Raw genomic sequence first — 72,089 nt, forward strand, 5'->3', positions numbered from 1 at the left:
CAAAGCACTTTCCCAAGGGCCTTGTGCCCACGCGTCATGAGCGGGGTCACGTGACAAAAGGAACGCGGTTGATTGGTCCGGCGAGCGAGTCTAGGTTACGCCGTACTGTCAGCTCAGGGATGAACGGAGCACAGACTAAAACAGACCCCGCTTTCCTACAGGGCACGATCCGACCGACGTTCTGGACGGGCACGGCGCCAACGGAGCACTCTCTAACTTGCCGAAACGAACGGCAGACAAACATTACGACGTCGCACGAGTTTCTTGCTTGATTTCGGACGCTCCCAAAAAAACCTCTCCCTTTTTTTTTTTTCTCTTTTTAAAGTAGCTACAGTTTTTGTTTTGTTGTTTTTTTATTTGGACGTTCGTGCAAGCCTGCACGGACGACGGACATCTCTGAGACCTCTCCGATCGCTGGAGAAGCTCCCGGTGACGACGGCTTCAATGACGCCAACGGGTTTTCGGGACAGCGCTGATATGCGGTGAGGTCGACGCATTGTCGGGTGTCAATCACGCACTATTTTATTCCGCTCTTTGAACCGCTGACCCGCTAATTCGGTAACGGCTGATGTTTTTGCGTGGAGACTGAGTGCCATTGCGCGGGTGATCGGTGAATGACACTAATTTGATTGGGTGCTTGGTTGTTTTTTTCTTTTTTTTTTTTTTGTCGTTAGTGCAATTTCGTTTTTATGCCAGCTCTTTCTCTTTTTTTCTGGTTTAGCGTTTAAAGGGCTCGCTAACCACGTCAGATGCCGCGCTATTACTGAAGAAATTAAATGCGCGGCCCTGTGGACTCGAACAGTGTGCTAGCTACCGCTATGGTCACATGCAGTTCAAGGAACACAGGGCATGGCTAATTATGTTCACGTTTCCTGATTGGCTAATCGGCGCCCTCATTGGCGAGTGCTCTGACCTCATTATTTGCAGAGCGATAATGATATGCTCTGGGCTCGTCTTTTGTGTCTTAAGTCGTCGATGACTACGATGACGAGTAGTCATTGAACCCTTTAAAAGAGTTCGTTCTAAAGGGCTTTGACGTGCCCCTCCGTATGACAGGAGTTTAGTTCGTTACGTGCCCGTCCGACAGAAGCATAGGGTAGCTATGTCCATTGGTGCTTGTGCGAATCTCGACGAATATAAATCTTAATACCTTATTTTTATATAAAAAAAAAAAAAATGGTGGCTTTGGTGTGTTTGTTATTGTCTGAAGGCTTTTCTTGCTTGTTTTATGTGTGCGATGCGTGCCCGTGCAGAATACAAACCACTCGTAGAAAAGACTCAATGTTCGCGACTTAAAATATATAACGAAATACAATGCCACACGAATACATCGGCCCGTGCAAAAGAACGAAAAGTACGACTCTCGCCAAAAATGAAATCGCCTATAGTGTTTTTGTTTTCGGATAAAAAGGAACGCCTGTTTCGCGTGTCGAATCTCTTAGAAACAAACAATCTGGTGGCCTACACAACACTACATAGCGTGCCACCGAGGCATTCAGAGAGTCGAGTTTCGCTACCCTTAATGTGGAAACTACAGACCTCGTAAACTGATAGGCACGCGGGAATGCTTCCGAGTCCTGTAATATAGAAGCCAAACTGTTCTTTCTTTATTTCTTGTTGTGATTTCCACGCTCTGGTTAGAAGAAATTCGGGTCTAGCCCAATGACCATCTGGCAGAGCACTCCGACAAACGGCACTTAGATGCCATGGAATTTGCAATAAATACTCGAGCAAAGGGTTCAAGGAGAGCGCCCTGGGAAACGGTGTCCTTGGCTAAACAACTGTTCGTCCTTCAGACTACTTCGGTCGAGTAACCCACCACATTCGCTCGACCTCAATGTAATGGACAAAAGAAGCAAACGGCTTTCATCGCTCTTCTTCCCAGTTCGTTTTCGGAAATATAGCTAATACTTCACAGCGCTGCGGAAATAAAGGTTCGTTTGATCTATAGTCAATAGTAAATACCTCCTGCCTAAGTATAAGGATGATGTTGACTCGGATGAAATTATTTTTTTACCTCTTATGTGGTCATTACTCGGTTAATAATCGCAACTATGTTCCGTATTTAAGCAAGCTCTGGTAATGCAACTGAAAGCAAACAACTAATCCACTACGCCTTATCACTTCAGCACGAATCATTGTAGGACTAGGAAGTCTTCCTTTGCTAAATGCAACGACAAATGGGGCTATTGACGAATGCCGTAGATGGTGCAAATATTGTCTGCTTTTCTCCCCAACAGTTTTAGTACTTTCGTTTTTTTTTTTTTTACTTTTAACATGCCCACTGTTTTGGACCCGCCACTGCCAGTATGATCAAATAATAATAATAATAATAATAATAATCATCATGAGCCATTCCACTCTGTGGAGGTGGATGACTAGAGGAGCGGTTTAATTAGCACACGACAAAGAATTTTGAAGAGAGCTACGAACTATATCGCCGCCCCCAGAAGCCGGAGGAAGCTAGACACGCGCAACAAGAACGCCACCTGGCGGAAAGTAGACACGCGCGCGAAGGGACCGCCACCCCGGAAGAACGGAAGGAAACTAGACACGCAAGCGCTTGGAACGAGAGGGGGTGCGCGAGTTCTTGTTGACGCACATGAAAAATCCACGGAACCCTAGCCGTAAACAGCTTCGCTGTAATAATAATAATAATACTACTAAAGAAACATGTCTCCCTGTGGCTATGTGCTGCATTGGCAGTGCTTTAATTACTGCAACTGTCCCGTCCCGCGTCACATATTTCTTTAACAAAAGAAGGATAATTTTACTTACGTTAACCTGATCACCTAAGCCTAAGGCATTCAGTACTAAAAGTCCAATGGGGATAACAGTAGCGCGAACATTTGCACTCCAAGGTAAATAAATACATTGCAATGGTGAAGCTGGAAGCCTTGAACGTCAACTGCAATCAACACTGTCTTGACATAACGGGTCCTGCTAAAAAAATAAAAAAAAGAATTAAAAAAAAAGAAAAAAAGAACGCCCTTGCTTTTTATGGCCGAGCCATTACCACAACTCCCGCACACAACTATTCTGGAACTGGCGAGGGATCGATCACAAGGTGCAAACGTACCTGACCCTCAAAGGATTAGTTATCGGGACGTGCGAGCAAACCAGGGGGGAAGTAACGATACGCCGTCCTTCCTGGCATTGCTTATATGACACCAACGGCGCCCTCAGGACAGAAACGCGCCACAAATGCCCGCAATTATAGTGGGCAATTATCGGTCGAGCTGACAACGTGACCCTGATTCCTAACGCCTCTGAACGAGCAGCCCCTTTTTATGCGGCGGTGCGTGTTAGTCAGAAAAATAATCCAAAAAATAAAAACAGGTTGCGTTCCCTTAAACAAAGTCGGTGCGCGGGTGAGCGTGCAATATATGCAACAAAAATTTACTAAAAAAATATCGCTATAGCGAATGCGTTGTGGAACGTACAGTTAGTGTGCATGCGTGTGTCGTGTGCAACCAATGCGGCAAAATTCGTCGTAGAAACTTCGTCATGAAAACTTCGCCGTAGAAAGTATAGTTAGTGTGCAGGCGGTGTGCATTCAATGTGGCAAACTTTGGTGCACAAAAATGTGTTATAGAAAAACTCGTCGTAGATAATACAACTAGTGTGGTGGCGAGTTCGATCGTGCACATTCGGCGTAGCAAAATACGTTTGTTGATAATTTGTTAGACATATTCCTTGTAGAAAACACAGGTAATGTGCAGGCGAGTGGTTATTTGATGTAGCAAAATTCGTAGTAGAAAGCACATTTAGTTGTCAGAAGCAAAAAAAAAAAAAAATCGAGGCGAGCTGGTTATAAAAAAGATCACTCCGTACACCACGAGACAAGGAGGAATATCAGTTATTTTATTACTTCTTCTCTCGGGGTTTAAACTACGACCATGTAGCGTGCATTGGATGTATCAAAATTCGATGCCAACAATTCGCCGTAGAAAATTCGTTATCACAATTTCGTCGTAACAAACTGCGCAGGTTAGCATTTGCATTCGACGTATCGGCGGGCAAGTCGAACGCAGCCCCACCAACGAAGGAAGCCACTTTCCGTTTCGTGACTCGAGGAACGTCCCGAACATATATCGAGCTGACGGGTGACGCTTTTAGAACCAAGTTCAAGGGTAGATCGGGGAGAACCCCCTCCGTTCGCGGCGGTCATGCCAAACTTCCTCGTGTCCGTTCCCCCCGGAGGGCAGCAATCGCGTCTCGGCGTTCCCCAGGGAATCTCCCAAATCTCGGCAGAGGGAAATTTTCCTCGCGAGCCTTCGCCACGCGCAGACTTCCTCCAACGCCTAACGACAAACAAGGGCACACCTGTTCTTGGACCAGGAAAGAAAAAGAAGTGGAGAGGCGACAGGGCGTTGCGCCCCTCGTTGTGAACTTTCGGGTGTCGTGCGACGATCTCCGCCGTAAGCCGGCAGAGCGGCTTTGCCTGTGGGCCACCTTTCGATTCGTGGTCGACCTGAAACTGTCGTGGCGGCCGCCGCCGTGGCGAGAGATGCAAGGAAAGCGTCCCACGATAGACCAGTTTGCCGAGGAAACATCTGCTAAGCGTTTCGCTTAAAGTATACGAGCCGTACGGTTGTTTGATGGGCCCCCCAATGGACTCCAATTTTGTTAATGAGAACAAAAATAGGTATCGGAGAAAGCTATAGAATAACTAATCCTTGAGTTTATAGTTTTGAGCAAACATCCAACCCTGAGAAAAACCAAAACAGTGAAAAAATGTGGGAGTTTTTCCTCAATAAAAGTTTATTACAACCTTACGGAATGTCGGAAATAGTCGCATCGTTTATTTCGAAGCGACGTGACTTGAAACTGTTCCACGAAGAACGCACTGGAAGCAGGCAATAATGAGCGGTCACACGCGAATAACCACACTTAAATCTGGTCGTTCCTGCTATGCGATTCGCTATACCTGTCCCGTTGCACTATTTGAGTTATTTCTCAAGCATTAATCTTAGCTAAACAACATCGCGTTCCTAAAATTTGTCTCTTCGATAAGCATGCTCTACAATGAAAAGCAAGTTACCTTTGAGGATGGACTTGGCAATCAAAGCCACCTGGTCGCGCACTTGGGCTCCCCTTTTTTTTTTTGTACGCCACGACTGTCTAACAACAATGAGGCGCTTAGGGGTGGTCGCAAAATACCGAAGGAGTGAAGTGCTATGCCTAAAAAAAAAAAAAAAAAGACGCTAGTGAATTCTAGTTGTTATCTGTACAAGCTATATTTGATGCAACGTAGATATTCGAACGCAGCTGCAGGGTCCCACAATTTGAATGTACTCTTGAAATCTCACAACCTGCGCAGGATACCTTAACGCAGTTAATTACGCCTGGTGAGTTGGACTAATACACCCCTACGGCGAGTGCAGTGGAGACAAAGGCTGCTAGCTTTAGGTCTACCCACTATTCGTTCCAATCAGAAATCGGCGTTGTGACGTCCTCTCTCGTCTCCTCCTCTCCTTCAGTTTCACGGCGCATACGCAACCACCTCCTCACTCGCCCCGGCAGTCGTGAATGAATCTGCAGTCTGGACGCAGCAATCTCTCCCTGGGATCCATTAGTGTACGAAACTACGGGGTGGGGCATAAACCTACCAGCCTCGGGAATTTTCTAATTTAGCTTCCGGTTGTAGTCCAGAGCTCGGGCTGCTGCAGGTGTCACATGACAGCAGCTTCGACGGGAAGCGAACCACTCCTTCCGAGAATCATGCGGCATCACGGAAGCTCGCCGAAAACAATCGATACAGCGAAGCTTAGGAGCGACGCACTCGGACAAAAAAGCGGTATGGTAATTAGGTACGAGAATGGGAATGGATCGCATCGAATCGTGTAGGAGACGAAGAAAAAAAACTAAAGTGTACTGGGGATTGCGTGCTCCATGAAGATTGCGTCTTATGGTTTCAAAGAGCAGAACACACATTGCCGTGGTTTCATTTAAAGCCTTCAAAGAATAACGCCTTAAGCGGCAGCGAAGACAGTTTTGGTAATACTTTTATCTGAAAAAAAGAAAAGTGAAACGAGAGCGACGCGGTAATTACGTACGATACATTGCAACGAATGAAAGAAATCAAGCGTCGTCATAATTCACAACAGCATTTTGCTAAAGCCACCGGACACTTAGGCAGGTAACAGCGTTGAGATTACCTACATGCGCGTTTGTTTTCAAGTCAGCTATTCAGTGGCGGAATGCAGTTCAGCTGTGTAACCTCCAAATTCAAAAACAAGCAAAAAAAAAAAAAAATGTCACGCGACAGTTGTGCTAATTGTGGATGTATCGTGCGCCACAAAGGGGGCCGTTCCCTCGGAGGAGAGGATGGCACAGGGAACAGCTCGGGCGACGAGCGTGAAGACGAACGGCTACGGAACTGTGAAGGGTCAAGGCGCTGGCCTCCACGATCGCGCAACTGTGAGACGCAAGCTACCTTTGTACCTTGCCTACGTGTGATCTCCTTCGGGGCGGGAATGTGAACGGGCAAAAGATGCCATGAAGCGAATAGACCGATCTCACCAGCCAGTTTGGCTACGCCACCGCTGCCGCGATGCATCCAGGGAACTTTACACGTTTTGCCCGTGCGATGAGCACGCTAGAGCTCTGCGCATGCGGAGCATCAGACAGAACGAGCTGTCTCGTGCTCTGCCACCTGCGAACTAAAGTTATGGCGGCGTCACGCATGCGCCGAACGCTTAGTGAGATCGGTCTATAGCGCTTTTGTTAAATTACCCAAGCACAAAGGTGCATGCTGCGAATGTCGTTACACGTGCTGGCTTTTGCAGCAGTAACTTTTTTAAAGCAAATGCCTAAAACAAATGGTATCTTGCACGCGCGTTCGTCAAGGCTTTATTCTGGTTATTTACTTCTAATCTATTACACAGAGAAGGCGAGCGCGTGTACATACATTCCCAGCATTCTCCTTGACGCTCGGGTAATTGAGCAATAGGTGTATTGGACGCACATCGCCAAGGGGCATCGGTGGCTGAGTGGGCCAGAGCACACGGGCTCGGAGCACGTGGAGCGAAAGCTCGTGCGGCAGAACCCAGGAATCCTGGGTTCAATCCCCACTCCAGGCTGTTTAGATCTGGATAAGCATCGGTACCGGCGTGCGGTCGTGTATCACTAATGCATAGTGCACATTAAAAACCCGAGGCTAGCGGTTGTCCCGCACTGGCTAAATTGCTCATCTACACAGCTGAGAGACAAGTTGCCCGCGTGAGACAGACTAAGTTCAGTTCGTACAAAACAAGGTAATTTCCGTTGTTCTCTTATTTCTATAGGAACAACGTTTTGAGAGTTTGTATCCTATAATGCCAGTACCCTTTTCCTACGGTAGATGTTTCCAAACCATATGCCGTCGGGCCCAAGGCGTTGCTACTAATACTTTCGGCCGGTCAATTTTACAAATGCGGCTAAGCGCAACTAACTGTCGAATAAGCTTAACGAGGCGGAAATGGGGGAATTTAAGTGGGGCGGTACAAAAATAGAAACGAGGCAAATGGCGATCATCAGCGTTAACCTCGCCCTTCATGTGGGCCCTAACCGAGAAACCGCCGCCGGTGGGAAAGAGGTGCTTAGCTGAGAACGTTAACTTTAAACTGCAGCAGCGCGCGCACGCGCCCGTTTTACCCGACGACTAGAACGACGAGCCGTTCAGCAAGCTCCTAAGCTAAGTTTGATCGACAGGCAGGTGCCACGATTCGGGATGTAGAACAGTTATAAAATTAGAAAGTCACCTGTCAAACAATGGTGCCATTCAAGTTCTGGATACAAACGTATTTGCACGCTGGGAATCTCCAGGCGTCAACAACGGAAACGTAGATTCACTCGTTTCGCAAGGTCAGCCGACATGGAGATCCTGCAGTTGACAAACTCGGATAGTCAGGAGAGGGAAGTTATTGATTTGCAAAGGGTTTTGGTTGACAGTCCTGGCGACTGGTGGAACGAGTCAGGCCGGCTTCCAGCCCACACTGGAGGAAGCCATGCTAAGTCTACACAGCCGTCAAGCCCGTTTTGTGTGCACTCTCCATTTCATATTTAAAGTGTATAACGCCGTCAAATCTGCTTGCGTGAGCCTCGTCGCTCGTTTACGCATGCTCTCGGGTAAATAAGACGCAAGATGAATCCGCACGACCGTGCCAGTAACTTTGACAGCGATGTACGCACACTAAGCGGATTCAAAGCATGATCAATGGACAAAACCTATGAGCACGATCGCGTATGTACACGCAAAGCGTGCTTTACCAAAATCACTTTCCAAAGCAATGTGTTTCTTCTGTCGTCTGCATGAACGGTGTTGGTGAACCGAGTTGCAGACAAAACTTGGCGGACGCCTCATTTTTGTCACCCGAGGAACGATGCGTGTTGAAGAGCAGCATCTTTAACACCCATCCCTGTTCCTCTTGTTCGGCTTATGCGAGGCGATGAAGCGCTGTTCGTACGGGGAAAACTGATCGGCGTGTTTCGGCGCGCATCTCTCATTGAGGAGCAGGAGGCCGTTTTCAACGAAGCATCACTCACCCGCGATCCCGGCTCCGCAGCGTCCGTCCGTCCGTCCGTCCTCCGGACGCCGGGAGTCCGATCACCCAAGGTCAGAACCCCACGCCGCGGCGCAGACGTCAAATCCCGAGTCACTCTCGTCGAAGTCGAAGGTCGACGACCACCCGCGCACAGAGCTAGCGCGGACGTCACCACCAAAACCACTCACTCGACGGCGCGGTTCTTCGGGTCGAAAAAAAAAAAAAAAAATCACGCAAAGCAGACGGGATGTTTCACTGCACAGACGTCTCGCTGCGACGCGAAGATTTCCGAGAGCCAATGCACCGGACCCCGATGACAAAAGAATCCGCGAGGCAGCACACCACAGCGAAAATCTCCAGATGCGTTGTCGGACTCCGCGCAGAGAGAGATCCCGGCGAACTACCGCGAACGCCGGCCTCAGCTTCGTAAATGGAGGCGATCGGTCGACTCGCTCGGGAAGGCGGCTCGCCTCCTCTCCTGCCCCGGTCTCGCTGGAGGGAGAGGGGGAAGGAGGGATCACGTGACGCGCGGTCGATTCAGTGTTGCGCGGAGAATGCGTTTCACCGCTGAATTTGGCTCGTAGCGTTGTTGGGGCGACAACGCTGGCGCTGGGAATGTGGGGTGTTCGCGTCTGGTAACCCGAAGTCGTCCGTTGGACTGGTACGCGTTTCTTTACCAATTTTGTGGTCGTTTTTAGGCGAACTATGTTGCCGTATCATAGGTCTTTGCCATGTGACGTGTTCACTGATACGAGGGACAGTTAGCGCGAACACAACTACCATAATTTCCATATGAACGAATATCAATATTCCTTGTCAATGTGAAATAACGTTGTTTTGGGCAATTTAATATGTTGTTATTTAGCGAGAAAAAAAAGGTGTGAAGAGAAACCTTGTGAATTTTCTCTCGTTCTCTGTTTTCACCAATAAAATTATCCAATAACCCACTAGACCGGAGCGATTTTTCATATTTATTTGAAAGGAGTTTAGCGCCGTGCTGAGCCATACGATACTTTTCTTTTTAATTCGTAACTTTTGAGTGACGAGTTTCTACTTCAATATTTTCAAAAACAAATTATGCATTATCTGGACATACAGTAGGCTCGCGATGATTAAAACTCGGATATTCCGTACTTTCGGTTAATTCAAACAGATCTGAAAATTTTGATTGTCCCACTATGTTTTTAATGTATTTATAAGCCGCTTAATTCGAACGGCGTTTTCGCTTAATTCATACTTTTTTGTTCCCGCGGCCCCATTAGTGCGCTTCTTTCCGAGCACCAGTGCACCGCAGAGAAGCAATACCCGCGAAGCTTGTTTTCGCGAGTGTTGCTTCCCCGCAGTGCACCGGTGCTCGGAAAGAAGCGCACTCAACGGGGCTCAAGCAGGCACACATTAGCAGAAAACGGCATTCACATTATGTGCTTCAAGACTAGTAATGATGACCAAGACGACATCGAGGATGAGGACCAGCTCAATGGCATCATGCTTTCTAGCCTTGATGCATATAATGTGAACTCCGAGCTGGCGGAATATGCTAGTCTTGACGACGATGTGTGTGTGACTGTGTTTGTCGTGATGACTCATTAGAGGACATAAGGAAGTAATGCCAGCACAGTGCAGCAGTAAGAGTGAAGATGATGATGAAGAAAGGGATGACCCAGTACTACCTGTCACAGCCGCAGAGGCCTTTGAGCACATCGTTCAGCTCCGGAAGTTTCTGTCTGCAAAGGAAGTGTCCCGTAAAGAGCTACTTGCGTTGGCTGGTATTGAAAATTTTGTTTTGAGATCTCATGTACTGACTAAACAGTCCACAATCGACAACTTTTTTGCCGGGTGAATAAACTTAACGTCACTGTTCTTTCTCCAATGTGTTATGTTTGTACGTGCTTATAATTAGGCCTATGTAGAGGAAACTGGCAAAAATCTGCTTTGTATGTGTAGCTATCCATGTAACAAATCATAATGTTGTCTAGTATCATATTTAGATGAATTTCTGATAATTCAAACTTCTGGTAATTCAAATTAAAATCTGTGACTTCCTGGAGTTTGAATTAATGAGAGTCTACTTATCTTCGAGTGGTGGAGCAGGTGAAACGGATTTTAAAGATAATGGACCCTAATCCGAAATTCAGTCTGGCCACTTCGATAACTATCATCATCTAAGGTATGTTATCTGTACTTGTTAATGGCGGCCTTTCGATGGCTGGTGAGGTAAGATTTTGTAGACAAGCAGTATGGGCTGCGCATATGAGGTTGTCGTGTAAATCCTTGGAAATCTTGGAAATCGGCTTTGGAACGCCCCATACAGCTAGTGACAATATAATGTGGTGAATTTTGTCAGGAGCGTTACTGAACTAAGCTCTCCGTACATAGTGGTAGTTTCTTCACACCATCAAAACTGAAACAATTGAGAAAAAAAGAACTGTACAGCGGAGAAACACGCACGTAACTTTTGTGCGTTTGCCGTTGACGAATAGGTACTAGATTTTAACGACCATTAGCATACAAAGCTTTGCGTCGATATTTCAGCCACTAGATGGCACTGAATTTGTGAAAGAGTCTATAGCATTTTATGCATTGACCCTTGAAGAACTTCTCTCAATGAAATGCATCAGCATATCCTCCAGAAAAGCAAATGCTAACTTCATTCTTCCCTTGAACATTTTTTGTTTACATTGCACATTGTACATATCCCTTTCCTTCTGGATGCTTTCGCGCTAGTGTTAGGTTATTTGGCTTACTCATGAATCATTACATCTTCAATCCACATAGGCGTGTCCAAGTACTATTATTAGGGTGACGCCCTGTGGCGTGACCATAGTCCTCAGAGTTGAAAACGGCACATCAAGGGAAAGGGGAGGGGGGGAAAGGGGGAAGAGAGGGGGGGGGGGGCAAATTAACACAGAAAGAAAAAAGCTCTTCAGTTCTCCGTAAAAATGCTCACTTTTCTGGGGCTTTTCGTTGAGTAGTTGAGTACACAAGCACCTTTCTTAGCCCTTCTGCAAAACCTAAGCATGCCAAATATAGTAATGCCCGTACACTCGTCTGCGCGAACCAAACTTGCTGTCAAGAGGAGTCACAGAAAAAGTTAATAATTATATACTCCACTGGAGATTACATTTTTATACTATTTATTTGAAATCACTGTTACGAATAATATATATATATATATATATATATATATATATTTTTGCTTTCTTCCACTTGCCTGGTACCGATTTCGCAAGCAGGCTTCACGAAAACGGGACATTTGGCTATATTCAGACAAAATAACGTGACGGTAGAAATGAACCTCTAAAGCGGGACTGCCCTGGACACAACGAACGCCTGGTCAGCCTCACTATTATACTTTATTTCTTTTTCTCCACTGAAATTATCTCCCGTGCTCCAGTTAAGTATACACGAACTCGATTCTCCTACGTCACGCCGCGGTGGTGGCGCGTCGGGCGCACTTCCGTTCTGGGGTGGTGGGCAGAAGTCGCGGTGCGAGACATGCATTCCTGCGTTCTTTGGGAGAAACCAGACAGAAAACCTGCCTTCTCGTCGAAATGCTGCGATGGGGGCTGTACCAGGGTTGGGCAGAAATATTCAAAAATGTATTTGAAAATACAAGTACTGGGATACATTAAAATAGTAGCTAAAATACTGATAGTAAAAGATATCTGCAAAAATGTATCGCGATACGTATCGGAAATACATCTTAAATAGAGGCAAAAAGTAGTTGGAAATAAAAATACAGGAATACATTTTAGCGAGGGCAGAAATACAAATACAGAAGTACTAATACTGCATCAACCTACAATAACCCAGGCCCGTGAAACGTGCCCACCATGAGTGAGGCAAATGTCACGTCTGGCAAACAATACAACCAACCAACCAACCAACCATTACATTCTTCACAATTGTTCAAGACGCCAACTGAGATAAAGCTTGAAGTTTGAAGTGAAAGTTTTTGATCTCGAAATTACTTCCCCGTAGGCTTGGCACTTTGCCTTGAAGGTAGTGGTTTCGGACGACGAGGAGTCCTCAATGGGCTCAAAAAAACGTTCCATCAAGGACTGACCGCGGTCCCTTCCCTGACATCCAGTCTGTCTGACGAGGGATGCGAAAAGGCTTCGACCTCTAAATAAAATCTGCCACCCTAAATCCCATCAAAACGTCACCACGCCCCTGTCCAATAAGGACGCCCCTGCCAACATTGATCACATGACGTCACGGTGGAATGAACTGGTATCCGTTATCTGAAGGTGTGGCCTTGAACATGAAATTTTACCAAGCTGCTGTATGAAAGGACAGTACGTACGTTCGTTGTACGTTACCTCGTTGAAGATCGTACAGGCCGTGGCATTCGGAATTTTCGAGAATAGTGGACCTCCTAAAGCATCCTGGGAACACACGTCATATCTTCGGTTACGATTTAAAAAACGATATGGTGGCATCCCTGTTGTGGAGGTCCTTCCTGCCGACCCTCCACCACCGACGCATGGATTGCAGTCTTCAAGTTTCGCCTAGCATCATCCAAACAGAGACCTCGTGGATTGCGACCTGATATTGCCGATACAGGTGCGAGCTCTCCGAGAAACAGCGCGCTTGAGACGAGTCGCAGGAGTATAAGTCTGGGTCGGCACAGCGAGTCCACGTATGGCCTCCTTCCTGGGTTTCGGATCACGAAAGCAGCGGGTCACGTTCACGTCGACTGATGACGTGCCCTTGAGCCGTGCAATATTGCGGGCGCAGCCGCAGACGCATTCGTGTAAGTGTGGAACTTCATTGCGTGAGTCATCCTACTATTTCAAGTCAACCACCGCCAGGCTCGTGCTGCAACAGACTGAGACACAGCTTTGCCGGCTGGGTGTACTGTGTACGCTAAGGCAAGAAAGACGGTTATCAGCGGGCATTGGATGCTAACAAACAATGACTCAAGAAATCCCTACCTAAGGACCTGCGGCAGAAAATGCTCTGACTCCACTCCTGGCACGCCACCTGGTTCGCGTTCCCGACTACGCAACACTTCTCAGAAGAGCGAAGAGGACACATAGAAAAATAGTTTGGAGAATCGGAAGGAACCTTGGTCAGCATAGTAACAATGCCCCAGCAACTCCCTGACCGTCGTGCCCTCAAAAGCAAAAAAAAAAAAAAAAAAAACAGAAAACGATTGGTTTTTTTTTTTTTTTTTGAGGGGGGGGGGGGGGGGAGTATTTCTCAAGAAATGTAACGAAATACATTTCGTCTTGAAGAAACATTCCAAATGTATTTCCTTACGGGAACACAGATACTGGTGAAAAAAATGTATCGCGATACAGAAATACAGATACGAAATGTATTTCTGAAATACTATCGCGATACATTTGTATCGCGATACTGTTCAACCTTGGGCTGTACCAAGAGAGTCTGGAAACGTTTGAAGATCAGTTTTCATGTGTTCCTGTTCCCTCGGTTCGTCCGAGAACGTGGATAGTAGCCAACAAGGACAAACCAGGCGCTGTCAAACTACGATTGCTTGTGCGGGCAATTAACACTTTGTGCTCGCCAGACGTAGTTGTTGTGTTCCATCATAAACGAGAGAAAACCGCCAAGTTTTCCCGACCACCCGCGGGTTCAGTGCGTCTTCAAATTCACACGGCCGCCTGATTGTTCAAACTTTCGTCTGCTCTTTCGAACTTGTCTACTTTGTGTCGTCTGCTCGTTCAAACAAAAGCGGCCCGTAGACTAAACTTTGACCCGGTGATAGCAATAAGAAGTAATTGCAGGCCTCAAAAGACTTAAGTTGGCTTGGTGTAAACAGTAGATACCAGATGTTGATCACTGGTACCAGTGGCCATCACCTACTTGTTACGCTTGGTGTGTTCCCGTTTCCAATTTGCAGTATCGACGTCGATAATCGCCGCTACCTTCTACACTTTTGCAGCACAAGCGACGTTGCGGCCGAAAATAGCTAGAAGAATCTCATCATGGTTTTGGCGTCCATTCTGCGGCGTTCATGCAAATGAATCGCCGCACGTCAAACTATTTACGCAACGTTTAGCGGAGTAACGAACCGTGATAATTTCGCTCAGGCGATTAAAGTGGTAAGACATTGCTATGAGGACGTAGAATCGACAATTTCAACGCGAAAAATAGTATGCAGACTCACACAGACACCGACAACGTGACATTCCAATGGTTTGTTGACGCGGGACGCGGTGCTTCTTGCCCGCACTCCATTGTGCATCCGTTCGAACTGTCATCTGCTCTTTCAAACTTGTCTGCTTTCAAACGACAGTGGACCGTAAACCAAACGTTGACCCGGTAATTGCGATAAGAAGTAAGTGCAGGCCTCAAAACACTTTTGAAGGTCGGTTGGGGTAAGTAGGCGAAGTGTAAACAGTAGATAGAAGAAGATGTTGATCATTGTTACCAGTGGCCGTCACCGACTTGTAATGCCCGATTCTACTTGCATTTTTCAGCATCGACGTCCACCATCTCAGCTACGGTCCACGCTTTTCCAGCCCGAGCGACGTCGCGACTGAAAATAGCGAGATGAATCTCATCGTGGGAGTCAGGCTTTAGCGCCCATTCTGCGGCGTCCACGTGAAATGAATCGCCGCACGTCACATTATTCACGCGAAGTTTTGCGGTTTAACGAGCCTCGTTAATTTTGCTGAAGCCTCTCAAGTAGTCAGACATTGTTAGGAGGACGTAGAATCAACAATTCCAACGCGAAAAACAGCACGGGGACTCACCCCGACGTCGACAACAACGCAATTCAATGGTTTCTTTATGGGCGACGGCGAGCTTCTTGCCCACCGCGCATGCGCGGCGCCGGTGGCGTCCGCTAGGGGCGCTCCGGTTTGTTTGTAAACATGAGTTGGTGTATAACTGGGACTGTACGTACGGCTGATGTCGCTGACCTCGTTGATTCACGATTTCGTTTTCTGAGCCCCGAGAATCGTTGCATTCAAATTAAAACAACAACAACATTCTTTTGCAACAGCTTGATTATTTGGAAAGGCTTTGAACTTTTTTCTCAGAGGTAATGCAGATTCTGTTACAGAATATTCAAGACCTCGTGCAACTACCGATAGATGGCGTTATGGTGCGATGCTGTAATGGTTCCTGGAGTTGGGTAAATCTATAAAGTGCGTAGAGAGGCTGTAATTTATCACCTACACCATTAAACGGCCTTGCAAAGGCACGTCGAGAGGCAGAAAGCACAACGCTCGACGAAGCAGCCCCTTCTTACTAAAAAGGGCTTGCGCAGTCACAAGCAAAAAACTAAATAAATAAATACATAAACATGCAATCATTGTTGGTTGCCTTTTATTTATTTTCTTACTTTGTGAATGTTTGTTTATAATAGGTTGGTGCTGCTTTGTGCGTTCTTTAGTCTATAAGAAAACAAAACAAAAAAAAAAAGTCAGAGCTTGCTTTTTCAGCGATTGACAAATTGCCTCATATGTTTTCCGGAAAACTTTAACTTCTCGTTGCTTTATATTGAGGATAGAGTGAGCACGAAAATTGGAACGTGAAGAGGGACACGAACAAATATTAAGGCGTGTATTGTTCTTTCATCAGTTTGTTTGTTCTTTATTTGGACACAACCTCTACGGAGAACGAGGCAGGAGGCAGATACACTCTGCCTGACTTGGCCCGGCATATTAACGACGACTTGTATTTCATGTGATAACAGAAAGAAGCACAAGTCGAGTAACACAAAACACCTGAACTCTAACAGAACATCTCCGCAGATATCGAGATCGCTTTTGTCCTATTTGCGCCCCTGTTCGTTGTGGTTAAAACAGTGTGGTGGGCGGTACCGGAAAAAAAAAGTAACGAAATACGTTACTCGTTAGTTGCCATATAAAGGAACGCGTTACCGACCTACGTTACCTCAAAAAATAAAAGAAACGCGTCACCGTTACCGGTCCTGTTACTGATAAAAATTAACGCGTGTTACTTTTGCGTTACTTTTAAAGCGATAGCGTTAAATGCGATATCATTAAATGCAATAGCGGGGAAATTGACGTAACGATCTATGCACCAATGTAGGTTCCCCGCTAAATTTAGCGGAAAAATTGACGTCACGGCCTATGCAGCAATTCAGGTTTCCCACTAAATTTGGCGGAAAAATTGATACGTTGCACCACGTCACGGGACCTACAGACAAATCCAGGCTAGCCGCTAAATTTAGTGGAAACATTCACGTCACGACGTACGCACCAATTCAGTTTGCAAATTGACGTGACAACATATACACCAATTCAGTTTCCCAGCTAAATTTAACGAAAAAAATTGACATCCCAAACAATTGTACGCCCCCCCCCCCCCCCCCCTTTCACGCTAAAAAAACTAAATAAATGTGCTCAAGTTCTGGCTCGTCAAGACCGAACACATGCCCGTGTATGCAAAGATAAATGCTATCGCATTCGTAGGTAGGCGTCCCTGTAGTTTCTACGACTGGATCTCTCAAGTACTTTACGGTGAAGTAGAAGCACCAAATTCCTTAGAGTGATGGTCCTTGGTATGCGCCCAGAAACTGGGAGAGAAGAAAAGACGGGAGTGCGCGGAGACCTCAAAGAGTCCAGAACGCCGAGCTCATGGTCTGGATGATTAATGCGTGGGCCTAAAGCTAGCTAACTGCCTTTAGGCCTAAAACTAGGCCTAAAGCATAGCCTTATCTATCGGGTGTCTCAAATAGCGACCAGGCTCTTTACATCGACCACAAAATTCGGTTCCTTAACCTATCGCGGTACGATTGTTTACAACGTTGCCCAGAGGTGGTGCATTTTTTCTATAAAATTTGCAAAGAGCGAGCTCAACTGTGGAAAAAGTAAAAAAAGAAAAAGGTTTAACCCCTTTGAAAACGCAGCGAAGCCACCGGTTTTCGATCAATAGGGCGCCATATTGTTTGAAGACCGGTGACTTCGCTGCGTTTCCATAGGAGTTAAACAAACGTTATTTAACAAAAATTGAGGCTGGCGTGCAACTAAAATAATTTGATGAATGGTTTTACTGCGTAATCATATGGAAGGCGATTGTAGAAATTGTCACAGCTACGGTCGTGAACGCTTAGACTGGTGTTGAAACAAGAACTGCCGAAACACCAGTTCACATTACTGCTAGCATAGGCGGGCGCACAGGGGGGGCAGGGGGGGGGGCGGCCGCCCCCTCTAATCATCTAGGGGGGGGGGGGGGGGCGCAAAGTTCTTTCTCTGGTTTAGAAAGAATAAAAAAATGTTGTATGCGCGTTGTGTCACTGACGCCTCAGCTGCGCAGGGACTGCCTTTCTTTGCGGACGTTTCACAAGAAAGTGAAACCTACTGCTTAATAATATTTTTTATATGTTAGAATTCAATATTGTTGAAATAAACGTTTCCTAATCATATCTCGTCTCAGCACTACAATATGAACATAAGGACATCAGTGGGAGTGCGTTGACAGAAAGCGGGGGGGAGGGGGGGGCGCGGGGGCGCTCTGGGGAAACCTCGTCCCCCCTAATGAAAAATCCTGCGCACGCCTATGACTGCTAGTGAAATAAGATGGCATGCCTCCTCACCCGCTGATGAAGTATAATAAAAATAATCCAGGTAATAAAATATTCAAATATCGAAGCATTAAAACGACGTCTGTGATCATGACTGTTGATGCTTGGAACTCGGAAACAGACACTATCAGATTTGTTTGAAAACTACCCAGGATGTTTTGAGAAATGAACCGATCAGACAGCAGGCAGTAGGCAAACAGACAGCGTTGAAAAATATTTCTTCCACTGATTGTTATAAAGGCTGATCGTGTAGGTGCAGCAGTTTTTAAGCAGTCAGTTCAGCTCAACACCATGCTATACCAAAGACGCTTTGGGGCACTGTCATTGCTAACTCAATTTTACAGTAGAGAAAATAATTGCACAAAAGAAAGAACTGGACAGAAACACTTCAAACGGTGGCGTAGATCCCGAACTTAAATCAGCGGTCTCACTTTCCTCGGTTAGGGCTATCTGCTTTGTCGGCGAATGAACTTTTTGATAAAATAAAGGGTGGAAATACTCCCCGTGTCAAGTTTCTTTAATCATAGTCACTGGTCGATGTCGTCCCGTGGTAAAGTCCGGCCTTCGAGCGCACTAGCACTTCGTAGAGTCACATTTCCAGCTTCACCGCGCCGCACACAAACGAACGTACCCAATCAAGATGGAGGAGTGTTCTCCGTGTTGTCCCCACTACCTACTCTACTCCTCGCCGTCAGCGCGATGTAACAGGGTGGTCGGACAACGAACCGTCCAACAAGGTGGCCGGGAGGCAGTAACATGTTGCCCGATTGTTGTGCTGCTGCGATGTGACAGGGTCGTCGGCAACACGATTTCCTCGTGTTGCCGGATAGAGTTGTCCAACTGTTGCCTCTATGTGACAGGGCCTTAAGTAAAGCTAGCGTGAAGGCATCTTAGGTCTACCTAGAGTAACTGTCTATGCTCCGCTTTCGGAGCAGACTATCACAATGGCGCTTTCAGGGCAGCCATATTGGACCCAAACCGCCCTCCGGGAAGTTATCGTCGCTTCTGCAGGAGAACCGGAAGCGCGGATGGCATGGCTGTGAGGCGGCGTACCGCGGCTTGCGGAGCAGAGAAATATGGTACGGCGACACGCCGCGCGCGCCCCGTCGTCCTGTCGTTTGTCTCCTGTTTTTCTCTATGCCCATGGTGGAATGTAGCAGCCGACGAAAACGTCGTCCCTTCGCAAGCCGTAGCTTTGTGTTGTTTTCTGGTCCAAGGTGCCCGGACTTGCTGGTCGCGTATCACTCCGCCAGCTCCGCAGACGCGAGCAACATCATCGTCCTGCGTGTCGTCTGCTTCGCAGACTTTGCAAACATGTTTTAAAAAGCCGCTCTCATGATAAAACAACACGATTGTATTGTACCCAGTGGCTACACACAATGTTCAATGGTCGAGAAATATTCTAGTACGTTTGATTTTGTGTAGGGTGTATATTTCGCAAATGCAAAGCCAGACACGTGATCCGCCCGGACCTCGGCGCCCGCAAAGTCGTTTTCCCTCATGATGTTTAAATCCAGCTCAGCGCACGTGTCCGCTCCTACGCCAATACGAAGTTGGCGGCGCAATGAAAAAGAACGCGATACTCTGGCTCTCCAAGCAGAGCCTTTAGAGTTACTCTAGGTATACCTGGAGTCACTGAATGTTGCCAGAGTATCGCATTCGATAGCGTCCGCTGTTACTTCTAATTTTAGCCTTGTTCGGCCATTTTGACGCCGAAACATATACGGTAAAAGGGGTTTTAGGGCTGCCAATCCCCTTGTCCTGCAAGCGGACGCGCGCGAATTATCACCGAAGTTAGAACGCGCCCAGGTCGGGACGCGCTACCTCTAATCCCCGGTGAGACATGGTTGTATAAAAACAACGAGAATTGTGCCGCAAAACCTTGTAAACTACTATTTTATGAAAACATCACAATCTTGTCATTCTGTACTAACCTTCAATAAAAGTTCCTACATAAAAAGATTTTTTTCGTCTGTCTTTACGCAAAAACATGCTTTCTAAACGCTCATGGCGACCACAGTAAAGACAAAAGATCGAGCCGCCATCTTGGCGTATCAAGCCTGGGAGTTTCGGTACTCTGGGAACACTCAGTGACTCTATGTCTACCCACAAATCATTGGAACCAGAGCTCGAAGTTCTGACGTTCCCGCGCGCTCTCGTCTCCTGCTCTCCCTAAGTTTCTCGGCGCGCAGTCACCGACGGCAGTACGGCGTCTGGAACGCGTCTCCGACGGGTGTGTTTAGCGTCCTATCCCGCGCCCAGGCATCGAAAGGGCTCCCGAAGTGGCAGCAGGTGACGTCACAAGCGCCAGAGTGTCATGCTGTCGGACGTCGCGATCCTGGCGATGCAGAACGCAAGTTCGTCTGCATCTTGCACAGGACTTGCGATGTTGTGCAGAACGCCGATCTCTTATTGGCTGATCGAGAAAGGTGGTGGGTAGACCTCGAGGCATCTGGCATTGAGGTCTACCCACTATCCTTCCAGTCAAAGCCAATCGGAGCCCGGCATCGTTCCGACGTCACCGCAACCCCTGAGCAAGAAGCAGACGACTTGCTCTCCACATTGGGCATAGTTGTGAAGAAAAAGTGTAGAAACCACAGAGGTGATTATCTATGAATGCGATAGGTTTTATCGTTGCACACACGGGCAGGTATTCGGTCTCAACGACCAAGAACTGGAGCACATTTATTTTATTTTTCAGCGGGGGAACCCGAATTGTCACCAATTCAGGTTCCCCGCAAAATTTCGCGAGGAACCTGAATTGGTGCATAGGTCGTCACGTCAATTTCTCCGCTAAATTTAGCGGGGAACCTGTTTTCACGACGCCAGTTTTTCCGCTAAATTTAGCGGGGAAACTGTTTCCGTTTTCGAGTGGATAGCTTAAAGGCCCGTTCACACTCTTGCGGCCGAGTAACACCGAGAGAGACCAGACCGGTTTTTAAGCCTCTTGCGACCTCTTAGGACCAGCTCCGCTGCTGCGCACTCGGTCCTAAGAAGTCGCAAAAGGCTTAAAAACCGGTCTGGTCTTACTCGGTTGCAAGAGTGTGAACGGCGCCTAATAATGCATTAGAAAGCACGAGAGAACGCGAGTGTCGCCGTCTTCGCGGCTTCCCAACTTCGTGCCTCGAACACTTCCGGGGGCTGTCAAACTAGTGAGAGACCCGCAGGACAACGGGCGTCTTCCATATCCATCACCGCTGTTGTAACATCACCAGGATCGCAGCCGGCGATAGCATGACGTATCATGACGCTTTTATGATGTCATCACGCTATCCAAGCACCGTAAGAATCGCAGGGCGTAACGAGTCCCGAACACCTTATCATCGTTCGGCAGCCAATCAGATTGCTGTATGAGCAGACGAGAAAACCAAAAGAAGCGTGAACATAATCGGCCACGGCCTACGTTTCTTCTGATGTCACGGACTATGCGGAACGCAAGTTCGTCTGCTTCTTGCGCACGAGTTGCGGTGACGTCAGAACGCCGATCTCTGATTGGCTCTGATTGGAAGGGTAATGGTTACTTCATTGCTATAGCTGAATGGCTAACTGTAACTGCCTTGACGTCTATTCGCTCTCCTTACAGTCAGAGCCAATCAGAGCCAATCATATGGCGGCGTCCTGACGTCACTGCAACCCCCTGCGCCAGAAGCATACGAACTAAAAAGACCAGAGAGGAAAATGCCTTCTCTCCTCTCACCCGGGTTCGTCGCCTGCTTAGAAGATGGGCAGTACCAAACATCCGGTTGGCGTGCAAACACGGTTGCAGATGGCGTCATTTAGGCAATATTGGGCGCAGATGTGCGGATTTAGATATGCAACTTAATTTAAAATATTATACCCGATAAAGAGACTAATCTCGCACATTTCTGTGGTCGCCTGCCGTGCAAATAAAAAGGAGAAGATAATAGAACCCTGTAACAATGTGATTGGTTCTTGATCTCCGTCGAAAAGTAAATGCGGTTGCAGAAGGTTTTTGCAAGATAGTGTTTGTGGTGATTTAGGACTTTGGAAACTATCAGTGAGCAATCTAGATATAACAAAAATGGAGGAGAGAAAAGGTATTTAGCAATTATGACTAAACCAAATGCAATTTTTTTACGGTCAACAAATTTGCATTTATTTTATTGCCTGCTAGCATGTATACGAAGAAATTTTAGGTTTCTCGCACAAGAGAATGATGCAACGCTACTTCCGGTTCGTAAATCTCGCCGGAACCCGCCGGAATCCATGTTGGAGGCATTCGTCGCTGTTATGCTATGTTTTGAGTGATTTAGGACCTTGTTCGCGCTGTAGTTTTTCCGCTCACTCGAGGTTTAAAATGGTCATTTGTGCCGAAATTAATTGTTCCAGTCGTAAAAGTCGGCGACAAAATAAAACTACAACCGAGAGTTTTTTTGTTTTTTTTTTTCCAATTATTAGGAACTAGGAGATGGCGCCACTCGAGCGAACGGTACGCCGGCGTTGTGAATGGCTCCGACGGATACCCCGACACAATCTTGGCAGAAAAAGGCTCGAGGTACACCTAAGCACTTCTTATGAGTTGTGAATGCGAAAGCACGCATGCCATTCTTCCGCTCCCTTATTTCGTCTGCGGCGTATTTGAGTCGACGGCAGATCGCGCGCTGTCTTGACCGCTCTGACCTTGGACGCTTCGTGTTACCGGCGCGCGGACAGCGCGGACACGCAGCGCCATGGGGTGGCGGTCGTTGAAACTGAGGCGCAGCGGCCGATAGGAGCCTCTAGTGCCACTAAATAAGCTACGCTTCAGAGTAACGACACTCCGCCATATTGTGTCTTAAAATCATAGTTGCCAGTTATCTGAAGCTTTATCTGAAATCACAGGAAACGTTTTTCTGCCCTCCACAAATGGTTAAACAGTTCGCTACGGAGAGAATCAATATTACATGAGCTTCCTAACACCGAATCTAGTGCTGAGGAAGTCGCACCTTTGAATCATGACGATCGGCAATTGCGTCTGCTCTGCGCAAGCCCCAATATGGCGGCGCCCACAACAATGTCGGGAAACAGAGTGCCGATACTCTAAGCGCAGCTCATTTAGTGGCTCTAGGAGCCTCATTCCTTGAAACTATGACGTTCGCCAGCCACTGGGACCGAAACCGAAATCCCTCAGCTTCACTCCGCTTCTTTGGGATCGGGGAAACTATAGTCGGTGACAGGTCAAGAAGGAATTGGAAACTCCTCCCACCTCTTTCACTTTAGTAGAATGAACGCTTGAGAGGAGGCGACCTCCTCTCCACCGTTCGCTCCGCTGAAGTGGAAAGGGGTGGCAGGAATTTCCACTTCGCTCTTGACCTGTCACCGACTATAGGTGCCGTTTGGCTAGGTTTTGTGAGTGGTTTCAAAGCTGGGAGCCGGCTTCACTTGCAGAAAAGAATTAGGGTGCCGTTTGGCGCGGCTTCAAAGATGATGACGTCGGCTCGCTCCATGGGACAGTTTACGTTTTCGCATTAAAAGCTTCGTAGCAATTCTAAAGGTTCGTGTACTGCGCTTCGTGTCACGTGCGGAACCTCTTTGCAATTGACTAGAACAAGTAAAGCAGACGAACTTACATGCGCGGCAGCTCCAGTCTTCACCTGTGTAGCCAGTCAAAAAGTTGAAGAACCGGCTACAGTGCTGACAAGTTTTACACAATATCCCCCAATGGATTTCACGTATAGGTAGCTGCAATAATTTGCTTGTCAGTCACCGCAAACGATTAGCAGACGACGGACTTTTTTTGGCGCCCGACGGCACTCTTGCGAGGCGTTCAAGGGCTAAGCGACGGCCCGCAGTGTACGCGTTCAAGTGCTGTCCGAAGATGTTAAACACAAGTGACGCTTATTCTAACCATCGGCTATGCGCCACCAATTTTTTTTATCATCAAGCTCGAGCAAGGCAAACGCCCGGTCTCTGCGGCACTACTGCTGCCACAATAAGACGCCAAATGCCTCCAACATGGCGCCAAGGAACTGACGGCAGACGACAATGTTGATTTCGATTTCGAGGTTGAACGGAATTGACGTCAGATGCAAGAAGCCTATAGGGCTTACGTTTTTGTGGACGTTTGTAGTGGTCTATTGATTTTATCGTGGTCTATAGAGGTAATGGGAGCGTAATTGACTTCAACGCACCACCAAAAACTCAACGACGCGAGTGCGCCGGCACCGACGTTTGTGCAAAGTTGTTCATTGTAAATTTGTAATCCTTACAAAAAAAGAATGTAAAGCAACTAACCTCGACGTGATGGCGCTTCCCGGGCTAGCCAAATTCTTTGCAAACTGCAAGTTCGTCTGTTTCTCGCACAGGTGTTGCGATGATGTGAGAACGCCGAGCTATTATTGGCTGAATGAAAAAAAAGAAAAAAAAGATAGTGGGTAGACCTCAAGGTATTTAGCATTGAGGTCTACCCTCTAACCTTTCAATCAAAGCCAATCAGAGCCCGGCATTGTTTTGACTTCCCCTCGACCCCTGCGCAAAAAGCAGACGACTTGCTCTCCGAATTAGATATGGCTAAGAATATATAACAAAAAAAAAAAAACATTCTGCGCTTTGCGTTTCTGACCACAGAGTAAGAAAAAAAATAACATATGTGTGGCGTTTCACAAAGACAAAGCAAGGACTTTTTTCGAACTCAGCACTCTACAGTCAGCATTCTATTTTTTGTTGACGCAATAGACGCAACGGTTGAGGGTAGTTTTGCCGGTGAATGATATTGCCAACGAAGTAACCGAAAGAAGGTACGCTAGCTGATTGTTTACTTAAATAAGACAACCGAGCACAATAGACTGCTCCTGGAGAAGCCATAAATGTTCTATAGAGGCGGGAACCACTTCATAGAGGCAGCAGCGCGCGAGCGTAAAGGTCGGTTCAGACACTTGCGTTTGAGTGCGTTTGTCTGCGTTGCGTTTAGAACCGAAAGTGAGTTACCGGCACATCTGTGCTTCGTATGAAGCGTGGATTCCAATTCAAGGAATCATCTGGGCACGCGATATCAGCAGCAGGGATGTCCTGGTTTCTCGCAGCCGCAACGCGGTCAAACGCAGTCAAACGCAACTGTTTGAACCAGGCTTTAGATGTTCGCGCGGTACAGCCCACGGGTACTGCCCGAACACGAAGAACGGCCCGGCGTCGTCTGCTGTCGGGATCGGGCGCGTGCCCTCTCCCTCTTTTTCCCCGCCCGATCCCTTGAAAGGCCCGGATGAAACAAAATGGCGCCGCCTTGAGAGCACTTGGTGAAATGGTCTATGGCAGAGGTGGCCAAGCTGCGGCTCGCGAGCTGCATGTGGCTCTTCCCATGCTAAAGTGCGGCTCGCGGCTCCCTTTCCTACCCCCCCCCCCCCCCCTCCCTCGCCTCCCTCCCGGTCATACTAGCGCTTCCCCAAAAAAGATAAATAGAACGCGTTTTAAATCTAAAGACAGGTTTCGGTTTGGTAGTCTTGTGCTACTGCTACCTTACGTACAGTTGGACTGCTTTTGAGTCGGATTGCATAAAAGTAGTTTGAGTTTCGTTTATTATTTTAGACAAGTTGGCCCTCCCCCCCCCCCCCCCCCCCCCTCCCCTTCCCCCCGCGGCTCTTTGTGGTTTTGTTTGCGGCTCTTAGCCAGGTCAGCCTGGCCACTCGTAGTCTATGGTATGCGCGCGTTCTTATTTATATCCGAATTAGCTCACCTCCTCCTCCCTCTCACAGAAAAGAGGTAAATTAACCGGACAAGTATACGAAAAAAAAAGGCCAAACATTAAGATAAAAGAAAAACGTAGTAGGCCTAAGCCAAGGTGCGAATTACGTAATCTCACAAAATCACAAAAACACACACAAAAACATCTATTTTCGATTCTGTTAGCAGTCAAGGTACCAATATGCCGCTTCGGTTGAAACCGCGTATGAGTTCGCACGGCTGCTTCGTAGAAATAATAAAAGAGACCGAGACACAGGCAAGAGGGCGGAGCGCCCGCAATGAGATTACCCGGTTGAGTGAAAGGCTCCAGAAAAGGAGGCACATATTAAAGCAGCCCGCATCTGTCTTCATAAGAAGCGTGCACGTGCAAAGCCGAGCCTTGCCCAGAACCCCGGGAGCCATTTCTGACACACGGGCGCGGATATCCAACCTAGGGACGAACTGCGAAATAGTATATGTATATATACGTCTTCATTTTTCTTAGACTTCACTTCATTCGTTTCATTTTGTATTCCCCTCTCAACATCCACATAGCGCTTGCCGTTTCCTCGAACACGTAATATTTTCTTCGCGCCTCTTTTCTTATGTCGAAAAAAAAAAAAGAGAATAAAAAAGAAAAGAAAGAGGGCTGAGTATCGATTGGCGAAATCAGCGTTCTGCAGACTCGACGTAGCGCCCAGCAATGGCGGCGTTGGCCCTGTGTATACGAGCACGACGGATTACGAAAAAAGTCGATATCAAAGTCGAGAAATTGTGAAGCCCTTCCATTCGGTGGCCCTGGTCTATCCTACATTTCATGTAATAATAACGTACATATAGTATACATATATATATGTTTTCTCTTTTTTAACCGTGCTACGATGACATCCGAAAATCCCCGACTATACTCCGTTTACCCGTAAGCTGACAGTTCGGTAAAAGACGTGCTCGTCTTTTACCGAGCTGTCAACTTAGGGGGAAAACGAATTAGATCATTTGTTAATGGTGTTCGGCTCCAATTCTTTTATTTAATTTTATAATTTTTTTCTTCGGTACCGCGCGCCGCGAAGGCGGTGACATAGCTTTTGCATTACTGCTTAAAATGTGATGGCCAAAAGATGGGCTGACCCAACCGCCTTCTGAATCAGCCTTTGCATTTATTTATTCATTGGAACCTCGTTGACCCTGGCTGTGGGCCCATTCGCCCCTAAGCTGACGGTGCGGTGGGAGCTACGCTTTCGCCGGACCAATCAGCCGCTTTCCTTCCATCACCTGACGGGACATCAGGGAGTTGTAGTAGCCCCTGGAGAAGGGGAACAAAGGAGGCAAAGCACAAACAGAAACCGGTTTCCTGTACTGACGTCTAACCCCTGGTTAGCTCAGTTGGTAGAGTCCTCCACCGGAAATGGAGAGGTCCCGGGTTCGATACCAGGACCAGGCGAATTTTTTTCGGTCGCGCACCAATCACCTAACTGTGTTTGGACATTTCTGTCTGTCCTTTGTCCCTTTGTTCCCCTTGTCCAGGGATTATTATTGTCATTCTTCTCCAGCTCGCTTACAACTTTGCATTAATTGCATTATAATCCGTTGTAGTAGACAGTTTCCGCAGCCCGCTAAGCACGCGGATAGCGCTCCGTAATCCGCCGCAAGACCTTGAACTGTGCAGACAAGGCTGGCGGCGCGAGTGCGCAGTTGCAGCGTTTTCTTTACGGATACCGTAGCGGAGGAGAAACGCGATCTACTACAACTCCCTATTGTCAGCTTGGGTGTTAACGGAGTATGCATCGGGGCTTCTAAAAATACCGAGTTTTTAAAATTGTGAAGTATACAAAAGGCACAAAACTGTCCAAGACCTCTAAAATAACAAAATAAAAATGACCGCATCTCCATGTGGTGAATGATGTTGATTGGGGCGAAGCTCTGGTTGTGCTGATACACTGAGCCGCAGCATGCCGAGCTTTTCGTTCGTTTTCATCCATGTCAGAAAGAGAATGTGTGGTATGGAATGTGGTTATATACGCATTTGAGCATTTGACCTCAGCGCCCTCTCGTGTATAAACGTTGAGCCAATGCATGCAAAGTTTAACACGATTATATAACCCATTTGACCGCAGCGCCCTCTCCTGTATAGACGTTGAGCGGCTACATGCAACTTTTCATCCATGACATCCAGAGCTCTTGAGTTACTACCACATCTCAGAGCCCCCTACTCGTCCCGCAGTCGTGGCCGAGTAGTTAAGGCGATGGACTAGAAATCCATTGGGGTCTCCTTGCACAGGTTCGAATCCTGTTGACTGCGCAAACGTTTTCTTTTTTTTTAAGAAGACAGATGGAATTGCAATCGATGTGAGCACGAAGGCCAGACAAGGCTAGACCCTAAGGAGCTTCGCCCCTAAAAAGTCAAGAGAGAGAGACAGAGAGATGGAGAAGAAAAAAAAAAAAAGGGGGGGGGGGGGGGGACTTCTCTGTGTCATAGCCTTCCAAGAATTAACTGTCTTGGAACAACTGAATTGTTCGAATAGCGGCCACCACAAATAAAAGGATGCAAAAGGGTTGATCATAACAAAAAAGAGATCCACGAAAGGTATAGAACGACAAAAACCAAGGAGTTAAGAGAGAGGAACGCAGCAAAGTACCGGACCACAAACGCCGCAATTGTATACGATGGGCGGGATCCATCAGCTCGCGGCGGAGTCGATCTCAGCAGAACAGCCTTGCCTCAAGCAAAGGGCTCGCCACGGCCGTCGCCGCAGCCGCCTACGAGTCGGCACCACGACGAGGAAATCCTTTTTACGCCGTCGCAGCGCGGGGAATGCCGCCGCCCGCAATACCGCCGCCGTTGCGCGGGAGGGGGAGGAACCGCGTTTGCAAAGTGGAACGTTCTTCTTCTGGAGGCCGCAGCCACAACATGAAAACAAAGAGAACAGCAAACAGCAGACGAGGAGACGAAAGCGGCGATGGTCGTCGACGGGGTTGCGGCGACTCTAGCGCGCGCGCCATGCAGCCCCGGATAAAATACGGCGTCGTCGCTGAAGGGTGGTTTCGGTGGGGGAGGACACTTTGTCTCCAGCCGTCGTGTGTCTCAAGAAAAAAAAGAAAAAATGGGGTGGAAAAAATGTGGAACGCTTATTTTGGCATGTCTTGCTTTTAGGTCCGTCGCTGCTTTTTCTGCGCTCTAAACGCCGTTATTCCCGGAAGGAGGGGAAGGATTGAAACAAGGGGGAAGTGATATTAAATATCCCACGAGTGCTGGGCCGAAATATCTGAGATTGTATACGCGTTTAGTTCCCCGAGCGGAGATATATACTCTCAGATGAGGACGCTTGCGGAGTATCGCAATTTAGGTTGATGCTCCGTATAGCGTCGGTATATTGAACATGCCCGCGGGTAAACAGTTTCGAAGACACGAGAGTTGCCAATAAAACGGCAAGATGAACTATATGAGCGCAATGGCCTTTATGCGCTGCGTTGGAAGGATGAAAGGGTCGCCTTTTAATCGATAGTACAAGATAAACCAGTTGCGACGGCTATGAAAGTCCCTTTCTAGTCATATACTTGTAGTATACAGATAACACAAAGATGCGATTCCCATTAATAATGCGTTAGCATCAGCACACAGATGCCAGGGAAAAGCTGACGGCGTCCGTCTGTGGACAGAACAGTGGAAAGGGAAGCGCGCCGAGTAGAGAGGAGGAGAGTAGGAAAGGGTAAAGGGGAGAGGGAGGTGACGTCACGGGGTGGAAGCCAATGCGCGCGCGGATGCTGGGGAGTGACTGAACTTGCTGGTGAGCGCAGCGTGCATGCCTTGGTTTGTGCTACAAAAGGAGGTGTGCACCAAGTACTTGCGCTGGTCCAAGTAGGCGTCAAAAGAAGACGGATTGTCAACGAAGGAGACGAGATACACAACATACATTGTGTTCTCCAAAAAGGATACACAGCAACGTCACAAAACACACTTCCAAAGCAGATTTCCAAAAGAAACACCGAAGTCGGAAAAAGTTGAGGGAAGATTCATTGGTGGATCCTTAGGGAACGAGTTAGCATGGCCCTTGGGAAACGCCACACATCGTTCCCCTTTGGGAAACGCTAACACTGAACCCCGTAACAAAGATAAAAAGATGCAGTAAAATATAGAGGAAACAAAAGAGGAAGCTGAAAAAGAAAGCCAAAACAGAAAAGGGAAGGGGCCAGCGCTAGCGTTTCCCAAAGGGGGACGACCTGTGGGGCGTTTCCCAAGTGTCATGCTAACGCGTCCCCAAAAGTCGGTGCCACACGGCTTATACATCACACAAAAGACAGCCTGCATACAGATTCGAACGCGAGTTACCACCAGATGAATGCTTCGAATGTCTCGTGGCAGTGAGTTCAGGGAGGAAACTTGGCACGCTGCATTCGAACCACAGATATTGCGCTGACTCGTGTTCGCAGACTGTCTTTTGTATGATGTATACGAGTAGTGTGGACCGAGCCACCAAGGGATCATTCTTTAATTTTTATCTGGGTACAACGAGATCGAGAGCTAGAAATCGAGTAATGTATAATGGGCTCTTCACGTAAAATAACCTAATAGGTATGTTGAATACAAAACAAAATATTATACATTCTGCCTGGTTAGTCTGACAGTTGCGAACTCAATCGCACTTGGCGGATAGCAGCGTGCCTGATATGTTCACAGTGCGATTCAGCACGAACGCGGCGTCGGCGCTTTTGCGGATTTCACCGTGACATAGCGAGCATCAAATTTCATCGCTTATGTCGGTTTCCGGAATGAGCACCTTCCACCACACCGAAAGTTCTGAGGACAGTGTTTCAATTCAAAGAAAATCAGAACAGGAAAAAACTGCGATTGCATTTGTTCACGTCAGCTGTCGCGCCCCTTCACATACTCAGACTCACATCTATAACACGCAGTGAAACTTAAACGAAGCACGAGAGTATAGGATTAAGGCGAAAACTCTGAAGTATGCTAACACTCTGGCATATTTACGTGAACTGAAGCTGTATCACAGACGTCGCACACCATACAGATACTAGTAACTCGACATTAACGCAAAAGCTAATGCGCACTCTAATAAATAAAGGCCTAAATATGCCAAGAGTTCAGCTACAATTATATGGACGCGCGCAGAGTGGCAGCAGTGGAAACTCGCTTTTCTATAGAAGCGGAAAGAATGGTCTGCTAGGTACACGGACCACCGTTTAATGCATGCCTGTATGATAAGAAAAACACACAAAAAAAAACTAAAGGACACAAGGAACACGTGTGAATTCCCTAACCACAAAGAGAAAAAAAAAAAAACGAAGTTCAGTCAAGTAGAGTTTTGTACGCAAGGAACGTGTTGCCCCCGTAGGCCACCGTGTTGCCCACGCACAGCATGCCAATGGCGAGGCTGAAATGCCAATCCTCGCCATAGCGAAACTCGGAGGCCAGGAACCCCGTGGTGGCCAGGAGGTAGGCGAAGAGCGCGAACACGTTGAGCAGTCTGTAGGTGACGCTGCAGCCGTGCATGGGCCCGTCCAGCAGGGCGCACAGCAGGAGAACGCAGGAGACAAGGAGGAACGTGAACGCCGTCATGGCCATGAGGACGGCGTCGAGGCGGAAGGTGTACGACATGTCCTGGCGGTCGTAGTTGAACTTCATCAGGCTGATGACGATCACGAGCCCCACCAGGATCTGGAACATCTTGAGGACGCCCGACGGGGTGCGGACATAGCCCGTGTAGTAGGCCATTCTGGCTAGGACACCAGGCCGGCTGCTACCAGAACTGCTGAGCAGGCTCGGCCATCTTTGTTGATTCGCCTTCAGCGTTTCCAGTGGCCCAGCTACTGCTACACCGCGTGAGCTTCAGTTGGTTTTCGTCGTCTTTTTCGAACTGAAATGGGCATTAAGCTTGTTGCATCGCCAAACTCGCGACCAACTCGTGGCTAAACCTTCCAAAGGGACAGCTTTGGTGCAGCTCAGAGTTTGGGAAGTGCAAGCTCGCGTTGCGGACTCCAAGATTCTGTTGGTATATACTACACCGGTGACTGGTGTACTGGCGAGTGTGAACCGTTGGTGACCCAACAGTAGCGGTCGCACCACACTACTTTTTTTTTTAAAAGCAGATATACCAGTTTTCATGTTGCCAGACAAGCTTTACATTGTACTGATATCTTTATTATTAATTTGGCGTCTTTGTATCCAAAAACAGGTTCTATAACTGTCACAAAGTTAGAAAAACAACGGCTGCTCCAGCATGACTCAGTTCTCGTAGTGATTTTAAGCAGTTCCGATCTGAACACGCTTTATAGGGATGTTATAAAAACTTTTTCTTTCACGGCTTTTATGCATTTTTCCCCGTATTATGAATTGATTGTTTGCATAATGTTGCTGTGATGTGCACTGCGCGAAAGGGCACAAAGAGAATATCAGCGCTTTTTCGCCCTCCGCTGATAAAGGTTGTCTAGGAGCACAACACCACATTTGACCACTCAAGTTGCTTCCCCGAGCGAGCCCTTAATAAAAATCAAGTAAATTTGATGCCAATCTTTTAATTCTAATAAAAAAAAAAAAAAGGAAACACCTGCGGTTACTTTTTCGTTCTAAGAGCGTCATGCTCTGTATACCAGAAGCATAGTTTAAATTCACAACAAAACTGCGCCGGATTCAAACCGACGTGACTCATGTAATGACAGTCAAACGTATCCCTTAAATTCGTGCACGAGTCACGCAAAACCTATAGGTACACACAGTATGGATTTGGGTAAATAATACAAAAAAAAAACACGAAAACATAACCCACAAAACACAACCGACGGTAAATACACATCAGTGCACGGCAGCTCCTCGCGTCACGTGATCTAGCGCTATACCCGGAGTTTGCCCCGAAACAACAAAGGACGGTGGCATCTCCCACGCCCTGACAGTAACCGCAATGGACGCGAAACGATTGCAGAAAGGTCACTGAACTCGAACCTGGACAAGTCCAAAAGCACAAAACACAACAAACGACCGACGTCCATCCCTTCAGCAAAGAAATAAAAAAAAAAGTGAACCCAGCCTGTTTTAGTGCAAATATATATATAGATATAAAAAAAAAAAAAAGACAAGACGCGTATCATCCCTATTCTGACGTGCCCGTAATATCTGTAATGTAGGTATGTACTATATATAAGAAAAAAAAGAAGGAAGGTCTTGTCCAATGTCAAGGGGAGAAGCGACGGTTGGGAGAAAAAGTGGGTGGGGGGTGTCGTCCGTGGTGTCCAGCCGGCAACACTGCAATTTCATGGACGATGGCTTTCTTTCAAGCACGAATCGACAGTGGCGAAAAAATAGAGGAACCAAACAAATGTCGCGACTTCCGAAACAAAGTGATATCCTCGAATATATTTTTCTATAAATTGTTTTTTCCCCCTTTGTAGATTGCAGGTTTACTTTTTATTTGTCTCTCGTTATTTCGGGGACTCTGCGGGGGCTACTTTAAAGTCTCTGGGAGTTCCTCCGGCTCGAAATCCTCCAATCAAACGATGCCCGGAACCCAAACGTTCCTCGGAGACTTCCCCTCTGAGCGAGTGAGCTGTCTACCAATGTGTTCCTGCACCTGGAGATACAGAACATATACACATCAAGTGACCCCAACTTTACGCCCCCGCGTAGAAGAAGGAAGAAACAAGAATAAATAAAAAAAGGGATCTATGTGTGGATAGTTTCTCTTATTGATGAAAGTCATCTATAGCAGGGACCTTTTCTGAAATGGACATTGTGCCAATCCCCGATGCCGCGAGTGGTCTAGACCCGCTACACTGCAGCATCAAGCTATCAATAGTCTAGGGCCGTTTTATGGCCCTTCGAAGTAGCTGCTTGATGTAAGCAATGAGGAGCTTGGATACGATGGTTGCCGTGCGTACTTCGAACGGTGGGATTTTTTTTTTTTGTATCCAGTAATATATTTTATTTTTCATTATCGGGACGTGTCTTAGCTGCCTTCACTGTAATTCTCGTAAAGTCGAGAAACACTATACTGTAACTGAGAGTTCAGATAATATTAAAAAAAAGAATAAATACCAACCCCGTTTTACTTTAGCATAGTACTAAGGCCAAGGCTACAGGCCCCGCGCAAAGCCTGAAGCATCAAAGTAATATCTTGAAACCTCTGGCTATTACCTCCGAACTAAAATAAAATATTAATTTCTACGATACTAGCGGCGCGCCTTCGATCAACAAAGTTGCAGTCACACTATACTCGTACATCATACAAAAGACACGGAGTTTCTCTGCAGACACGATGGCAGAATTTTATGCGTGCACTCCTCGAGCGTCTTTAAAGCATGTTCCCTTCACGCACATGTGTGCTTCAAACATGTCTGAATGCAGTCTTTTCTTGTGACCAGTATGACGGGACCATCCTACAAGAAAGAAATACGTCTTAGTGTCTGCAGTCTGTGTTTTGTATCATCTATTAGCGGTCGTATCCCATAAGTCGTACGGAAGACAAATTCCTCAAAACCGTCTAATATACTGTCCAGACCGGTTATAACGAACTCGGTTATAACGAAATAGCGGCTACAGCAAAGCGATCATGATTTCCCATTCTCTTTTGCACTTTGTTATAACGAAGTCGGTTATGACAAAATAGCGAATATAGCGAAGTGATATCCGATTCCCGTTGACTTCGTTATAAGCGAAGTCTGTTATAACGAAATAGCGGATGTAGCGAACTGATTTCCGATTCCCGTTGACTTCGTTATAACCGCGGTCTCGACAGTACCTGCAACTGCAATGCAGCACCTATACGCATAGATATAGAGTACTCCGCGACAACTTTTCTTGGCAATGCAGTGGAAGGTACAGGCCCGCGTCCCCTCTCCCATTTTGAGTGTGCGCGGGCTCTCCTCCTCTCCCCGGAAATGGGGGAGGAGGAGAGCCTGCGTACACTCAAAATGGGAGAGGGGATGCGGGCCTGTACCTTCCACTGCATTGCCAAGAAAAGTTGTCGCGGAGTATAATAGATATCACTTTCCTCCCCGTGTCCTGCGTGATTCCTATATCAGACAACCCTGCAGCAAATTGAAGACAGGCTTTTGCGTACTGTGTCCCTCGAGGATCGACCGCTATTAGCGGAACACCGTGATCACCGTGCTACTCAGAGAGGAAACAACGTTGCCAGCAGCCAAGCACGTAGTCGAAAGACATGGGTCTGTCGCGGATGAAACATGTGCGCGTTGAAACTGCCTGCTTTTGTTTACTGTCTGGCGGGGGCAACGTTGTGTCACGCTTAGCGACCATCACGTTCGCGGCCTAATCACGCAAAAGGGCGCCATTGGTCACTCGCGTTATCAAAACACGCTTCTTTGATCTTTCTTGTTTAACGGCAGGTCGTATCGCAGCGGTCCCAACTTATCACCGCAACGTAAACGTCCGGAACAAAGATACATTAAATGCAGCGAGCAGAATCAACAAAGGAAACCAGCTCGGAGGTTCAGGTCATGTGTCACTCGTAGCTCCGACCAGTCGGAATGTAATCAAGCTGCTCGGTTTACGGGCACATGTGCGCATATCTCCCGCACACATCTCCGGTCGTGTGACGACAGACATGAGAGTTTTGCACGATGTGCCTGTTCTCGCACATGGACAGCGCTGTGTGTGTGTGTTTTTTTTCGAGTTTTGCGAGACGCGTCTTTGCAACAAAAGGGGTACTGCACAAGAAGGCAAGATTTATAAAAAATAATTATCCTCATACCAATGCAGGCCAACGCGTCATCAAATAATGACGTATATTGTTCTCCACACTAGAATTAGTCAAGCTGTGTCAGTGTCCGTTCGAACCTCTGCTCGCCTCGCTGTTTGTGTCCGTTCATCTATGTCTTTCCGTGTCGCTTTGCGTCTCTGCCTTATTTCTGCCCGTTTGCATGTTCCCTATAGAGTTGTGCCTAGTCTTGTATCGCCGCGGCTGTATATAGTATCATCGGCGTATCTTTATTTTTGCTTTTATAAATGATTGTTTCTCTTAACAAAGATGAAAAAAGTGTGAATCTAATGTATACAACCACAGCAGCAGCTGCGGCTCCTTGTCAGACCCTAATGCATCATCATGCATCTTGCACTTACGTATCTTCCACCTTACATGGAGGAACCATCGCCCTTGTCTGCTAGGAGAGTGACGCACTCATCTATAGCTCCAAAGCTATCTCTATAGATGATCTTCTGCGCTAGTATTATCGCCGTAAAAAAACACGTATTGCGCTAACGTTACCCAGGGGTGGCTTAAAAGAATTGAGCGCAAATAATATATCCGAATTTTGACTCGTAAAGGGAATAAATTGTATCGATTTCGAGCGGTCAGGCGCATAAGTTGACGCGAACTATTCTTCATAGCAGAAAGGCATTCGTTCGTGAATGCATGTAGATGAAACGTACGTATAGTTACAGCAAAAAGCTACACGTTCGTAAATAGCCGAATTCCCCCCCCCCCCCCCCCCCCACCTTTTTCGAAGAAAAAAAAGAAAATGACAAACGGCTGCAGGTCGCAAGAGGAAGCCATTGACCGCACCGACCGCAACGCCCGCTCGCTGACAAAGAAAACGTTCCGGGACAAACGACAAAATCCGGCGCCGTAATTCGAGCAATAAGCTGACGCGTGTCAATGTATTGAACAGGGGCGCTTATTACCGCCTCGACAGCGCGGAGCACGCGGCCGTACCGCTAACAAGAAATAAAACGCGGGCGCATGAAAAGACGTCGCCGGCACTCGGCGGGAGAGCTCGGCAGGGAACCACAATGGCCGAAGCGCAGCCTCATTATCGGATTGAAGAAGGCCGCAATTGCGAAATGTGAAAGCAGCGACAAAGACACACACACACAAAAGATTGAGCAATCCGCATTCCTTCTCTCCACGCGGCTCAAGCGACGGACAATGGCGGGCAGCTGACGGCGCTGGAAGCAAATCTGCGAGGCTGCGCAGATTCCTCTCCACAGGTAAAGAAGCTAGCTGTCCTCGGCAGAAATAGCAGAAATAAAGAAGAGAAAGAGAGAGGAAGAAAAAAGAAGACAGTATACGTGTTGGTTACAATTACAATAAATGTTACATGGCAAGGTGCGATTGTAACCGCAACTTGTCGAATACATCTGTGAGATTGACTGTCAATATATCGAGTTATACGTGTATATAAACTATTAAAAGGAGAAGCTTAAGCCATACGCTCAACTGACTCTTCTTTTTTTTTAACTACGGCGGGAACACATGTGTGAAAAGTCTTGCGGAAATCGCACGACTTTCGAGATATTAAAAAAAATAGTTCCACGCCATGTGTAAAAAAAGAAAAGAAAACGAACCACGGGCTGGTATTTATCGCGCAGAGTTCTTAAATGCGCATATGACGAAACGAGCGATGTCGCAGGGGTGAAATTTCAAAATAAGATCGCACCGTGCGAGTCAGGCGCATGGACCTGCGCGATTTAACAAATTTATATTTCTATTCAATCCTTTCTTGGCTGTGCCAGTGCATCAAAAACGATCCATCTTGATCGGATGATCCGAAGCTTGTCATCCAACAAGGGCGCAAGCGATTGTACGAGCCTCAGCAAAATGACGTCTTCAAGCTCGTGCTGAGAGGCTTCGGTTAGGTAAGGTGACGGGGGCAGTTTTGTTGCTGAGTTAGCGCGGCAAAGGCACGCTTAATTCAACTAAGAAAATGGCGTGCTGGCATTGACCGCTCTGTCACTAACGTGTTAAGAAATTCGTGGCGTAACGTGTCCCGATGCATATAATTATCGCTCAGCAGCCAATGAGGCTGCAGCATTGTGGCCCACACAAACGCTGAAGAACCAGTCGCGAGGCAAGAAGCGTGAATTAACATAATAGGCGCCGCCCCTCGTTTCTTAAAGCTGTTGCTGACTGTAGTGACTCCACTTCTCTCTGGAAAGAGGGGGCGGGCGACTTTCGTGGTCTTCTCGCTTTACAACAGAGTATAGTACTCTCCGTGTCCGGTTCTATCTAAATGGAAATCGATTAGCTTGTTATCTTAATTATCATACTTTAGAAGTAATGAGTGTAATTCAGTGAAGCGGTGCACGACAAAACTAAGGTAACATATTGTCCCCAATAAAAAAATTATATTTTATTCAAACAAAAAATAGCTATGGCTATAAAACTATAACTACTGTGATCATATCCGTAGTTCACTTTAAGTGAACCACGAAAAGTCTATAAGAAAGAATAACTGCGAAAGTTGGACAGTGAAGGAAACGAAACAAGCTTCGGCCATTAAAAGTATACTCCATTAAAATTTATGAAGAGTCCGCTACTTGAAATTGATGGGACACTAAGGAATTCCCCTCTCCATTTTTTTTTTTTTTTATTTCTTAACAGGAACCGGAAATGAGCGACGGAAGAAAGCGGAAGTTGGATGAGAGAAAAAGTAAAAGAGAGAGATCGCTCCCTGAGAGAAGCGAAATTCGGCCGAGCCGCGTCTTCAACTCGACCCGGTTCCCTTCGGTCTGTTTGCTTGGACCCGTTGGCCCGTCCGTCGCAGCCGAATCCTACTAACGAGCGACTCATGTCTGTGTAGGTTTCACTGGCGTAAGCGAGTCGTCCGCTTTCAATTATTTCCCTGTCTAGCCTCCGGTCGAACGAGGCCTCCTTATCGTTTTATAAGGAGCGGGCACTTTCCGCATGAATTCCACTCGCATGTAACAGAAACCCTGAAAGTGATCTTTGTCGAATTCATCTCAGAAGGCACCTGCAGAGCTCTCAAAGATATACGTCAGAAATTGACGCAATGCAAAATGTTTTGTTTGCCCAAAGCTGCTTGGACCTCCTTAGATGATGGACGCGTAGGCTGAACCGTCGTTTTATAAGCCACGTGGTGCCATGAGACGTTTCATGTACTCTCTCCAGAGAGGATGACAATGTGCTGATGATGTTCAGTGCTGAACTTAAAATTAGCTTTTTACCTGTTGCGGCGATTAGGAGGAACCATTTTTCTTGGCTTGTTCACACGGGCAAGTGTTTGATATAGTCTTCATTTAAAACAAATGACTGACGTGTTTTTTTTATTTAGTTTCTCCAGTCCGTCAGCAAAGAAATGATGACACGAAACACTGGGCAGCTACCGCCATCTCTGAGCGACGGCGGCAACCAGACAACTGGCTTGCCAGTTGTCTGGTTGCCACCGTCGTTCATAGATGGCCGTAGCTGTCCAGCCTTTCCACCCTGGCTTGCCGACTAGTGGCCGGCCATTACTTCATTCCCACCACAGTACAACTCCGCTGGTTTTCGTGCTCACCAAAGTAAAAAGGCTGCACTTTTTTTTTCTGTTAAAGAGTTTGACATTGGATATGCAGCGTTGTTGTCGCCCGATTCAGTATTCGCGTGGTGTAAACTGACGATCGTCGGGTTTTTTTTTTTCAAGATTAGAGATAACTTTATCACTCAATAAGATTTAGCATCTGGTAATCTCTTAAAACCTTCCTAACTTGATTTTTTTTTATGTAAGGAGTTTTGGGCGTTAGGGTACTTTCTGTATCTGACACGGCACGTTATCCCCGTTCTGTCAAATAATTGCAGGACAACAAACTGAACAGCACACTTGCCACGCAAAAGCAGCAATCAAATTACCACTGCAACGGCCTCGCCCACAAGAGCATATTGAGGAGCTAGTTCAACTTTGAAGAGCTGGCTGTATGTTAACAATATTTACTATTAGAAATTTTCTCTCTTTTTTTTATGCTTGACAAAACACGGGGAAAATATACAAACACTTTCCTTCCCTTTTTGTTTTCTTGTTATTACACCTAAAAACCAATTTGTCAAAAACGGCTCGCAAAGATAAACATTCTAAAAATAATAAATTACATTCTTTGACAGGAGACAAGATGTGGCAATCGCGCAAACAACACCGTGGTGCACGAAAAAAAAAAATCAAAATAAATGAGGTGAAAGTTGCGAAATTAACCCCGGGGGCGACGCGAGATGCCGGGGAACACAAGTGACGAAATTAAAGTCGCCTTTTAAAAAGCAAAACTCGCGCGCCACATAAAGGCGAGAAACGAAAGTGCCCGGGGCATATGAAATTCCGCCTTTTTTTCATGCACGCGCACGAAGACGAAAGGTTTCGTAATATGCAAGCGGATACTTTCGTTAGACTGGTATTGTCATGAGAGACGCGCATAAGAAGAATAAAAAGCACGATTAAAAGTTGAGAGGGTTTGACGTCCCTAACAATAACATATAACAAAATTTATATGAGCATTAGTATTCCACTTCTTCGGGTATCTGCCTCCAAATTTATGATCAAAACCATTCGAGCTTCGCAAAAAGAGGTTTAATTTTTATATCGCACGTATCGATATTCCTCTGAATTTCAAATAGGGGGAGACTTGACGAATAATTTATTTTCTAATGCAAGTCATATGTTTGTTGTTCTTTTTTTTTTTTTTTTTTTTTTTGGAAGCGTGAACAACGATGTTGGTTCCTCTTCATGATCTGTAGGATTCGCGTATTCGAAGGGAGCACGTCAAATTCCTGGGACGTGGAAGCGCACAGTGCCGACACTTATCAAGAAAACTCGGGATTCTTGCAACGGTAATGGAAGAGTAGAGACACATCGATCCGGACGTTTGTGTTCGGCGATTTCAACACGTTTCCTTTGAGATATCCCTTACTTTTAAACCTCGCTAGGGCAGCACTTTGTGTACGAAACACCTATCATCGCTCTACACTTTCTATTGTGGAAAAAATCTCGAAATGCATACTAAATTAAAATATATTAACGTGAAATGTTGTTTGACTAGCTCCTCTGGATTTTGTGAAGTCGTATTTTGTGAAACCGTGGCCTGTGACGCCCCATGACTTCAGTTTCCCCGCTAGATTTAGCAGGACAATTGACATCGCGTGACCTCAACACCAATTCAGTTTTCCCGCTAAACGTAGCCTGAAAAATGACGTCACATGACTTCGTGCCACGTGATCACTATACTCAAATTTAGTTTCCCCGATAGATTTAGCGGGGAAATTGACGCCTCGTGACCTCAACGCCGATCCAGTTTCTCCGCTAGCGGGGAAATCAACGTCATGTGACATGATGTCACGTGATGCTAGGACGTCTCACGTATGCAACACCGTTGCCTAGCAATTTGCCTTACAACTTTTCCTAACCCGTGAACCTTCTCATAAAATATATTTAAAAATCTGAAGTTAAACAGAAGTAACCCAACTTGGCCCTTTGAGACTCTTACTACACCTATTAATTTTATATTTGTTTCATAATGTATGATCAGTGTGAAAGCACGTTTACACAAGGTGCCTCTTTGTTTCTGTGTTCAAAGGGGGTACTATAATAATGGCTCGCGCAGGTTTGCGGCAAACACCACATTTTGCACTCAGTTTTATATCGTACATGATCAACTTCTACCATGCTGTTTACACTGGCCGTATGTTTGGTCGTACGAGAAGAGGCGTAAAAATTGGCTATCGCGTGTGAACGCCCACCTCATACAGTAGCGTTTGTCTACGTTTTAAGTTGCAGGTGCTAATGCCAAGAGATGCACAACCCCCCCCCCCCCCCCCCCCTTTTTACAATAATCATCAAGTGACGCCGTGATTGCGTCACTTGATGACTTAAAGACTAAAGCCACCGCATTCCAGTCAAAAGCTGCTGTGTTTATGGGTATTCACAATCGCTGTTCCCACGTTTTACAGTGAGACAAAACGTATTATAATCTGGTTCTTCTTTTAAAGGGATTGCCAGGTTTTTTTTTTATTATTTAGAAAACAGATGAATTATATTTTTATTGCTTTTAAGAATATCATCCGCCCAATATACGAACTTTTAATAATCCGCCGCACAAGCAATTCAATTTTAAAAAGGGCTTAACTGCTTAGATTTCACCTGCAAATCACAGAGCGTTTTCAATGGCAACAGCGGAAGCCCTGATGTAACACCAGGGAAAGAAAGCCACCTCAGCTCCTGACTGCTTTCAGTGAAATAAGTTCAATCTAAGGAAGACAAGATTCACGGTATTGAGATGAGCTCAATTCTTCGACGATGATCTCTGTGCGCATCATCCACCATGCTGATCAAAACCAGGAATAAGCCAACGCACGCGACTCTAAAGGCCGGTTCAGACACTTGCGTTTGAGAGCGTTTGACTGCGTTGCGTCGAGAACCGAAAGCGAGTCACCAGCATATCTGTGCTTCGTATGAAGCGTGGAATCCAATTTAAGGAATTACCTTGGCACGCGATATAAGCAGCAGGGATGTCCTGGTTTCTCGCTGCCGCAACGCAGTGAAACGCAGTCAAACGCAACTGTCTGAACCAGGCTTTATGTTACCATACCTGATGTGACGTCTCGACACGACCACAAACTCCCAGAATTTGACGTGCAGCTTCGTATTGATGTTCATAATTGATTTTACGAATATTGGGGAGTCTTTTAATATAATAAATAACGCGTATCACTATATTTAGGCCCTCTCTTCGTGACAAACGCCATACTTAGTAACTTCAGAATATCACCGGACAATTCCTTTAAGCTTTACGAATTTGTTAAAAAAAAAAAAAAAGAAAGCCATGAAAGTTACATGAATGTTGTTGCAGGTAAGTTATACGACCAGGGGAACATAATATAGGGGTCTAATCATCAAAATAAGTTGGGAAATTAACTAAAGTTCGTTGATTACCCTTTTTTTTTGTGAAAATAAGCGTATGGTTTTAATTTAAACTTGACGAGGAAACCACCAAAGTAGTAAAATTTAGAAAGATTTCGGGCGCGTGGGAATTGCGGTGGTGCACTAAATTTATCACTCGCGCAACGGGCACAATGCCGACGGTGCGGAAACCTGGGTGAAAAGAGAAAGAAAAAACCGCCCGACGGTTTGTTTTTTCCCCATTACTATAGCCTTGGGCCTGCATGCCTGAGCGGTAACCTTAACCAACTGCAGCGCACCCCACCGCGCTTCCCACGCGCTCCGAGTCTTTCTAAAATTGACTGATCTACTCGTTTTCGATGACGCTCATCAAGTTTAACAGCGAAGCGATTTATGGCTAGGGAGGTTCCATGGATTTTTCGTGTGCGTTAACAAAAACACAAAGAGGGCTCGTACCGCCCTCTCTTTGTCGTCGTTCCAAGCGCTTGCGTGCTTAGTTTCCTTTCCTTCCACCGGGTGGCGTCCCCGTCGCGCGTGTCTAGATTCCTCCGGCTCCTCGGGGCGGCGATAGTCCTCGACACGCGTGTGCGTGCCTTTCGTCACGATGACCACCGATCAAAACAACAAATGTGTGTTGGTACCTTTGTTCAAAATTCGGTGTCACGTCTGTGTCGTGTGCTGAAGAGCTTCGCTGTCATCTACCTTCAGAGAGTGGAATGGCTCATGATTTTCTGTTTGGAATCATAGTTTTATCTTCAATAGTTAGGATGTTCATTTCCACACCCTAGTAAATTAATCAACTTATTGTGGCGATTCGTCGGCTATATTATGCCCCCCCCCCCCCCCCCTAGCCATATAACTCGCCTACACAGACTGGATTAGTGTACCTTCTTTTTCTTTTTTTCTTTTAGACAAATCTGTAAAGCCTAAAAAAAGAAAACTCTGTGTAGTAAGTTGTAACTGAGATGATAAGAAAGTTCTATTATGCATGAAATGCATTATATAGGGTGATTTCATCTCAATCTTGCAAGCAAAAATGATGGGGCCGCAAAAAATTCTGAAATTAAAATATATGTTGGTGGAACATGTGTGACTATAGAGCAAAAGTTCAAATTAGAATTACGGAACTTTTTTTTTCTTGAATTTTGGGCTTCAATAAGGAAGGAGGTAAATCTTGCGATTTTTGTAGTTTTCCCGAGCGACACATTTCGTAGTCTCGCAACGTTTATATTTTTTTATTTTTCACAACAATGATAGCTGTTTTTACTGATCAAAGATTTCGAATAGAAGGGTTACAGTTCTCTTAAAGTTTGTTCTTATTTAAGTTATTAAAAATAATTCTTGAATCTTGCACCTTTGACAATGATGGGCAACATCTGAATCAAGCTAGCTTTCAATCCACAATTATTTAAGGTATAATAGACATATCAGAATGAACTCAGTTAGTTGAATTTTTGTATGATGTGTTTTCTTCTTTTGCATCTCGAAAACAGGTTGATTCTATAATGTTATACTTTAGTAAGGCCATGCCACACTGTTTATTGCTTTTAAAAGTCTCATCTTTAGGTTTATATGTTTCTGTCTTTGGTTGGATAGCAGAATATCTAACTGGTCGCTTCCTAAAAGTAGTCATTAATGGCTCAGAATATTACTTTGTATCAGTAACGTCGGGCGTTCCCCAAGGATCCGTGCTTGGTCCGCGCCTCTTTTTTACCTATATATACGATATAGGGTACGGAACTACCTCCAAAATAAGACCATATGCAGATGATATTGTGTTATACAGGGTGGTTCACACGCTTTACAAACTGATCTTGATTAAATACTCACATGGTGCTACAAATGGAAAATGAAACTGAATTTTGCAAAGTATAATTGCATCCGCTTCAGCAGAAAACGTATAAACATACTAAATATACGGACTAATTACTATCTAGATGCAAATCAGATTACTTTGGTGATGAATGTGAAGTATATGGGTGTTACTTTTTCAACTAACCTAACGTGGAGTAGTCATGCAGAATTTATAACAATGAAAGCAGGACGTGTACTTAACATTATAAAGAGAAACTTTAAACACGCACCTCGTAACGTCAAAGAAATACTATACATTTCTAACGAAATTTCCTCTTAGAATATGCGGCTCTTAGTATGGAATTCCGACACTAAAAGCTTAATTAATAAACTTGAGGCCATCCAAAATCGCTTTGTCCGCTTTGTTCCTAACTTTTACCATTTTGATATCAGTGTCACGCCATTAAAAAAAAAAAAAATCACTGCCATGGAACTTGCTCAAGCTTCGCCGGAGGATATCAAGGTACTCATTTCTGAATAAAGTGGTTCGTTAGAGTACCGGCATTGATAGGAACATCTACCTAAAACCCCCTACTCTTACTTCCCACAGATTAAACCACACGAAAAGAAAACGAGAAAAAGCATGCCGCACATCCGTTTTTCAATCGTCATTTTTCCCACGAACAAGAAATCAGTGGAGTAGACTCCCCGAAGCTGTAGTTTCGGCTTCGAATGAAACTTTTGATTATTTTCTAAGTCGTAACGACTTACACGAGAATGAACCATGACGAATATACTGCTTTGCATTGTGCTGATGTTAGCAGCTTATATAGATACGTTTAAGGTGTGTTCAGTTTTTTTGTGTATTTTTTTTGTGATTGCGCATTGTATTACTTGTTCCAGATGTCAGCATGTATTGATATTATTTGCATTCTCATTTGTGTATTTGTTGTGTTTATATGTACGTTACCCCCTACAATAATGCCCCTAAAGCGAAATGACAGTAACGAACAAAACAATAAAGCTTTCATCTTAGCCTATTTAAAATTATAATGTGCTGTTACTGTAATTATGGTTTACATAGGAGAAACAACACTGTAAACCTGAAAAGATAAGATACAAATACAAAAATGAACGTCACTATATATTTATATATATATATATATGTATGACGTTGATTTTTGTATTTCTGTATTTTTTATTTATTATAATTAAATATGAGGCATGACTGGTATGTTGTGATAATTTTAAAACGTTAATGCACGTGTTCAGTTTACTTATAGTATCTTAAAATTCACATCTTTTCTTTAAATAAACTTATTGAATTTTTTTAACAAGCACAAAAATTAAGTTAAAAAATTTTTTAGTTTTTTTCACATTGGTGAATAAGGAAGGCCAGCGAAGCTGCACCAAGGTGAGATAATAATTGGGGGTTGTGGGGATATTTATACAGCGTGTAGTTGGTCTGCCATGAAAGTTGGGACGAGTCACACGCTGTAGATGAGCAATTTGGCCAGTGCGGTACAACCGCTTGCCTGGGGTCTTTAATCGTACCGCACGCCGGTACGATGCTCATCCAGATCGAAACGGGCAGGGGTGGGGCTCGAACCCAGGATCCCTGGGTTCTGCAGCGCGAGCTTTCGCTCCACGCGCGTCGAGCTGGGTGTGCGCTTCAGCCCACTCGGCCACCGATCCCCCACCATGGTGAGAATGAAGTAATGGCCGGCAGCAAGTCGACAAGCCAGAGTGGAAGGCTCGGAAGGTTGCGCCATCCATGAGCGAAGGCGGCAAGCGGACAACCGGCAGACACAACACTCTGGACAGCTACCTCCATCTATGAGCGACGGTGGCAACCGGAGTTTTGTGTCGACATTTCTTTGCAGGAGACACGATCCTGGGGAAACTAGCCTTTAACAGCTCCGCTGTAAAAATCTTTTATTAGGTAATGAAGGGCGAGAGAAATTATTTTCAGAAGCGAGCGGGCCGAGTGCGAAAGTTTGCTTGTTTCATGCGGCCGCACTTTGAAATGTACTGGCGAGGCTCGTTCAAAACGTCTTCACTTTCTTTTTATTTGAGGTAATAATAAAGAATACAAGTAAACTGAGGAAATGCATAACATTACATAGCATCTTTAGCTCACAGTAACGCTATGGTGATCAAAGAAAAAGTGACTTTAGGTGAGGTTAGCATTACTCTTGAGCATTTGCAATTTTTTTTATCAACACCCTGAAAGACCCGTCTCTATTTTGAGCCTCCATTCACAAGTCGCGGGATTTAGTGTTTTTCACAAGACTCAAACATTTTCTATTCCTTTTCTTTGTTTCACGGTACTGGGCGAACCATGCTGCTTCACTTTTGGGTAGTACAATTCCAAACACTTTCGGGGCCACTGTAGAGCGAAATCATCAGCACTTCCAATGGTTTCCAGTTCTGACGACCTGGGGTTGCGCAAGGAGGCCTGGTGCCTGAGGGCTTCCCCCACGCCTTCACACGCATTTTTGCTGTGCCCCGCAACTGAAAAAAAAAATATATATATATTTTTGATCACCTCTTGTTTTTACGCCATCTCGTAGAGTTAAAACCCATTTTTGAAACTACAAGCCCCTGATCGGAGATGTTGACAAGTTTTGTAAGTATCGGAATGCTTTCTTCCAGAACTGTGCGCAAAGCGAAAAGTAAACAGGCACCATATGGTTCCTTCAATAAAAGCATTCTACCGCTCGCGGGAGAAGAACGCTCCAGTTTTCCGCAAGTTAAAAAATGAAAAAATAAACGCATAAAAAAGAAAAGCGTTCTTGAAAGGTTTTTCGACGCCTCAAAAACTCTTTCAGCTCATGAAGAACGGTTTCGCTTCAAGTACTATCGCCACCTGGTGCACTAGAGAGGAAACTAGGAGATAAAGAACTTTTTCGCATAAAAAAATTAGCTAAAAAGAGCCTGTTCCAGTTTTTTCACGAAAACCCCTTTTAGGGGGTGCTTAAAAACGTTTTAGGGTGCAAAATATGAATAACCCGAAGAACGCCTAAGGCCGAGGTCACACTGCTTATATGTACCGTACAAAAGACAGTCTGCACACAGATTGCACAAGTGCTCTATTATCTGACGGAAATCTTTTCCAACGTCCTATATATGTTTGTCAATCTCATATATGACAACACTTAAACATTATTTAAGGCAGTTTCGATTTGTGTACTCAGTAAGCAAACTGAACGTGCGGATGTAGTATACGACAGCCATAAAGATGTCTTATTCTCAAAATTTAAGGTAACGCAAGGTTGTTGATTTGTATATAGAAACACTAATACAGAAATAAAAAAGGTAGTACTTATCATAATAATAAATCATTTCTTAATATGTTATCCCTTGTTCCGAACCCTGTGTTGTATCATGCACATTGTTGAGAGTATTGAAGAGTACCACATTCGAGGCAAAATAAAAAATACGACTGCACCTCGTTGCCTGAATCCAAATGAAACCGCCTTACAGCAGCTGTGCATGGGCGCCGCCATAACTGACCTTCAGTTTTTGTTCCGTCTTATTCCGTTCGCTTCACTTCATCATTACTACAGCAGGATAGGTTATTGCCATTTTAGATGCTACTGTGTTCTTGTGTCCAGCATAGGCCCTTGTGAAAACCCGTCAACGCCCGCTTCAGTGGCTCGGCATCTCGGTAAGACAAGAGAAGGGCGGCTATGGCGGCTCAATTTGGCGCGTGTGTAAAGCGTCTAACATTTTTTAAAACATTTTTCTGAGGACCCATAATTCTTTCTTGCGTGATTAGAGATGAAATCACCTTATAAAGAGGGAGTTAGTGTGTCACGTGACTTATATTTCCCCGCTAAATTTAGCTAGTAAATTGTATGGTTACATAGGTCACGGGACGTTGATTTATCCCGCTACATTTAGCGGGGAAACTGAATTGCTGTCTGGGTCACAAGACGTAAATTTTCCCACTAAATTTAGCAGGTAACTGAATTTGTGTGTAAATCACGTGACGTCAATTTCACACAAAATTTAGGGGGGAACTGAGCTGAAGTTTGGTCCAAAAGACGTGAAATTTCCCCGCTAAATTGAGCGGGGAAACTGAGTTGACGTATGGGTCACGTGCCGTCAATTTCCCCAAGGTATGTAGGTCTCGTGACGTCACGGGACACCATTTTCCCCGCTAACTTTAGCGGAAAACGCAGAGACGGACGGACGGACAAAATTTTGTCGTCGTCTATTTTTCGCTCTGTTTCCTACGATGAATTCCCACCAACGCGCCCAACTATCAATTCTTCTATGATTGCTGGAGAGGTTGCCGCCATCTACGAGCGACGGCGGAAACCATACTGGTTGTGTGCTTGGCGCCGTCGCTTATAGATGGCGGTAGCTGTCCAGGTAGGTTTCTGTCGACATACACGACACGATCCTGGGGAACCTCGCCCTTAACAGCTCCGCTGTAAAAAAAAAAAAAAAAAAAAGAAAAAACATTGGCAAGGTTAGCGAACAGCCGCACAGGCGGAACGCGGAGATGAAGTCGTCTACTTCTTGCGCAGGAATTGTGGTGGTCAGTCAGACGGATGCCGAACTCTGTTTGGCTTTGATTGAAGGATAGCGGGTAGACCTCAAAGCAAGCTGCCTTGAGGTCTGCCCACTACGCTTCCAATTCAAGCCAATCAGAGCTCGGTGTTTTTCTGACGTCACCACAACCCCTGGAAAAGAAGCAGACGACTTCATCTCCGCATAGCACACGCGTAGAGGGCCGCGTTGGCTTAATTGTTCGCTGATCTTCACGATACTTTCTTATGTGGGTAGAAACCGAGGGGAGGAGGAGATGAGAACGCGCGGGGATGCCGGAGCGCCGAGCTCTGGTTGGAAGGATTAGTGGGTAGACGCGAAGCTGTTCTCGGGGACAAATTTTTTTGGCACCGCCGTCAGAGGTATTAGCACGCGTGCCCTCTCCCATTTTGAGCGCGGATTAAAGCTGTGCGCGCGCTCTCCTCGTCTCCCCGGAAATACCAAGAAAAGCTGTCCTCAAGAATAGCTGCCTTTGTCGCGTATTCATTCTTTAAACGAATTGGAACGCCGAACATCGACGACCGGCGTTTCGGTGTTCGCGTTCGAACGCCGGCGTCCAAGAGGTGCTGGCTGGTCTAACTTCGTCATTAAAATAAACTCAATTTTTCTCTCTCTGTCTCTTTTTCTTTCTTTCTTTTTCAGACTTTCTGAGGCAAGACTTTTACTCAGTCCGTTTGGAGACTATCTACGTTTACTCTCTCGCGACCGCGAAACGGTTTGAAGCATTTTGTTTCTGTATTACTATGGTGCCTGGAACGCGTCTCTGACTGGTGTGTTTACCGGGTTCAAAAAAGTGGTCCCTCGATTTCCGCCTGATGACGTCATAGAAGTGTCATGCTGTCGCCAGTTGCGACCCCGGCGGCGCCCCAACAGTTGTGGTATAAGTGGCAGACGCCTGTTCTGCTGCAGGTCGCTTTCCACTGTGACAGTTCACGGAAGCTGGAGCAGCCAGAAGTTGGGACGCCTAAAGGGACGCCGTGACGAAAGCGACACTCGCGTTCGCTCGTGCTTGTCGCCAGCATTTCTACGGCCAACCGCCAGGATCGCGACAAGCAACAGCATGGCACTCGCGTCATTTGTTGCCACATTGGGATCACTTTTGATGTATGGGCGGGATAGGACGCTAAACACACCAGTCGAAGAAGCGATCCAGGCACCAAAGTATTACTAATTGGTGCACTTGTCTTTCTAGGCAAGCCCCTCTGCTATTCCTCTAAGTCAAATGAAAGATTGAGAGCGCATCTGCTTGAGCCAAAAACCCAACCTTAGAACTTCGTATTACTCTGTTGTGGTCCCGAAGACGCCGGTACGACGTACGACTGTAACTGGCTGTTACTATTTAATTATCTTTATAAAAAAGCGACCTGCCCCTAACTTAACGCTCAATCGGCACTACGACCCATGTTCTCGAACATTCTGGAATGCTCTAGAAGCGTCCCCAGTCGTTCGCAAGGGTTGCCAGACGCAGAGGCCTTTCCACTAAAGGACTTACAGAACGGATTCTTGCAAGTAGCAATTGACCCCTCAATGACTGTCGACCGCAAGCCGCCTTAAGTGCGTCAATATAGAGGCGGAGGTGCGTAGCGCGACGTCCGTTGAAGTACAGATTGCTCGAGTTCGGTGTCCGTTCCTCCCGACCCCCGTGCCGCAATGCCGGCGGCCATTAGGAAGCCCTTAGTGGGGCAAAGTTAATCCCAGCGCGCAGTCGCTTAGGGCAATTAGTAAGACCGTGGCGCTGTCCCCGCGCTGAGCTAATTAGCCGAGCTGTGCGCAGCGCGGCCATTTTGCCGACTCTCGGCATACCCCGTTTCATCTTCCGGTGGACCGTAGCAGACGCTGCGAGCCGTGCACGCGACATCACCACAGCGGGGTGGTTGTCGCTCCTAAAGCAAAAACAAGGCCACCACGTGTGACGTCACTGCAAGCCGCCTATGGTCACTTGATGCAAGATGAGAACGGCAGGGCGTCTGTCTAGAATGCCCGACCTGCAGCATGCGCTTATGGCCTTCCGTAGTTCTTTGACCGTGTTTGCACGCCCGAAGCTCCCTCGTTATCGAACGTAAGAATCTGGCGCTGGAAGTGGGAGAGCTAAAATACCTCTCTACAGTTCTCATCCTTCCTGGTACAATCGCGCTCTAGACCTATCACGTGATTTGGAACCTGGTGCGTCATTGCCGTCTCTGCACCCTTCTCGAAGATCACGTGACACTCGCATAGCACCTGATTGGCTTTGTTGGCTCGAAGCGTCTTGTGCGGTTCATCGACGGGTTTAGCTGCGGCCCAATTGTATGCGGGTAGCCGACGGGCGGCCGGTAGCAATTGCTCTCGGTGCACAATTTGTGCGGACTTGGCGCCTGTGTACGAGTTGCTTTTAACTTCCGGATCCTGTTATTGTTCTGGGTCGCTACATTATGGCGGGACAAATATTTCGAATGTGGAGAATCGTGAGATAAACCGCGTAAAATTTAGACGTTTGTAGGAGAGGGAAACTCCCGACGTCGCCGTTATTGTAATCGCTGCAGCGTCCATCACACCCCGGTGCAAACAACGCTTTTATTGCGGCTGCCTTGGCTAGAGTAATCATTCGAGCGGACGTTACAGCTAGCGCCTTGCGCGCAGTCGCAAGTCCGCAACGAGCCGATGGGAGAAATCAAACATTGCGAAAAGCGCGACGTCCCGGTGTTCATCACGTTTCTGTGCAGATGCACTATCATCGGTAAGTCAATCATGCATGATGAAAGCCCAGTGACTGGCTCTTTTAGCATGTTTGTTCGTGGTTTCATGTGTTCGTGCCTTTGTCTCCGCTCGAACATAAAACAAAGTACACACGAACACAATGTTTACAAACAAGCCCGCGTCTGCCCGCACCGGGAACTGCGCTTGCGCAAGAACCAGATTCGCGTGAGTCAAAGCATCTGCGCATGCGCAGTGACGACCGCAGCGCCACCGCCGTGGCGTGACGTCATCTATAAGAAACTTGGTACGTCTACCGTTCTGCAAACCACTTGGGTAAGCCGATCACTCTAATTTATGGGGCTCGGCCAATGACGAGGTCAGACACGCGTTTAAATCTTCTATTTTTAAGAAAAGGGAAAAATCATGACACTTAAGGCTGCCTACCTGTAGGTATGCGAAAGCATTATATAGTCCCGCGCGGTCGCTTCACAGTCCATCGCACGAAGTACACAATGAGCACAGATGAAGTTTGAAGGGCACCTTTTGCACGCGGCGCTCCGGCGGTGACATCACACTCTCCCCCTGCGCAGGCTCCCCCACTGTGCTTTTTTTTTTGTGTGTGTGTGTGTTTTATTTCTGAGGCGCATCCGCTTTGCCATTGAGCGGCCCGTGCTTGATGACGTATTTTTATGGCCATTTTTCGGGCACAACGGCTACGCCTTTTCGCGTAATGGGACATATAAAGCTTTCGCCTTAAAAAATACAGCCTGCGATGTGACACGGAGCTTGACGTAAACTCGTGAAAGTTCACGCTTAGTGTCACAGCGCAAGCATGCATTTTTAAATATAAACAAGAGAGTGTTCTAGAGCGATATTTGGGCAAAAAAATGTATAAATAGACAAATGAACGGAGTGCATTGAAACTTTTCACAGAGGTGTCTTTAGGTGATGCATTTATTATATTAAAATTTTATGAGATTAGGTTTCAGGGAAAAAAATAAGCCTAAAATTTTTTTTTTTCCTGTGCACTGAAAGGAAAACATTAAGAATCTGGGGAAAAACGAAGACCAGCGGAGCTGTACAATGGAAAGTAATTGCCGGTCGCAAGTCGCCAAGCCATAGTGGAAATGCTGCCGCCATCTATGAGCGACGGCGGCAACCAGATACCTGGCTTGCCGCCGTCGCTCATAGATGGCGGTAGGTGTCCCGAGCTCGGTGTCTTCATTTCTTTGCGGGGGACACGATCCTGACGAAAATAGCCCTTAACAGCTCCGCTGTAAAACTTTCTGGTTGACGCTGTTACTTACAGATGGCACTACACCTGCTGGATCTGCTTTCGGGTAATTTATTTATTTATTTATTTATTTGTACATACTGCTGGCCCGTGGAACCGTGGCAGGGAGGAACAAACACACACACACACACAAAAAAAAGAACATGACTCATACCTCCAACAGAGCTACGAACAATAAAGTAATTACAAGTTTAAATACAAAACGCGCCGAGAGCGCAAAATAGAAAATAAGAGCACTAAATGCACGTAAAAAGTGATAATACATTTAACAATGACAATATACTGACACAAATTATCACCAATAACTAATAACTGAGGGCACGTGCCGTGTACAAAAACACTACACACACAAAAAAGCAGTACAATATTTAAATATCACGTAATATATACATATTTAACCATCATTACATATTTAATCATCTCAAAGGAGCTTTCCTGTATTTTTTTTTCATATTTTGACATCGGTAAATATCCAACGTTAAGCAGAAGTTTTTCTTTTTCGTTTTTCTTTTTGTACAAAGAAGCAAAAAATCTTTCTTTAGGCTTAATTTTTTTTATTTTTTTTGAAACCTACACGCACAAAGTTTGTTTATGATCAATGCACTAACCACCTCAAGACACATTAATGAAAACGTTTAAATGCACTCCGTTAAAAATGCCTTTCTTTAATGACCGAAAAGCGCTCGAGACCCCGCTGTGCATGGACGTGCAAATACTACATGCATAGAATCGGAGAGCGCGGCGTCTTTGGGGTCCCTTTGGAGACCTAGATTCAAGACTCCAAAGGGAGATGTTATTCCCTGGCCTTCCCTAGGAATTGGAAGGCCATGGATGACGCAACGCAGTTCGATACGAACCACCATTCGCATGGCCCTAGCCTAAATATATTTTCGGCCTCACCATTCGCCTAGCTCCTACGTAGATTTCTGCAATTGGCTTTCCCAAGTGCTTTGCGGGAAAGTAGACGCGTGCCACGGAAAAAGTATCGAAAAAAATTCTAAGCTCTATACTATAGTATAAGAGAAAAAAAAAAAAAATCTTCGTTTTCTTTTAAAGAAGACTACCGCTCAAATCCGAAACGTTGGGAATAGTAAGTAATTTCACATTAAAAAGCACTAATAAAAGGCTATACGTCAATCTTACTTAATACATAAGCAGAAATCAAAACCGAAACTTCGGCTCCGTCTGGCAACATTGGCTTCGGGCCGCCAAAAACATGGCTATCACGTGGTACGAGATTTCACGTAACATTGTACGCAACGACGGGCGGGATTGGAGCGGGCTTGTGCCAGGCGCAGGGGTCGTCTGCACAGCACTCTTCACCGCGTCTCGGTGTCTACTACATTCGACGACGTCTGCAAAACTGCGGCATCAGTTCGCGCACGTAGTGTGAACGAAACTCCGAGAGAGAATAATCACGAACGGTGAGACGGCGGCGGCGGTTGTGATGATCTGATGGTGGGAGACGGCGGGTAATCAGACATGTACGCAACGCGTTACTATAGTAACGAGCTACTTCTACCTAGTTACTCTTCTGGTAACGAGTAACGTGTCTAGTTACCTTTCTACAAAAGGAAGCAGTAACGTACTTCATTACTTATAAGGTCAAGCCACGAGGAATGGTATTTCGATACCTTTGAATAGTAACGTGAAGAACAACTTTTAAACTGCTTCGTTTGAAATCTAACCTTAGTATGCGTCTATTGCGACAAAGACAGATGGGGAACCCGAAAGGCAACTAAATATGACAGTATGGCAGCGTTTATCGCTGAACACGTCAGTCGAAGTCTACAGCTGGGAATGAGGTCCTTTACCCGCAGAACACAATAACGTTCGTTGGTTGAACCTTCTAGAATCGCGTAAAGACCGAATGAAAACGCTGAGGTTAACAACGCGGCGGGAAAGCATAGAACCTATTGTCGACTTCGAACTTTAGAAGCGAAGAGTGCAAAGGAAGGAGGGGAATCCCAGATTCACCAGCTCTTCCTGAAGCAGAACAACACTGCCGTTCATTGGAGCGCGTCGGTACAGAGCCACCCTCCAGCGTCGCAGGAGCTGTATTCTGAATGAAGCGAGGACACAAAACTGATGCAAACTCCGAGAGGCAGCTACTCGTTAAGTGCAACGACAAATGAAAAGAAAACATGCAGTTGTGTATTTTGGTCGTCAAAGTAACGAGAAAAATAACTCGCTACTTTGAGGTAAAGTAACGCGTTCCTTTTGACAACCAGTAACGAGTAACGTATCTAGTTACTTTTCGAGCGTGTAACGAGTAACGGTATTTAGTTACTCTTTTGGGGTAGCGTCTACGTGTCTGGCGGTAACGGCAGGTCGGTCGGATGGCTCCCAAGAAGCGTGCTGCGCTGGCGCGTTACGCCAATCACGTGGACACCGCTGAGCGCTCAGAGGAAACGTTGCTGGACGTCTCCCGCTACGCTTGCCCGGAAAAGTAAAAACCAGCAAAAGTTACACAAAGATTCATTGCTGGATTCTTCGGTAATGTTAGCATGATCCTTGGAAAGGTCACTCACGTCACCCCTTAAGGAAACGCTAACGCTGACTCTTTCACTTTTTTTCTTTTGGCTTTCTCTTTTGCTGCCTCTATTTTATCTGCGTTTTTGGCCTTGTTACCCCATTCATACCACTCGTGGAAGGAACTGCATTTATATCACTCGTGGAGACAACCGCATCCATCGTTGTAACCAGACACACATCACACAGCCTATGCACCGCCACTATACGGAAACCCAGTGTGAAGAACAACCGGCAACAGCAGAGCAGCAACTGAGCTCTTCCGCATTCCACCGTGCCACGGCGCAACACCTCCTAGATAACGCAGTGCTGAATGAGATGGCGCCATCAGAGAAGGCGAACGCTGGTCGCACATTGTGAACGACGGTTGCTTCAAGGTTCGGCTCAAGCTTGACTCGACGCCGGGCGCTGGCGCAGCACTCGTTTCCAATCTGTGTTCGGCGCTGGCTTTCTTTGATTAAACCATCTCGTTGAGAACTACGCCTTTGTTATCTAGGAGGTGTTGCGCGCCGCCTCCTTCTGTCTGGCTCCGCGACAGCTGTGCGCGTGACTTTGCCGAAAACAAAAGGGCTCGTTTCGATGAAAACCCGGCGGTGTCTCTCAGTTTGTCAGCGCCGGGGAGGGAGGGAGGGAGAGCTTGACGCGGGATCACGTCAGCGCTTCGGACCGTTTCGATCTGGATGAGCATCGTACCGGCGTGCGGTCGTGTATCACTACTGCGTGGTGCACGTTAAAGACCCTAGGCTATGGGTTGTACTGCACTGGCTAAATTGCTCATCTACAGCTGGGAGACTCCTCGCCCTTGGAGGCAGACCAAGTTCTCGGCTGTATAAACATGTTTTTGTTTATACAGCTTAGAACTGGCTGTATAATCATTGGCAGCATAGAGCCAATGTTTTTTTTTTAATTCAAAATGAGCATTCTGATGCTAACGGATCAAAAGGGGTGATAGGGATGACGTTAAACTCAATGTTGGCTACGCCCACGCCATAGCCTTGATTGCAATGTTAATTGCGCCTCAATTCGCCCGCTCGAGTAAGCCGATTTCGGCAACTTTGCACGTTGTAAAGTTTGCCGGACCGTTGAAGAAACATTATATAACTAGGTTGTGATATTTGTAGTGTGGTCTTTCTAGGCAATACTAAAGATGGCTGCATTTCTTTTTTCTTTAAAAACCAAAATGAGGCGAAGTTTCCTTCTTGCTCTTCTCTGCTATAACATAGATTACCCCACCCTGGTCATCCTAAGATAGCCCAATATACACACACCCGGACGATATGTAAATGATTTTGTCTGGGTAATATACCCTTTTCAAATGTCCGCGCCGACGCATGTCCGCCATTGATCGATCACATATTCCCTGAGCTTGTATTGGACACGAGGGCCCCATTAGCGTTCGGCGTGGACTCGGCTCAGCTCGTATTGAACGCGAGTGTGACGTCAGCGTCCGGCGAGGACTCGGACACAATCACGGGCTTCGTGTCCAAGCAATGGCGACTGTCAATGTTGCTCGATGAATTTCTGGAAAAGCGTCTATTCAGCAACGCGCAGCGCTTAAATTCGTATACATATTTGTATTCGAAAAAAAGAAAACTCAAACCAAAAGTTTAGAAACAACAGTTCCCAACGTTTCGGGGTCGACTTGACTCCTTCTTCAGGGGTGACTAAAAATGGAATGGGACAGCGCGAGCTTCGACCTCTCCTTCTTCTTCTACCGAGGTGATGTTTTCTGAACGTGACGCAGGTCATGAACGTAAATAGATGGTAAGGCCCCGAGGGACCTGTTAATGTTCCCCGGTGTATTCTGGATGTGCCACGACTCCAAGAACAGGCGTCTTCGAATATGTGGCTCCGTGTCTATCACGTGTGCTTTTCCGAAGTCGATCCGATGATCAAACACCTCGCAATGTTCCGCGACGGCGCTACGCTCGCGATCGAAATTGCGCACATCGTTCTGGTGCTGGCGCATGCGTTCGGGAAAAGATTTAGTTTCACCGATGTAGGCGGCGGGGCACTCTGCACACGGTATCTTGTAGACCACGCCCTGTGCTTTCTCTTTTGGGAGGCGATCTTTCGGCCTTGGCATGAGCCGTCCTAATGTTGACACTGGCTTGTGCGCCACTTGAATCCCTTCTTTTCGGAGCACGCGCGCCAGTGTCTCGCTCGTCCCTTTTACATAGGGGACGCTGATGCGCGCGATGGGGCGGGGCTGTGTGTCACCCGATGATCCATGGTTATTGGGCGTGCAGCACTGTCGACGGGCGACGCGTTGGACGAAACTCCTTGAATAGCCGTTTTTTTGGAGGTCAGCAAGTATGGTCTGATTCTCCTTTCTTCTGTCTCTTTCCGACGAGCAGATGGTCGTTGCTCTAGACAAGAGAGTAGAGACCACCGACGACTTGTGACTCGTTGGGTGGTTCGAGTCATGATCAAGGTAGCGTCCGGTGTGTGTTGGCTTCCTGTAGACCGTGAACCCCAGCTTGTCTCCTTGCCTTTTCACCAGAGCGTCGAGGAACGGCAAGACTCCATCTCTCTCGTGTTCTACAGTGAACTGGATGGCCGGTTCTATGGAATTCAGGTGTGCGAGGAAGTGGTTCACCTCTGATTTCTTCACGATGCAAAAGCAATCATCTACATAGCGCATGAACTCTTTTGGCCTGTTGGCGAAAGTGCTAAGCGCTTTCTGTTCAACCACTTCCATGGTGAGGTTTGCCGTCGTGACCGAAATAGAGGCGCCCATTGCCGTTCCGCTGTAGAGTGCCTTCATACACACGCGCGCTTTTGCTTGAGTGGTGACATCTCAGCCATTTTTGCGCCCAATCGTTTTTTGTATGCATTTTGAAGTGCGCGCAATCCGGTGTCACTCAGCTCGAGCGCGTAGCTTTGGCTAATGCATAGACGCCATTTCACCGCCCAAGTCACGCACCGAGTGCGCGAGAGCGTCACGCGCTGGCACATTTAGGGCAACAATGGATGTCTTCACCCTGAGACAGACAGACATGTAGGCACCCTATTCCGCTGACTTGTTTGAAAAGCTCACCCTTGAAGCTGAAGTACGTACTGCCAAGGCAGAACTCGAGAAGGCGGCATAGCTCATCAACACTGAGGCTGGTTCTTGAGCCCAATGTTTCGTCTTTCTCGAGAACCTCTCTGGCTGCAGCAACTGCTAAGGGAACTGGCACGCTGGTAAAGAGCGACACAACGTCGAAAGACACAATCGTGTCATCATCGCTGAGTCTCACTTGCGAGGCACGTTCCACGAAGTGGCCGGTGTTCAGCACATGTGTCGGCGTATTTCCAACACCGGACGCTACCTTGATTATGACTCGAACCACCCAACGAGTCACAAGTCGTCGGTGGTCTCTACTCTCTTGTCTAGAGCAACGACCATCTGCTCGTCGGAAAGAGACAGAAGAAAGGAGAATCAGACCATACTTGCTGACCTCCAAAAAAAACGGCTATTCAAGGAGTTTCGTCCAACGCGTCGCCCGTCGACAGTGCTGCACGCCCAATAACCATGGATCATCGGGTGACACACAGCCCCGCCCCATCGCGCGCATCAGCGTCCCCTATGTAAAAGGGACGAGCGAGACACTGGCGCGCGTGCTCCGAAAAGAAGGGATTCAAGTGGCGCACAAGCCAGTGTCAACATTAGGACGGCTCATGCCAAGGCCGAAAGATCGCCTCCCAAAAGAGAAAGCACAGGGCGTGGTCTACAAGATACCGTGTGCAGAGTGCCCCGCCGCCTACATCGGTGAAACTAAATCTTTTCCCGAACGCATGCGCCAGCACCAGAACGATGTGCGCAATTTCGATCGCGAGCGTAGCGCCGTCGCGGAACATTGCGAGGTGTTTGATCATCGGATCGACTTCGGAAAAGCACACGTGATAGACACGGAGCCACATATTCGAAGACGCCTGTTCTTGGAGTCGTGGCACATCCAGAATACACCGGGGAACATTAACAGGTCCCTCGGGGCCTTACCATCTATTTACGTTCATGACCTGCGTCACGTTCAGAAAACATCACCTCGGTAGAAGAAGAAGGAGAGGTCGAAGCTCGCGCTGTCCCATTCCATTTTTAGTCACCCCTGAAGAAGGAGTCAAGTCGACCCCGAAACGTTGGGAACTGTTGTTTCTAAACTTTTGGTTTGAGTTTTCTTTTTTTCGAATTGTTCCCCAAACCAGACAGATTTCTGTCGAAGATGTTTACATATTTGTATGTTTAAAATTTACGCACACACACAAAAAAATTGTTTTTTAAAGAAGCACGCAAGTATGGCGTAGTATGTTCAAACTTCAGGCTGCGGGTTCGCACATTTGCGTTGGTCTGTGATCGACTGCGATCCCTTGTGACGACCGACGGCGAGATAACACACTGGCGCCATCCATCGGGAAGCAGTGGAACACTTCCGTTTTGCGTATGCTATGTCTCACGCGTCATTCATTCGCCACATGCTCGAAGTAATCCCGACGACCGCTACAAGCGACCATTTCTTACAGATATCGCGCAGATTCGATATTGTAAATACCGCGAAACCTTCGGTCTCGTTGTACGCAGATCAGTGGAGTACCAGCACTACGCCTCGCAGAGGGCGCCTCTCGTCGTCAGCCGCGCGTCACACGCGATCGCCGCAGTCAAACGCAAATGTTTGAACAGCCCTTTTTTATCGCCCGACGTGTCCGCATATTCCCGGAGTGGCGGCTCCACGCAACCGGCGACCGCGTTTGAGCCTCGCGGTTTGAATTCCGCTAATCGGCGATCGCATAATTTAGGCGAGGTGAGCGCGTAGCGTGTAAAACGATCAATCTTTCGTCGCTATATACGCCGGAACCCCGCTGCGGGTATTATTAGCGCGGGCGTGGAGCGGCCGCGGTTTTGGGCGAACGGCTGCAATACTGTAGGACGGAGTAGCACGCGTTCTAAAGTGTGCTTCGTGTGAAGCAAAGAGAGAAACTGCAAGCGACGTCAAATTTGTCCGCGCTCGTGGGCGCGTGATACGAAAGCTGCTTAGTGTCGCTAAGCTTTGATGTATCTGTCGCGTGGATGTTTGTTAGAAACGCTTCTGGAAGAAGACGGTGTCATTAGATGTAATTGAACCTTTCCTCTTTTTTTTTTCTGCGCGTCGACAAAGTTTGCTTTGACTATCAGCGATGGTGGTACGTGTTAATTATGATTTTGCACGGTTGATTCTATGCGCATAGATTGTTAGCGAGCCTTCGAATCTAGTGTACCATTTCAGGAATTGAATCATATAGTAATACAAATATTCTCTCAAAAAGGGAGACCTATGTGGAGCTTTGCATTTCGCCATCTGGCGGATTATTCTTTTAACTACGAAGATTTACGCGTTTCCCGCGCGAACCCGAGCTTGGATCGGAACCAAATATACATGCGGTAAATGTACGTTTGAATTCTTGCTTAAAGAACTCGAAATACTTTAGTTGAGCTCTGGGCGACTTACATAATAGGAAATGAATAAAATGCAAATAAATAATGTGCATTCCGACGTTCCTTCGCAATAACCAATTCATGAGAAAAAAAAATTGTCCCTCGCAGTTAAAAAAAAAATAAAGAAAAAACGCACGGCCTGTCAAGTTTGGAGCATTATATTATTAGTGTTTCTTTATTTGTGTCTGCGGGTTCTTGTTCCGAAAAAGTGGCATGAGGCAAAAGGTGCAAGCACCTGACAAGGCCTTAGCCCGCCTCGGTATGCAGCAGGCTACACACACATATACAAGACGAGGAAAAAAATGCATTATACAAAAATTTTAAATGGGTTCAATAGCAAAATTAAATCAAATTTAAAACAACGAGATAAGCAATATCATAGAAGCACTAAAACATAAAAATTATAATCAGTTTCCCGGTAAAGTAAAATAATCTAAACCACAGAAGTTGCGCACAAGTTTGTACTAGTGTAACTGGACAAAATATGTCCAATACATGTTGCTAAAAAGAGGGTTGGGGTTGAAGAAGGGGGCGGGGGGAGAGAAAGGTATCCAGAATACAGTAACACGTTTTGCAAAATAAGAGTGTACAAAAAAAAAATCTAAGGGTCATTTAAGGTAAGCTTGTTCCAGAGCCGAATAGTTCTCATCCCGGTAAGAACACCAAAATACGAAGGGCTTTTATTTCCTCCTCGTAGTTTGGCTTTTCTCCGCACCGCCTGTGGCGGGAGATTTAAAAGTTAATGTCAGCTAGCAGAGAAAAAAAGCACAAGAACCTAACCTTTCCTGGTGAGGAGCCGCAGCGAGCCATAGCACGTTTCTCGCAGTCATTGATGTCCACACCACAAAATGGTGAGCTGTCAAGGTTCGGAGTTCAACGAAATAAAAATAATAATAATAACGTTTATTTCCAATTATTACAAGGTGATGAAAAAGGTGACAAGAAAGCGACAAGTCGCTTGACGTTCACTTTTACAGCTGGCAGCGATGGGTCTACAAACGATTCCGGAGTACAAACAAAAGGCAATTCGCGTACATTCTCAGCTCTCACGTAACCTCAGCCAAATAGAACTTAATATGTTCTAGGCTAAAACATAAGGCGACGTGTGCTGAAATAATATGCATTAAACAATAAGAACAAACAAAAATCATGAAGTGGCGAATCAATGTTTAGAAATTAAGGGTTTGGATGAGAATACTACGAAGATCTGAATTGGGAACATTGGGGAAGGTAATGTTTGCTTCAACAAGTTTGTTTAAAACTATCGACAATTGATTGTTAACCCTCTGGCGGCCGTAATTGGTCCTCACGAGTAATAAGATCCAGCCCGGTTTTTGGTGGTGCGTATAGCGCGATTCGAATGAAGGTGATGAAGCTACTTGAAAATGGTATTTATGTGTCTTACTTGCTCGGTTTTGTAGTATCGTAGTAACCTGTATGTGAATAGATTAAATATATCTATAATTTGGAAGTTAACAAATAGATGACGAGTGGTGCGACCTTCCGGCAAACCATAAATTATACGAAGTATTCTTTTCCGAAACACGGATATTTTAATATAAGTTACCGTGTGTCGTGGTGACCCACATTAGCGTACACTATTTCGAGTGAGAGCAAAACAAAGCGCGATATAAAACTAGTCTAGTCCTTTGCGGGAGAATATGTCTAGGTCGTGGCATAATTATTGAAGTCTGCTCAGCAATTACGATGATGGCATTCACTTGAATGCGGAAAGCCCGCAAGGAGCGTTTAACGCGATAGATGTCCAAAAAAGCATTAGATGACGGTATTTCAGATATAAGCTATGCGTAGACGAGTCCAGACTAGTTTAGGCTAGGCTAGTTTAGGCTTGAAGGTCAAAGCGCCAGGGCAAAAACAGACCATTGCTGACGTCTCAAAAGTAAAGCCACTGAAAGTGAACCTGCCCAGTTACCATTAAAATACGTATAAATACGTTGGAGCTGCCACATCAACGCTACAGCTTCAAGATTTTTTTTTTTCACAGACAGCACTGTTTTTTTTTTGTTTTTTTTTTGCGTTTAAACATTTTAGAAAGCTCCATTCATCATCTTCGTGTGCCATTCCGGTGTCAGCTTTCCTTTGGCTTACACGTACCATAAAAACAATTCAAGAGTGCTTACAGGCGGCTCTATGCGCCCTGCCATTCGCAAGCTTTGTTTGTTTGTTTTTTTGTTTGCGCCTAAGCGCAGAGGTATTCAGTCAAAGAGGCAAGCACAATGAATAGCTGAGCGTTGAGGCGTGGCGAAACCGAAACTAATGACTGCGCCTGTCGCGTATAGCTTGCGTCATTGCTTTGCAATGACTTTCCGATCTTTTCAAACGAGACGATGTTTTGATGCGTCTGCTAACGTAAAGATTTTATACTAGTAGTGTTTTTTTGTTTTTCGTTTTCACGTCTGGGCGAGAACAATGGATGTTGTTTTGCGAGTGACTGCTTTTGTATTATGTCATTCAAATCATTAGGCGGGCTTTGAAAAAAAAAAAAAAGAAAGACATTCTATACATCGGATGAGTTTAAAAAAAATACACTTAGGAAGATTAAAACACACTGAAAATTTCGCCAGCGAAAAATGCCAAAAAAACACACAAGGTGACATTCCAAATTTTTTTTTTTTTCATGTAGTTTAAAACGAAATTTCACTTGTCCTATTTCCTTCATTCAACGTTTGCTTCAAACAGATGGCATCTATAGTGATTGACAACTTAGGAAACGCAGGGAGGGGCGAATCCCGAGCATACTAGTATTTGTCTACACCCAGTGACTATTATAGTTATACCTAGAGCCACTAAATGAACCATGCTTAGATCGGCGCTCGGTTCCCCGACATTGTTGGGGGGCGCCGCCATCTTGGAGCTTAGTACAGAGCAGGCGCAACTGCCGATTTCATGATTCAAAAGTGCAACTTCCCCCGGCATTAGATTCGGTTTTGGGAAGCTCACGTAATATCGTGACGTCCCCCCCCCCCCCCCCCCCCCCCCCATCCTGTCTTTCCCCCCCCCCCCCCCCCCCCCCCCCCCCGAGTGGCTAACTATATGGCCACCACATTATCATACCAAGTTTACCTGGCTGCGTACATCCAGTTCTCCTTGAGTCTGTGGAGTACGCCACCAGAGAGGGGCCTGGACTGAGGCCCCCCCTGCTCATGTTCTTTGGGCCTAATAAAGTTTCATCTCTCTCTCTCTCTCACGTAGTACTGCTTTGCTGCGTCGCGAACTGTTTAAGCATTTGTGGACGACGAGAAAGCATTTCCTGTGATTTCAGATAGCTGCAGATAACTGGCAACCATGACTTCAAGCCCCAAGATGAGCAAGTGTCGTTGCCCTGAAGCACAGCTTATGTAACGGCTCTTGTTGTGCCATTTCTTAATATTGCGTAGAAATTCACTCACTGATTATTCAGAAAAAAGTGATCCATCATTCTGTAGCTCCTCTTAGCGCACTGAAATAAGGTGATATCTGCTTTGCACAAAACAACCCGAATATGCCTACCACCATTGGGAAAAACAGAAGCTCATAAAATCACATCAAAAGCGTGTCTCCAAAGTTAGGAAAAAAAGAAAAAGGTTCCTTTCGAGGCAACGACCGGTCGGATCAACCAAAGCTTCGCAACGCTCGAAGGGATTCACGGACAGCTTTGAACAGTCGGCACGGGAGCACTGCGCCTCCCAACCCGCGAGACCGGCAGTCGCGAGACAACACGATGCATTTGCAACCTGATGCTTCACCTCATTTGCATATTTCGAACAACAACAAACATAAATGGGGGCAGAGGTAGTAGCCGTGAAAGCGCGAACGCCAGAGTTCGGCTGCATGTATCTCGTGCGAGTTTGCACTCGAGAGAGAGAGAGATGTAGAGAGAGAGAGAGAGAAAGAGAGAGGATCCAAGTTGAGGCAGAGACAAAGGGTGGTGCCGAAACACGCCAAGCGCAGCCGCACACATCCGCATTCAGGGAAAACGGAAATTTCCAACCCAAGCTTCCGCACCCTGCCTCGCCACAACATGGACCGCAGTCGAGGCACCTTCGGACGTGGACACTTCGAAAACACGCGGTGTCATCGTCGATTTCTAGCCCCGATTGGCTCGGCTACTTGAAAACGCGGTCATTTCGGCAGCAGGCGATCGGTCCTGAATCGCACTGACTTTGATACGCCCACGGTAGACGATTGGCTCTGCCGCAGCTGGCGCCTTGCTTCGGTCCAACTCGTGGCAAGACAGTGTGTTAGGAAGGATGCGACGCGGAGAGGGGAAAGGTTATGGCGGGAGTTTTGGGCGGCATGCAAATGGCGTTGCCTCCGCGCGACGGCGGAGCGAAGAGTTTTCTCCGACACTCCCGGGGACGAAAACGTGCGTGCATACGCCGGCCTTGTACAGCTTTCCCTTCATATGCTTACTTCCGAAGGAGAAAGGAGATTTTAAGAGTGGGGGGCAAACATTTGCGCTGTCCCCTGGGGTGAATAAGTTGGGGACAACCGCGTTGTAAGCCGGTGTCGACGACAAGAGTGAGAGTTACGAGCTACAGAGGTATACGGCCAACTTTCCGACGAAATCCGGTGAAGTTTGGCGTAAATATGACGCTTCCTGTGGCCTGTAAAGCGCACAAATTACGACAAGCAGTGCCCTGATTTTCGAATTGCAATCTTCTGCCCCTCAATGGGACTGAAGAAAATCGGCCCATGCCATGAGCTGAATAATAAAGGTAAGAGAAACCCGTCTAACTTTAGTATTCCGCGCGTAGAATAGACAGATACTTTGGTGTCCCAGTTGAGGAACAAAACCAGGCGCGCGTGCTTCTGCAAAATGTATCACCACTCGAATAAAGTTTGCGCACCACAGGGGTCTTCTAAAGTGACGGGTTTAAACCTTCTGTCGCTCCGTGAAGACTAGTACCAGCTCGCGCCATTAGAGCCTTTTCTGGTGGACGGAGAAGAACGTGTGTTTTGGCGACCGAATCATATTGCAAAGGCATCCGTGCATTTGTGTATTTTGTGGGTTAATGGGAGAGTAAAGGATCCAACAAGCGACCGGTACTACTCTATTACATACTGACTCAAATTAGACAAGGCAAAACCTTTATTTATGTTAACGGGACTCCAGGCATTGAATGGGCGCCCCTTAGGCAAATATGTCGAGTTTAATCCCCACCCACGGTCGTTTAGATCTGGATAAGCATCGTACCGGCGTTCGGTCGTGTGTCACTATACTGCGTTATGTACGTTACAGACACCAGGCTGGCAGTGGTACTAGACTGGCAAAATGTATCATCGATACAGTGAATACGTCAGGCGCTCACTCTAACTTCGCGCTGTCTAAACAGACACACTACAAAATTACCGTAGAAAAATGCAAGCACGTGCAGAGGTTGTTTTCTGTTCATCACGGGTCTATGCCACACATACCAATGGCGGCATTTCCGCAAAAATCGTCTCTGTTGTACCGTTTGATGTTCGTAAAAGGGAGTCTTGTCAAGGCCCTCTTTTACCTGACAATGTCGACAAAGTTAAGGGCCTTGTCAAGCTGTATTTCACATCTTTTTCTCTCAACCTCCATCATCAATGTAGATGGAAATAAACGAAATATTATTATTAAGTCCAAACAGAAAGGAGAAAAAAAAAACTTATTATGCGACTTAGTTTGCAATTCAACGGTTTCTTTTTTCCTTAAACGATCATTCTGCATAATCACCGGTCTTCTAATAGCCAACACAGCCGCATCAACAGACGCCTCAAACTTGATCAGTCAGGGGCGTGAACAAATGCCACAGTCAGACATTCTGCTTCGGACGCGAGCGTGGAGCAGGACAGCACTGTTGCTCGCTTCCCGACATTATGCAAAACCTGACAAAAACAACAACAATAACAAGAACAAAAAGCAAGCCTCCTTGTTTGTTTATTCCCTTCCTCGTGCATCACGACTCGGTCGACCCCCCAAAAAACACCCGCGGGAACGAAACCCACGCGGCATGGAAAAGAGACCCCCGCAAACACCGGAGATGCGTCCACGGCGGAAACTTGACTGCAGTCAAATGTCCAGAGCAGACACACACACACACACTATTGCCGGCAGTATAGAGCGGGACTCCTCTCTGCCCATGAATAATTCAGGGGCTTTCAGCCGGAGGGCGAGGTGACCACCGGTCCGAGCGGCGGCAGCGTCCGTCGAAGCAATTTCGCGCATTTCGGGGCAGTGCTGTGAAGACCGCCGTCTCTCCTCCTCGTTGTCGCTTGGGTCTGTTTGCTCACGCGCCTTCCCGCCGCTCTCTAAGCGCGCGCAATTATGAACCTTTTTCTTCTCGCGCGTTCTCGGTTCTTCACGCACGCGCGAGTTATTCTACGTAAAAAAAAAAAAAAAAAAGCACTTCTTTCGCCAGACTCATTTTCGCGTGGAGGGAAAACTAAATTTGCTCGGACAAATCAGTCGTCCAAATATCCTTTCTTTTTCTCGTTATTATTATTTATATCCAATTAATGACTCGGCACTCTCGTTTGTGGGCGGACCCATTCAGGTTCGACCGTTGCGCATTTTGATGTTTTCCCTAAATCGTAATATTTTTTTAGTGTGTTTTTGTATGAGCCGACTACGTGGATGGAATCCCAAATATAGCGGGTTCACCCCGCGGCCCGAATGCGGTCGGCCCCCGTGTGCGCGAATATTGCTGTTTCCGTATGTGAGTGTCAATCGAATGACGGTGAACGTTTTGCTTCTCGTTAGTTCACGAATCAAAGAAACACGAATAGCTGCAGTTCGCAGTAACTTTGCGTTTTCCGTCGCGTTTTCCGTCGCGTTTTTCCTCGCTTCTGGCTTACCATGTCACTAAGGTAAGGCAGAAAAAGCACGGGCCACACTCCAGATGCAATCTGAAAGGGTTTAGCCGTGTGCACGTTTTTGCCCCCGGTTTCTTTTTGTTGTTTTTGTTTTTGCTCACGTAATACAGATGAACAGATATTAATTACGCGGTGATTATCTCCTTGTTCTTGTTCGCAGTATGACGAGTATTGTATATAAGTGTTTCACGAAAGAACTCGCGGGGTCAACGTAATGCTGTCCGGAAAATATCGGCGTGTCAGGAATGAGCACAGTTCTTGACGACTTAAGTTTGTTGGCAATTTGTCCGGCAACAAAACGAAATGAGATTTTGCCGCGACACTGGCGTTTGTCTAACGTACACAGTGCACACCGCCTCTTGAGAAACATGTGCTTTCAGGGCGAATCATTTGTAATAATAATGATAATAATAATATTATTAATATTATTATCAATATTTATTTTTAATTAGTATTATCATTATTAATATTGTTGTGTGTATGTTTATACAGACGGAAGTGAGTCGACCTCAATGGCCGCCTGGTACCTCAGCTGTAAATGAGAAATTAAGCGTGTGCAGTACAACCGCTAGCCTGGGGTCTTTAACGTGCATCGCACTGTAGTGATAAACAACCGCACGGCAGCACGATGCTCATTTAGATTCAAACGGGCAAGGGTGGAGACTGAACCCAGGTTCCCTGGGTTCTGGAGCGCGAGCTTTTGCTACACGTGCTTCGAGCTGGTGTGAGCCAGCTCGAAGCACGTCGAACGAGCCACCTCAGGTCGGCCATCAGCACAAGTGTGCCAATATCATCCAAGTCAAGAGGCTCGGCTCCTCCGAGGCTGTGAAGCTTGTTGTTGAGACGAAACAATGCTTGTACACGTCTCTGTGAAACACATTCGATTCAGAGTTCTCCCATAAAACCAGAAACCCTGACAGTGCCCCAAATGTCGACAGTTGGGACATGTTGAGACTGCATGTACAAAAACTAAAAGCTGCTGCCGCTGTGGGGGATCCCACGATCACGCCGACTGCCAAGCTGATCAACCTTGGTGCGTCAACTGCAAGAAAAGACACGAGGCAACCTCGCGACGCTGTCCCTGCTACAAAACTGAAACGGCAATATCAACCTACCGTCGAGTTCACGAGTTCACCCGCTAGCGAAATCAGCTGTTCTTACAGCTGATTTCAGTCAGCTGTAAGTCAGAATACGCTTCTGAAGTCAGTCCAAAGCAAGATTACAGAAAAGAATGGTATGGTTCCCCTTCTAGATGATGAGAACTTTTCTCCCTTTCCCTGTCAGTCCCCTGGGGCCAAGTCTCCTCTAAGTCCATGCCTGTAGCGTCGCCAAATAAACAAAAAAAGGCGATTCTAAGAGTGACAAACTCCACCGAGCAAAAGGCCTGGAAGGGATCTCGCAAACCTCATGCCCAAAATTCAAACTATCTGGAATATCAGGGATTAGTAATCGCACTGTGCACACTTGAGATGCTACTCCGTACCCTCCTTACCACAGAATTCACCTCATCGTCATCGACTAAGTGCTCAATGTCAAGACCAAAAAACGAAAATCACCACCAAAACGCCTTAAAGAACTTTCATCTGTTATTTAATGGAATGCAAACTCGTTACGTCCTCGCTTGCCAGAGCTCCGTCGCAGAATCGTTGAACACAAACCAGACGTACTTGCTTTGCAAGACACATATTCGATAAAATGGTTCCCAGCGCATAGCCCCATATGTTGGAGTACTATAGTATCATTGCTCACGCAGATGGAAATTCAAGAGTTTCCCTTCTAGTGAACAGGTATTTTACACAAGAACAAATAAATCTATCGGATCTGAACATACTGTCGATGAACATATAGCGGTAAAACTAGGAATCGCTCAACAAGCAGTTACACTTTTATAATCTTACATTCGACCGGTACAACATTGGGACCCGGACCAGATGAGAGCTATACAAGATCGATGCCGAGACCCTATTATCTGGTGCGGAGATTTCAATGCTAATCACTACGCATGTGGAAGCCATACCACCACACAAAGAGGAACTGCAGTACACGAAGTCATCAGAGACCTGGGTCTGCGCTATCTCAACTCCGGAGCTCCGACACTTATTCACGCGCACGTACAAAAGGCGAGATTTCTTGACCTCACCTTATCTCAGAAGAATTAAGTCTCCTATGGGACATTGTGTCAGACACCTGGAGTAGCGACCACCTCACGATTCGTCTCACACCACGCTATCGCGTAGAACCCAAAGCCAGAATTCACAATATCACGTACTGGAACTTATACAAAGACACGTTCTCCAAAATAATGAATAATCCACGGACCCCTGTCTAAAAGAGCCATAATCATGTCCTTAAATGGCACAAAAAAAGAAGCCCATCTTCTCAAGAAGCATACCTGTACCTGACCTCACATACCTGAAAACACGTGCCAATGCAAGACTCACCCAGCAAATCGCACGGCGCACTGACGAAGGCAAAGATTGGATCAAAGCCCGGCACGTCGACATACTGGAAGGGGCACATATGTTGGTGTGCGGGGCTAGGCAGATAGGTAAAAACCCTTACACAGAGCGCCTGCCAGCCGTCCGCCGATATATATCCTCACCCCTGCCCGTTTCGATCTGGATAAGCATCGTACCGATGTGCTGTCGTGTATCAATACTGCGTGATGCACGTTAAAAACCCCAGGCTAGTGATTGTACTGCACTGGCAAATTTTCTCATCTACAGCTTCGCCCGTTGAGGCAGACTAAGTTCTAGGCTGTATAAACATACACACACCACACTTTTTCCGCCACATCATAAAGCAAGGAAGACGGCAATGGTACCAACGCATGAGGGTCTCTCCACAGATAAGGGGTCAAGACGACCTTGGACTTACAATGCCTTCTGGAACCAGTGGCTCCTCAGCGTGCCCACGCAACCATCGCACTAAAAAATTAGGCATCACTCCAGGAACTGGTTGAGGGCTTCGCGGGTGAGTTCTCACGACCGATAAAACCTCCTCAAGGTAAACCACCCAGCAAAAGGCCTTCAAATCCTTTTTTGCTACCCCAAAATCAACATGGACGGTGATCTCATCTTCTCTGAGCTTACATATGCCCTCTCCAGCTGCCCGTGACGTGGAGCTCCCGGTCCTGATGACAACACAAACAAGGCGCACAAGAACCTGGATGAGTCATTCCATCCTGACCTTCTACAGCTCATAAACTGTATTTGGAAATCGGGAAAGGTTTTAGTTCCCGGCTACATTCAATATTAGTGCCTACCAAAAAGCCCAAGAAGCCTTCAGCTGAGGTATCATCGTACCAGCCAATTCCCTTGACTTCTTGCCTATGCAAGCTGGTTCAGCGCCCGATTCTTCGCCGCTTAAATTGGAGTTTAGAATAAAACGCAACCACTCCCTTTCCACCTACCTGGATTCCGACGGAGCCGATTAACTGCAGATGCCATTGGGGACCTGGCATCTTCTTTAGACCAATCTGAAGCTCAGGGGAAAGCGATACAGGCTGGTTTTCTCGACATTCACCAAGCATTTGATGCTTTGCCACATGGCATAATCATTTAACGACAATAGTACTCTAGAATCGGAGAACGAGCCTTAAAATTTCTGAAATCTTTCCTAAACTGCAGAACATTTGCGGTTAGACTAGCAGGCCACTTGAGCACTGTATGAAACACACACCAAGGGGTGCCACTAAGAAGTGTTCTGAGCCCATTAGTGTTCAACATCGTAATGGCTGCTCTCCCGACTGCTCTCCCCACAAGAGGCCTTCATCCCGTAGATTATGTCATTTACGCAGACGATATGGCGCTACGGTGCTCTAAACCAACTCGGCTTTCAACCACCATGCGAGCAGCACTACAGAAGGCTTTAAACACTACGGCCTCTTTTCTCCATGATGCAGGCCTGACACCCTCAGCATCTAAAACACAAGCTCTCACCTATCGTCGTCGAGGTCGATGGATTCCATCGCATGTGGGCATACCTGGAAATGAAAGAGCAGATTTGCTGGCAAAGGAAGCCCACTTAAATCCCCATGCCACCAGTTTTGTTCATCCACTCAACGCAGCAAAATCTCTAATTTCAACAGCAATAAAAGCATACACCGATATTTTAATTACAACACAGCAGCAATCACTCGCCTGATTCCACGGAAAAAATTCTCCAGAAAACAAGAAGCCCTGCTACACCAGTTACGACATCAACTGCTCGTCAACAAACAAGCGACTCCATCTCATCGGTAAACTTCAATCACCACGACGCAATTCATGGGACTCGACCGAAGATATATAGGCAACACATCATCTGGGACTGCCACGCGCTAGATGCAGAACGAGCTATACGTTGGCTACCACATCGAGGTCGCTTCATGTGTTCCCAGGAGATTTGAAAGCCCTACTTTTACCGACTTTCTAGAGGCAACAAATCACGCATCCAGGCTCTAACCTTGCTCAGTTCATCTGTGCAAATGATACTGTCAATAGCTCAACCTAACACTATACCCTATGATGGGTGAAAGCGGTAGTGATGTTCTGCTATTAGGCCGAGCCGTACCTCGTGCACTCAGACCTCGGTGGAACTTCGGCTTGGCCAAATCGGGAC

At 46.5% G+C, this 72,089-nt stretch overlaps 2 protein-coding genes across 2 annotated transcripts in view; both read right to left on the minus strand.

Annotated features, from left to right (window-relative positions):
* The window catches only part of LOC8024653, a gene marked incomplete in the record, with an annotated part of 216,512 nt that extends 207,552 nt beyond the window's left edge, over positions 1-8,960 (minus strand). Inside the window, 1 exon segment of the mRNA XM_042286345.1 lies at positions 8,530-8,960.
* Positions 8,961-31,015: 22,055 nt separating this feature from the next.
* LOC8052567 lies at positions 31,016-31,441 on the minus strand. The gene has a single exon (XM_002399353.4). The coding sequence runs from the start codon at positions 31,439-31,441 to the stop codon at positions 31,016-31,018; it is 426 nt and encodes a 141-aa protein (XP_002399394.4).
* Between the last annotated feature and the right edge of the window lie 40,648 nt (positions 31,442-72,089).

This window comes from Ixodes scapularis, unplaced genomic scaffold, assembly GCF_016920785.2.
Source record: "Ixodes scapularis isolate PalLabHiFi unplaced genomic scaffold, ASM1692078v2 PGA_scaffold7__128_contigs__length_106722199, whole genome shotgun sequence".
In the NCBI taxonomy this organism is placed as follows: domain Eukaryota; kingdom Metazoa; phylum Arthropoda; class Arachnida; order Ixodida; family Ixodidae; genus Ixodes; species Ixodes scapularis.

Bases quoted from the DNA above. Each gene is read 5' to 3' on its own strand.
- LOC8052567 (XM_002399353.4), bottom strand. From the start codon at position 31,441: ATGGCCTACTACACGGGCTATGTCCGCACCCCGTCGGGCGTCCTCAAG.